The following is a 72,089-nucleotide window of genomic DNA, read 5'->3' as shown; positions in this document are numbered from 1 at the left end:
ATGTCTTTTAGTGAGTCACCCAGAGGCCTCCTTCTTCCATGTCCCCATTTGCCCCCCCCCGCCCCCCCCCCGACAGACTAGTTACCATTCTAAATAAATAAGATTGATATTACGGTGTGTAATGAGAAATTGTATGAAAGTTTACTTGTCCTGAACTTGTAGTGGCCAGTCATGGCATATTTCGCAGGTGTTACGACTAGTGTCCGCGAATGACCGAATGGCCGACGACACGACGGTGGTAGGCCTGATCACAGACGATGATGAGACAGCCTACAGAGACCTGGCAGTGTGGTGCCAGGACAACAACCTCCCCCTCAACGTTGGCAACACAAAGGAGCTGATCGTGGACTACAGGAAACGGAGAACTGAGCACGCCCCCATCCACAGGCTGTAGTGGAGCAGGTCGAGAGCTTCGAGTTCCTCTGTGTCCAGATCACTAAGGAATTATCATTATGGAATACCATGAATTACATTACTTACCATTAATTACATTACTTTCACAAACCCATCAACAGATCTGGCACAGGTGAGAGGTACATTTCTCTAAAGTGTTCGACGAGCTTAGTATATTAGTTAGTAAATCAAATCAAATCAAATTTATTTATATAGCCCTTCGTATATCAGCTGAAATCTCAAAGTGCTGTACAGAAACCCAGCCTAAAACCCCAAACAGCAAGCAATGCATGTGAAAGAAGCACGGACAATGTTAGTAGTACTGAGCCATATTCTAAGCAGAATTTACTACCTCCAATTGTTTCCATGGATGCAATGACAAAGTAGTATCTGATGCCTTCGATCTTTTCAGTTGTCATGGAGACCAGTGGTTATATACAGTTGAAGTCGGAAGTTTACATACACTTAGGTTGGAGTCATTAAAACTTGTTTTTCAACCACTCCACAAATTTCTTGTTAACAAACTAGTTTTGGCAAGTCGGTTAGGACATCTATGTTTTGCATGACACAAGTCATTTTTCCAACAATTGTTTACAGACAGATTATTTCACTTATAATTCACTGTATCACAATTACATACACTAAGTTGACTGTGCCTTCAAACAGCTTGGTTTGCAGAAAATTATGTCATGGCTTTAGAAGCTTCTGATTATCTAATTGACATAATTTGGGTCAATTGGAGGTGTACCTGTGGATGTATTTCAAGGCCTACCTTCAAACTCAGTGCCTCTTTGCTTGACATCATGGGAAAATCAAAAGAAATCAGCCAAGGCCTCAGAAAATAAATAGTAGACCTCTACAAGTCTGGTTCATCCTTGGGAGCAATTTCCAAACACCTGAAGGTACCACATTCATCTGTACAAACAATAGTACGCAAGTATAAACACCATGGGACCACGCAGCCGTCATAACTCTCAGGAAGGAGACGCATTCTGTCTCCTAGAGATGAACGTACTTTGGTGCAAAAACTGCAAATGAATCCCAGAACAACAGCAAAGGACCTTGTGAAGATGCTGGAGGAAACAGGTACAAAAGTATCTATATCCACAGTAAAACGAGTCCTATATCGACATAACCTGAAAGGCCCGCTCAGCAAGGAAGAAGCCACTGCTCCAAAACCACCATAAAAATGCCAGACTACGGTTTGCAACTGCACATGGGGACAAAGATCGTACTTTCTGGAGAAATATCCTCTGGTCTGATGAAACAAAAATAGAACTGTTTGGCCATAATGACCATCGTTATGTTTAGAGGAAAAAGGGGGAGGCTTGCAAGCCAAAGAACACCATCCCAACCGTGAAGCACGGGGGTGGCAGGATCATGTTGTGGGGGTGCTTTGCTGCAGGAGGGACTGGTGCACGTGACAAAATAGATGGCATCATAAGTAAGGAAAATGACGTGGATATATTGAAGCAACCTCTCAAGACATCAGACAGGAAGTTAAAGCTTGGTCACAAATGGGTCTTCCAAATGGACAATGACTCCAAGCATACTTCCAAAGATGTGGCAAAATGGCTTAAGGACAACAAAGTCAAGGTATTGGAGTGGCCATCACAAAGCCCTGACCTCAATCCTATAGACAATTTGTGGGCAGAACTGAAAAAGTGTGTGCGAGCAAGGAGGCCTACAAACCTGACTCAGTTACACCAGCTCAGTCAGGAGGAATGGGTCAAAATTCACACAACTTATTGTGGGAGGCTACCCAAAACCTTTGTCCCAAGTTAAACAATTTAAAGGCAATGCTACCAAATACTAATTGAATATATGTAAACTTCTGACCCACTGGGAATGTGATGAAAGAAATAAAAGCTGAAATAAATCATTCTCTCTACTATTATTCTGACATTTCACATTCTTAAAATAAAGTGGTGATCCTAACTGACCTAGGACAGGGAATTTTTACTAGGATTAAATACAGGAATTGTGAAAAACTGAGTTTAAATGTATTTGGCTAAGGTGTATGTAAACTTCCGACTTTAACTGTACATGTTGTTTGGGATAATTTGATCTCAAACCCACCGCTGTGCATTTTGGGACCATTCTTCGAACGTTACAGTCTGTTCCCCATTGAGGTAACAACATGTTTAACCTTATTCCTACCTCGGCAACGTTTAACAACTTTAAGCCCTGTGTCCTATGTGCATGAGCAGCTGTCCACCTGCATCGCCATGGTAACGGCAGAACTCATCCAGTCTTGTTTTTTCCCATGATCCACCTGGAACATGTGCCGCCCACACCGCCGTGGCTGGGGCTGTTTTTCAGAGGTGTGTGCGTGCTATGGCCTTCTTTCTGTTTGTGTTCACCTTCATCAGGGGAGACAAAACACCCTGTCTGCACTGAAGCACTAACACGCATCATTAGCCACTCCAACAGATGCTCTGCAGCCATGTCTGGAGAAATAGACGCCCAGTGCGTGTGTGTGTGTGCGCGCATGTGTGTGTGTGTGTGTGTGTGTGTGTCTGTGCATATGCATGGGTGAGAGACAGAGAGCGAGAGAGAGGGGTCAACAAAGTGATCAATCAATGGTCAACAGCATGCGTCACTGTTGCACAAGTCTCTGCACGTCAACACTAAACAGTCACTTAGTTTCGTTAAACCCGTGCTCCCTGGATGGACACTAGTGATGTGGACCACAAGAGATTGATAGCATCATATTGTTGTCACCGTGGTTTTTGCGTTACAATTGTTCGATGTGATATTTCAGTCACAATTTACATCATATTGTTTTTTGACTAAAGTCATTTCAGATTAACCACATGGGTTTGGAAGGAACTTCATGTAAACTGCTAGCTACAGTATATCAGTATCATGCAAGGTGACAAGCAGCACCATCAACATGCTGTGTCATACTATACTGCACAGAGCTGCCTCTTTGCTTACGGTTTTTCAAATCTTTCTTCGGGCCACATGACGGTTATACATGTGCTCTTACTGCAGGAAGTGAGAAAAGAGTCGGTTTTCAAACCGCCAGCATGACAAAAGCTGAGCTCACCTCAAACAAACATACACACCTCCCCCCTCCCCCCTCCCACACACACAAACACACACACACACACACACACACATTTTGTCTGAGGAGGAAGTGGCGGTTGTTTGTTTTTTGCAATGTGTGATGTTGCACAGCCTCCTGCATTTTTTTTAACTTTTCTTCTGACGTTCATTTGAAATTGACTCTGGCTGGAGGTCACGGGGGTATAGAGCAGAAGAGCACAACACCGCAGCCGGCGTTTGGTTTCTGTTTGTAAGAGCACGAGAAGACACACAAACAGTTTCCCTGACAAAAGGCCCTGTATGGAAAATAGCCCTTTGTGAAAAGAGAATGTTAGTACCGGTAGTTAGGATTGTACTTGAAAGTTAGCCAAAGAAATACACTATCAGGCCAAGATTTTGAAGGTGATCTTAAAATTGTAATGGCTGACTATTCTTTCCTATTTACTGTATATTGACAGGTGGTGCTGGAGGAAAGTCTGTATTCATCTTGCCATCTCCCACACTGTAAGCTATAACATTTTCTGCATCCCAAATGGCACCCTATTCCCTTTATAGGGTACTTTCTTTGACCAGGGTCCAAGCATTGCACTATATAGGGAATAGGGTGCCATTTGGACACAACTTACTGTCTGGATGTCCTTGGGTCTAGCCTTTTTTCCCCTCAGTGTTTTTCCAGTTTAACCCACAGCAGGCAACCCTAGACAGTGATGTCATCCTTTTCCCTTTGTGCCTGAACCTCAACCTCTTATCTCTGGGTAGAAGTTTCCCTTAGGCACAGATCTACGAGCAGCTTCCTCTCCCTGAAGCCTAACATTTAGGACTAAGAGGGGAAAACACAAAACCCTAAGGTAACTTAGATCAGTGTCTGTAACCAACTTCCTACTAGCGCACCCCTACCCATCTGCCTCATCCCACTCTCTCTCTCTCTCTCTCTGCATGCTCAAGCACTCGTCGACCCAAAACAAACTTCCTCTCCTCTTTTTTTCTCTCTCCTCTCTCCATGCAGTGGGTTTGAGATAGGCCTCCGTCCAAAAATACCAGGAGAGAGAGAGAGAGAGAAGGTAGAAGAGAGAGAGAGAGGGTTGGAATTGGGGACAGATATCTCTTGGGTTTTGTCTGTGTGATAAGAGCCCACACACAGAGGGACAGTGGAAAGAGTAGGAGGACACACTAGTATCCTATGGGTGAGACACTGACAGTCGTGATGGCAAGTGCAAGCAGATCCGAGTACTGCTGTACTTACAGAATGTTAAGATATCCAACATAAGCATTTTCTGAATATAAAAATGTATTTAATGAAAAGCATGGATATTATTTATTTGATTGCTATATTCAATGTCAGAAAACCTCTAATGCTTGTACCAAACAGTTGGCTATAGTAAAGCATGATAGTGGCAGTATATGTAGCCCCATGTAACGATGTGCACTGAGAGTCGGGAAGCAAGTTCAGGGAGTGAGTGTTTTAATAAATAAAACGTAACATAACATAAAACAAGCAAACACGAACAACGCACAGACATGACACAGAAACAGAAACAATGACGCCTGGGAAAGGAACCAAAGGCAGTGACATATGTAGGGGAGGTAATCAGGGAGGTGATGGAGTCCAGGTGAGTCTGACGACACGCAGGTGCGCGTAACGATGGCGACAGGTGTGCACCATAACGAGCAGCCTGGTGACCTAGAGGCCAGAGAGGGAGCACACGTGACACCCCAGTTTTGAATGCTGATCTGACTGGCAACAGAGGAATATCTGTACCTTGATTTACCGTCAAGGCTTCTCAGTTCCTTCAAAGATTTCACAATCTCACTTAGACTTTCACATAGTATCTTCCTGTACGACTTATGTTAAAGTTAAAAACCCAACCAGGTGATTGGTTGGGACAAAAGATTTACTTAAAAACAATGTTTAGCCAAAGTGACAAGTGACCTTCTTTAAGAACAGAGGGGCAAGAGTGGAGTGTCACGGGAGGCCAAAGGAGCTGATCGCTCACTTTGGCCCTTTGCAAGTACTGACTGGTTAAGCGGATGCACACACACTCACCCAGAAACAGACACACACACACACACACACACACACACACACACACACACACACACACACACACACACACACACACACACACACACACACACACACACACACACACGCGCACGCACACACACACACACACACACACACAGAGTAAATACTCACACACAGACACACACTCAACCCAAGCTAGTCCCTGGGAGGTGGACGGTGTGGGTGTGGTGAGGTAATGTTTACATGCCCCTGTCTTAGGGGACTTAGTGCGTGACTCATAAACCCATTACAAACATTCTGGTGACACTCCGGTCAACGGGTTAAACTGCTGCGCCTGCTTTTCCTCTTTCCTTCCTTCCTTCCTTCCTTCCCCCCCCCCCATTCTATGAGAAAGGACTTAGTGAGTAAAGCTGGCGGCTGATCGCATGAGACACGGGTTCACCCACTCCCGCCGAAACGCACAGCTCGACAGAAAGTGACGGGCCGAGCTATTTAGGACGGGGTCACGGCCTAATCACTGGCGGCTTATCTGCCCACCAGTCAGATCCTCCCTCCCTCACCCTCAACCCTCACCCGTCCAGACCCAGGCCAGAGTGAGTGAGTGAGTGAGTTGTGCATCCCAAATGGCACCCTATTCCCTACATAGTGCACTACTAGTGCGCTACATAGGGATATCCAGTATTTAATAGTCTACTATATAGGGAATAGGGTGTCATTTGGGATAGAACAGTGAGTGAGTGCCATGGCCAACCCTCCTCTCTTCTCTAGCCTTTAAACCCCCCGTCACCTTTGACACCCTTCTGTCGCAGCAACCCTTCATCCCTTCAAATGGCCTGTAGAGGATACAGGCATGCGCACACACACACTGTCCAACACATGGCTGTAGTGATTGGGTAATCCGCACTAACATCAACCTCCCCCCTCCCTTCTCCCTCTCTCACCCGCTTGATGAGACAGCGTCTCACAAGACATAGGGGCAAATCTCTCCACTCCCCCCACCTCCCCTTCTCCCTCCCCCTTCCTGTCACTGAGCGCCTCTCAACAAAGCTGAGCCTGAAAATAAACGAGACAGCACGTGGATTCGTAGATACCCGGGCCTGTCACATAGAAAAGTGATGCGGAGAGATTTGTACTCCGCTGCCGCTAAAAACAGATCCGAGCCACATTCATCACCTTAGTAGCTTCGGGTCACTCTGTTATGGGAACAGGCTGAGGTGCAATCCCTCAGCTAAAGTTTTGGGGCGATGGTGTACAGATACTCTTATCCAGAGCAGCTTACAGGAGCAACTTGCTCAAGAGCACATTAACAGATGTGTCACCTTGTTGGCTCAGGGATTCAAACCAGCGACCTTTCGGTTATTCCCCCGGGTAGAAGGACTGACATTTCTGCCCTTTCATATGGATTCCCTATCCTGTTGTTTTAATAAACTTCCTGTGTTTTCCGGTATCTTGTCTTGTGTTTGTGACCGTCTAGGTTTAGATTAGCCTATTCTCAGGGTTTAGCATTAGCTTCTTATCCTCAACAACAGTTAATCTAGGGCCTAAAGCTTGGTCTACAGAAGGCTGGACTTATTATGTACCTTTAAATCAGAAAATGCTCCAAACTGTTTTGAGAAATTTCCACCAATGAGATTAATTTCAAGAAATTTAGTGTGATTTAACCCTTTGGTGACAGCCGGTCGACAACACCGAAAATGATCATATTTCTACATTTCAGAGAGCAGCTTCAACTTAACTGCATCAGACGGCAATACTGCGACAACAACACTGCACCCTGTCCTGTAAAACGTTTACATTTCCGAGAGCTGTTCATAAAATAACAGCTTGTTTTAGTGCTTCAGATGACAAGCTAGCACTGAGAAGCCGTCTTTAAAGGGAACAAAGAGAGAGAGAGAGAGAGAGAGAAGAGAGGAGACTAAAGTCAGACATGGTGGGTCTGGGCTGGAAGATAAAGGGGCAAGCTTCCTCTGCCCAGCTCTCCCTTGCTGCTTCGCTCCCCTCCTCCCCGCTAACATTTATCCACCATGCGCCAAACACAATTTTTCAAAGGCCCCCCGAAAGTAGGCCACAAAGTTTTAAGAGAGAGCGAGAGAGAGAGAAAAACATTTACTGAAAACACTGCACAAGTCCACTTCTCCAGCACGTGTTTCAGCGAATGGATAGATGGAGAGAGAGGAGAGAGATTGAGGAGGGAGTTAGCAAGAGTTCTAAATTATATCTCTCTTTTTATCTTCATGCTTAACCAGATTGGAGAACTGTTTCATCTGAGTCTGTAAACTGATTTGGCTGTCAATCTCAACGCATCAAACACCACTCCACCCTAAACCCAACTTTTTGGGCTGGCGCGAGCATAAATGACCGGTGCTCAATAGCTCAAGACGTTATGCTCGTCCGAGATAACACCATCAGCCGCCACTTCAATACACGTCGATTGGCTGCGACAACTGTCATTGTTTTTGGAAGCACCTTCGCAGTCCACTTATGTCTAAACAAATGTCAGTCGCACGTGAAGCCGTCTGACTAGTATCTGACGTGGGGAGATTGGATGGTGGCGATAAAGAGGATGGGTAAGGCGGGACGATTACACGGGGGCTGTTGTTTTGAGAGGAGCTAGCTGCGGCACTTGGCAGCTCTAACCGAGAATAGATTCTCCCTGCGTCCCAAATGGCACCCTATTCCCTATATAATGCACAATTTTTGACAAGGGCCCATAGATCTCTGGTCAAAAGTATTGCACTACATAGGGAACATTGGTGCCATTAAGGATCACAAATTCTCTTATCTGAACCACCAGGAAGACAAGCAGCACTGTCTGAACGTCTACGATGCAGGGAGGAGATAAGGAGTAGTCGGATGGAGAGCCCAGGATGGATGACAGGAGCAAGGGAGAGGAGGGGGGACGAGGGAGGGAGGGTTAGTGGAGGAGAGGGCTGGCTTAATGCTCAAGCTAGCAGTCCCCTGGGAGACATTAAGACCTCTTCATAAGCCAAATCCAGGTTTCCATCTCAAACTCAGGAGTTTGGAACGACTCAAGGTTCCCATCTTCGTCTCTAGTTACCCGAGGGAGTTTCTTATGGCCTTGCTGTGCCAGCCAATGCTTGCTTCAGGACAGGCTTAGGATTTGGCCTAGTTATAAAAATGACTTGAGAAAAAGTGCTTTTATAATGAAAGCATTGAGTCTTATTCAATTGAATAACATAGAAAAAATCTTGCTCTGTTTTTTTGTCCAATATAAGCCAGATAGCAGAGATGTGGGAAAAAGCAGTTTTGAACATGTTCTGTAATTTAATTATGTAAAATAAAGTATATTTTGTTCTCTTTCTCTGGCCTCAGCTTATCAGTTCAAGCACACTTCTCCGCCCATTTTATAACAGAGGTTTGATTGATTGACCGGTCCCTTCAGTGGTCTCACCAGAGGTCAGAGGCCAGAGCCCATCCCAGCATCATGAAAAGAGGGGTGCTGACTGCTATAGGAGTTATGGCTTGAGTTGACCTCTGACCTGTCACCTCATTTCCAAAATCTCATCATGAAGCTCAGTTTACCTCGTCCAAAATATAGCATGACATCAATTGTCCTAAGCTAAAGTTGACATTTGCTGCAATTTAGGGTGCTAGCAGATGAGCTAGCCATGGTTAAGTACATGCAAAATGATGGTAGTCCCATTATTTCACATATAGCCTACCGATGCCAGCTATGGTGACAACCTATGAGCTCTGTAATACCTTGCTAATGTCCGTGTAAAGTATGCTTTGTGGCGTGGTTGGTTCAAGTACAGTGTTATCGCCTGTCTTGGGTCGACTGTCTGACAGTACGATCTCTTCCCTCTCCGTGTTGAGGGGCTTCCACACAGCGGCAGCGTAGCCTAGGGGTTAGAGTGTTGGACTAGTAACCGAAAGGTTGCAAGTTTGAATCCCTGAGCTGACAAGGTACAAATCTGTTGTTCTGCCCCTGAACAAGGCAGTTAGCCTAGGAACAAGTGGGTTGTCATTGAAAATAAGAATTTGTTCTTAACTGACTTGCCTAGTTAAATAAAACAGCAGGAGCAGCCAGGCAGACTTCCATTGGGCCATGAGGCAGCTGGGGGAAGTGTGCATTGTTGGGGAGACAGTTCATCGGGTCGCCATGGTTATTTATGTTGCCGCAGCTGTTATGACACCTCTTGGGCAATTGTCACACTCCTGCTATGGTGGTGGTGGGTGACTGCTGTCTCGCAGAGGGCCAACCGAGACACTCTACCCTAGAGGAGCTTCTGCTGAAGATCTTATTAGGAGGAGGTGTCAGATACGGAGCGGTCCTACAAGGGGATAAGAGAGTGGTTTGTTTGTGAATATTGAGTGTCGTGTTTGGTCTTCAGTGTGTGCAGTCATCTTTTCCGACTGCGTTGGCGAGTGTGAGATTGTTTTGTTAACGTGAATGGGTCTGTGTATAAGACAGATTCAAGTTACACGTGGGAAAGTGTTTATGTTTACATATTTGGATGCGGACATGTGAATGGGTAGCTTTCATTTGAATACATGTATGTCTGTGCTGCTGTGTGTGTGTGTGTGTGTGTGTGTGTGTGTGTGTGTGTGTGTGTGTGTGTGTGTGTGTGTGTGTGTGTGTGTGTGTGTTGGTGTGTACGTGAGAATGCGTGCGAATGGGAGCGCGTCCAAAACTATTTCGGTGCACTCATCAAGAGGGGATTTAAAGGTCATCGTCAGGCACAGGGAGGTGTTTGTGCGTAAACAAGTCCCCGTTACCATGGTTGTGTATCCGCCCACTCCCGTAGCGACGACGCAGGCTATTTTAGGGGAAAGATGCCTAACCAGTCATAACCCCCTAGCACCCCCCCCCCCCCCCCCCCCCCCCACCTAATTCACCCCCTGACAGCATCCCAGCCACGGCAGCTTGTATCCAGGCCCCCTCCAGCTGATCTCTCCCAGGTAACCATCTCTTCCAGATGGGGGCAGTGGTCCAGGTATTTGGCCTTGGTCATCTATCATTGTCCCCCAACAAATGCTACAAAGTGTCCCTCCTCGACATTTCAGCTCTGGCACGAATGCACTGTTCCTGACATGAAGCTTAAACAAAGTGAGCGATTCATGGCCGTTCAAGGAAAACCTGTAAACGCCAGAGTCCCAAGTAAACACTATGGAGAAAACAAAGGGAGCAGTCATGGTGATGGGCCATGTTGCTAGCAACGGCACACGTCACTAGCTCACCGAGGCTACCCAACAAAAAGTACCTGGTAGAATGCATGACATACGGTATTCTCACTTTGTATTGTTTGAAAGCTTGTGACAGGACTTGCTAACCTCCTCCCGAAAACCATTATGGCTGACGTCATATAAACATTGGATGAAGACAATGCTAACAGTGCTAAAAATACCATTACAAAACAGTGACAATGCTAACAGTGCTAATAATACCATTACAAAACAGTGACAATGCTAACAAGTAGGCTACAATATCCCTCTAGTTTGTGATGTTTCTTGTTCATCTCTCTCCTTTTCTCTTCATTTTCATTCACATGTTAAGCTTATCTCATATACAACCGTGGCTGCAGTTGTGTTGTCTTTTCAGGGTTTGACCACCATTTACGCATTTTTCACTGCAACCTGCAACAATACCCGCCACTGACAACAACACAGAGAACGCAGCAATCCTGCTGCTTCTCTCTGAACCTCGCTGTGATCTCCCCTTGTGAGTTTAATCAGGAAAAGGTTCAGCATTTCAACATTAATCCTCTTTGTTTTGTTCTCCCTACAAAGAGGGAACGGGCCCTTTCTCTCTCTCTTTTTCCCTCTCTCTCTTTCTTTCTTTCTCTCTCTCTCTCTTTCCTTCTCTCCGCACCATTTTAATTAAAGTAATTGCAGAGGCAATCCAGAGAGGTGTAAGACTCTTTTGCTTCTTTCGGGATGACATCAACGACATCGCCATGATGCCGCTTTCTCATTTAGGAGATTAAAGGAAAGTCACACTCAGCTAAAGGTTTAGAGCTGTGTGTCCCCGACATGCTAGTGTGCGATTTAGTACACTCTGCCTGCATATCACACCAAGCTAAGAGGTAGCCTTTGCTAGGCACCGCATCACTAGCCTTTGCGAGAACGGATAGGAGGTGGGATAAGAAGACACAGTGCTAGGGTAAGAGAGTGTACAGCCACACTAATCAAACACTGATGACTTGCACTTTAGCCGACGCAGAGATCAATGGCGGTCCAGTTCACTCCTGTTTTTCATTAGCGAGAAGCAAAGGAAAAGACTGCTTCCCAAATGGCACTTTTCTCCTTTTATAGTGCACTACTTTTGATCAGGGCCCATAGGGCTCTCTCGTAATTCTCTGGGAAAATGTGTTGCACTATATAGGGAATAGGGTGCTATTTGGGACGTTAACAAACTCTGTTGGATAACCCTTGAGCCAAACCATTGATTGGTTCTGTAGATCTCCAGGACTGATTGCAGCACATTGTCACCAGGGAGACGAAAGGGAATGTATGGTAGGAAGTTGTGTCAGTGGATTTTCAACTTGTTATCAGAATCAGGGACTTTCTGGGTAGAAAACACACACACAACCTGAGTCACATCCAATGCCACAGATTTCCCTTTTATTAATCAAGAACGGACTGTTTAATCTTAAAGCTGTCAACTCTCAGGTTCTTCCAACGTCCCACCCTGTTTTTACGCCATGTCTCAAAGACATTATCGCTATGTTACATTACATCAGAGGTGCGTTCAACTTGGCGAATGGTTGCAAACCAATTGGAGAAACCTGATGAAGACCTAAGGGTTGATACCTTAGGGTCAATTTATTGACCTAAGGGTCAATAAAGCACATGGCAGTATGCAGTCTTTTTTAACCTTTAGTGCAAACTAATTGGAACATGTTTTATTGTTAATTTGTTTCTTTGTCCTCCTGATTGTCCGTCAGTCAGTCTGGCCTCTAGTGCTAAGAGGGTGCTGGACAGACTACGTACAGTAGCTGGTTTAGACTCCATAACCCCCCTGCTCCCTGCTCATGGCACAGAGATCTGCTGAGCTGACAGTCAGACAGAGTTCCTGTTAGAGCACATGGCGGGAGGTTTCCAGGAAACCCAGACACACACACGCGCACGCACACACACACACACACACACACACACACACACACACACACACACACACACACACACACACACACACACACACACACTTGTCCACTTCTATCCACCCTTTCCATTGGCCCCTGAACAGTGTAACTGTGAGAGCCAGCGTAGACAAAATTAAGGAAGGTGAAATGTGCTGCCATATCTCTTTGAGTGGTAAGATACGATGTTCCCTTTGAGATGGGAGCAGGGTAGCTGGGTTGCCAGTTCTGTTTCTGCTCTAGCAAACACTGGTGGTTGTTGTTGTAGTCAGGTTTGACTGTTGGCTGGAGCCGTAATGGATCTGGCAACCAGGCTAGTAGCAATGGGAAGAAAAGAGGTGGACAGATTGAGAGTAGCTACTATAGAACAACCTACTGTATCGAGAGAGAGAGAGAGAGAGAGAGAGAGAATGAGGTGGGTGTTTGAAATTACAAGTGACAGTATGTATCATAGTGTGTCTGTTTGGAACTGATTGATGATGGGTGTCTTATCTGTCGAAGCGTGGCTGCATGTGCCAGTGTGTGTGTGTGTGTATAGGCTATGTTGGTAGCAGCTGTGTTGGTCAAGTGGCTTTGATCATGTGTTCATGTGCCGTGTGTGTGTATGTGTGTACACCGCATGTACACTACAGAGGTAGGATAGGGTGTCAGGCCAGCGATATCCATCCCCTACGGCAGCTTTCTCTCTCTCTGCTTAGTCAAGGTGTTGGCTTTGTTCCAATGCCTCCATCCATGCCGATTGGTTTTCCCCCTTCCCTCTTTTTAGGTCGACGACAGGGGAGAGAGAGTGTCAGACGGGAGAGGAGGTTGTCCTTGATTGGTTCAACAGACACAGTCTGACATCCGATCGCTACTCTGAGCACTCTCCATAGATCATCATCTACACTCTTAGGAAAATGGGTTCCAAAAGGGTTCTGCGGCTGTCACCATAGGAGAACCCTTTTTGGGAAGGGAAAGGGTATATTTAGTCAGTTGTACAACTGAATGCATTCAGTCTTCCGCATTTAACCCAACCTCTCTTAATTAGAGAACTGCGGGAGGCTGCCACATCAGAACCTGGGGGGGAAGTTGTTGTGGGGGTTAACTGCGTTGCTCCACCTTGCTGGCTCAGGGATTTGAACAAGCAACCTTTTGGTTACTGTCCCAATGCTCTAACCGCTAACAGGTTCTACATGATACCCAAAATGGTTCTACCTGGAACCAAAAGGGTTCGTCCTGGAACCAAAAGGGGCTCTTCAAAGGGTTCTCCTATGGGGACAGTTGAAGAACCCTTCTTGGTTCTAGATAGCACTTTTTTGTCTATGAGTGTACTTGAGGGGTGTGACGCGCTAATGCTAAACCCCTACCCCGTGTAAGAGAATACAATGCCCTACGTACGTTGTGCTCAGATGGGGTTACTGTTGCGGCGTATCTAAATATAACTGATTCACGGTAGCTGGGGTTGGCTTTCACTGTCTTACATGAGCACTGTGGCCTTCTCGCTTTACGCAAATACACAGAGACCGAACCCATGGACATGCTGGAAACCACGTGTAGATAAGGTTACGGCTATGGACGAATACACATACAGTGACTTCAGAAAGTATTCACCTCCCCTCCCAAAAAATGTATATATATGTATATACATATTTTAAAATACACTAATATATCTTGATTAGATAAGTATTCAACCCCCCAATACATGTTAGAATCACCTTTGGCAGCAACTACAGCTGTAAATCTTTCTGGGTAAGTCTCTAAGAGCTTTGCACACCTGGATTGTACAATATTTGCACACTATTTTTACAATTCTTCAAGGTCTGTCAAGGTGGTTGTTGATAATTGCTAAACAGTCATTTTCAAGTCTTGCCATAGATTTTCAAGCCGATTTAAGTCAAAACTGTAACTAGGCCACTCAGGAACATTCAATGTCGTTTTGGTAAGCAACTCCAGTGTATATTTGGCCTTTTGTTTTAGGTTATTGTCCTGCTGAAAGGTGAACTAGTCTCCCAGTGTCTGTTGGAAAGCAGACTGAACCAGGTTTTCCTCTGCCTGTGTTTAGCTTTATTCTGTTTCTTTTAAACCATAAAAAACTCACTAGTTCTTGCCGATGACAAGCATACCCATAACACAATGCAGCCAACACCATGCTTGAAAATATGAAGAGTGGTATTCAGTGATGTGTTGTGTGGAGTTTTCCCCAAACATTTCAGGACAAAAAGTGAATTTCTTTGCCAGTTTTACTTTCATGCCTTGTTGCAAACAAATATTTTTTAAAACAACAACACACAATTAGTAAACATCGCAGTGCTTGACTTTTAATGGTAGTTTACCTTTGAGGCGACATCTGCAGAGTTTACCTCTGAACGTCAGGGAAACTGCCTTTAAAGTCAAGTGCAGTGCGATGTTTGCACAATAGTTTGCCAATAGAATGCCCCCCCCCCACTCCAAGGTGACTCACCTCCAAAAGGCCTTAAAATAACAGCTGGGTCCTCTATTTGGGTCTCAGTCACGTAACACACACACATGGCAGAGGCAGCTGGCCTAAAGGCCAAGGGTGGTTTACGCCATGTCAGGGCATGCAACTGACACCCTCCATCCTCGTCCTATTTCTCCACTTCATTACAAACAATCGGTCACATCCAGTTTCATTGTACATTTCCATGTGAACTGGTGCAACCGTCTCCATTTTTTTGTTACTGCAATGCAGTAAACAGTGTGTGTGGCATGCTATAGAAGAAATGTGGGTAACACTTTACATTTAGGTAACGTTTATAAAGGTAATTATGTAATGAATGTTTATTTAATCGTTTATAAGTGCATTATAACAATTAATAACTACTGAAATGTGTATCTTGATACTTTATGTTGCTGATTAAATAAACGTGTCTTTTCAGATACTTTTGTATGGAGAAATGTATGAACTGATAAACCCACTCCTTCAACCTTTGCATGCAATAGCATCGTTGATCCTCTCAATATTTCCCCATCTTTCTGCATGGTTTGCCAAATCTATCTTCTTACTCATTGCAATTTTACACACGTGTTCCCAGAGAGAAAAACAAGTATAAACATGTCGTTTACTTGGCGAAGAGTCATAGATACATACATCATCTGAAACTTTCCCAGCACAAATATCCCGCATTCTGACACAGACAGCTTGAATCCAAACGGGGAAAATCTCTTGAATTCACTTTTCAAATGTGATATTAATGAGAGTATTTTATCGAGACACTTTTCTTTTTTTATATATAGTGTATTTTCACTATCAGGCTTAACTCCAGTGTTTGGGTGAAAAATGTGGCCTTGTGTTTAGCCCCCAAAAACGGAAAAATACATTAAGGATGCCATGCCATGCAATATTCATGTGGACAGCCCCCCCTGAAAATAGCATTTACAAACCAGGGTGTCCTGTTTAATAATACAAATAAACAAAGTGGGGGTGTTGGTATTGAATTAGCAGAGGGGTGTTCGGAGTTACAGAGTGTGTTATTGGGGGTGGAGGGGCTGTATGGGGGTTCTCAGAGCCTAGTCTAAATATAAATTGCCATGTATTCCAAAAAAAGGTACCTCACCCCACTTGCCAAAAATGCCCCCCCCCCCCCCCCCCCCCCCCCGCTCTTCGGTCTCTCAGAAGGGGTCGACTTTGGAAATGTTAGGTGTCGCGGGCCAGTGGCGGTGCGTGTTGGAGTCCGAATGGCCTCCGGGTTGATTTATACGACCTGCCATGCCTTTTGTAAGAACATAACACCCTCTGCTCCCTGCCCACCTCCCAACACCCACCTGCCCTCCCCGGTGGACAAGGGAGCAAATAGTGAGCGAATTTGAGGGGGTCAGACACAACTAACAGGCCACACATCTGTCCAGGTTGGAATTCTGGAGGGGCCAGTCAGCACATTGTCAAACTGGCATCCGGCCCAATAAACAGGCCGCCCATCCTTCTCCCTCGCTTACCATAGCAATCCGGAGCACCTGTCCCACAGTCCAGATAAGGGGGACTTTTTATGTCGATGAATATCACGTTAATGAAGATCGGGGTAAGGCTGAGAGGGTCAAAGACATTTCTGGAATGGTCTGTGATTTATCTGGAATACAGATGGCCCTAGTTCCAAGAAGCATACTGTAAATACATACAGGGGCAAGAAAAAGTATGTGAACCCTTTGGAAATACTTGGATTTCTAAATAAACTGGTCATAACATTTGATATGATCTTCATCTAAGTCACAACAATAGACAAACACAGTCTGCTTAAACTAATAACATACAAACAATGATATGTTTTCATGTCTTTATTGAACACACCGTGTAAACATTCATAGTGCAGGGTGGGAAAAGTATGTGAACACTTGGATTCATAAACTGGTTGACCCTCCTTTGGCAGCAATAATGTCACGTCCTGGCCAGTATAAGGGTTAATTGGTATGGTAGTTTGGTCAGGACGTGGCAGAGGGTATTTGTTTTATGTGGTTAGGGGTGGTGTGTTTGTTGTAGGGCAGTTGATTTAGGTATTCCGGGGTTTTTGGGCACTGTTTGATTTTCATGTATTCTATGTTTAGTCTAGTGTGTCTGTTTCTATGTTTGGGTTCATTGGGGTTGGGACTCTCAATTGAAGGCAGGTGTTGTCTATTTGCCTTTGATTGAGAGTCCCATATATGAGGGTGTGTTTGTCTTTTGTGGGAGATTGTTGTGTGCACTGCGTTTGTTTGAGCCTGCCACACTGTTGCCGTTGTGAGTATTGTTTTGTTTTTTTCCAAGTGGATACCTTACATGTTTTTATCAGTAATAAACATGAGGGTCCACAATCCCGCTGTCACGGTTGTCGTCGGTGAAGGTTGACCAAAACGCAGCAGGTATGTGCAGGCTCATCTTGATTTTTAATAAATACAAAATGAACACCAAAAAACGAAACCACGAACAACAAAACAGTCTGGCAAAGCCTAAGGCTACACACAGAACAATCTCCCACAAAAGACAAACACAAACACACCCACATATATGGGACTCTCAATCAAAGGCAAATAGACAACACCTGCCTTCAATTGAGTCCCAACCCCAATGAATCCAAACATAGAAACAGACACACTAGACTCAACATAAAATTCATGAAACTCACCCAGTGCCCCAAACCCTTGAATACTAAATCAAATGCCCTCCTAACTCATACAACACCCAGAACCACATAAAACAAATACCCTCTGCCACGTCCTGACCAAACTACAATACCAATTAACCTTTATACTGGCCAGGACGTGACACCCGCTGCATTTTGGTCCTCTTCTCTGCAACACCACGACATAATCTGTGACAAATAACCTCAACCAAACATTTTCTGTAGTTGCGTATCAGACCTGCACAACGGTCAGGAGGAATTTTGGACCATTCCTCTTTACAGAACTGTTTCAGTTCAGCAATACTCTCGGGATGTCTGCTGTGAACTGCTCTCGAGGTCATGCCACAGCATCTCAATCGGGTTGAAGTCAGGACTCAGACTGGGCCAATCCAGAATGCGTATTTTCTTCTGCTGTTGATTTACTTCTGTGTTTTGGATTGTTGTTCTGTTGCATCACCCAACTTCTGTTGAGCTTCAATTGGCGGACAGATAGCCTTACATTCTCCTGAAAAATGTGTTGATAAACTTGGGAATTCATTTTTCCGTTGACGATAGCAAGCTGTCCAGGTCCTGAGGCAGAAAAGCAGCCCCAATCCATGATGCACCTTCACCATACTTTACAGTTGGGATGAGGTTTTGATGTTGTGCTGTGCCTTTTTTTTCTCCACACATAGTGTTGTGTGTTCCTTCCAAACAACTCAACTATAGTTTAATCTGTCCATAGAATATTTTGCCAGTAGCGCTGTGGAACATCCAAGTGCACTTTTGCGAACTTCAGATGTGCAGCAATCTGTCCTCCCATAAACACCATCATTGTTTAGTGTTTTACATTTTGTAGACTCGTAAACAGAGATGTTAACATGTTCCAGAGATTTCTGTAAGTCTTTAGCTGACACTCTAGGATTCTTCTTAACTTCATTGAGCATTCTGCGCTGTGCTCTTGCAGTCATCTTTGCAGGACGGCCACTCCTAGGGAGAGTAGCAACAGTGCTGAACCTTCTCCATTTATAGACAATTTGTCTTACCGTGTACTAATGAACATCAAGGTTTTTAGAGATACTTTTGTAACCCTTTCCAGCTTTATGCAAGTCAACAATTCTTAATCTTAGGGCTTCTGAGATCTCTTTTGTGGTCGAGGCATGGTTCACATCAGGCAATGCTTCTTGTGAATAGCAAACTCCAATTTTGTTTGTTTTTTTATAGGGCAAGGCAGCTCTAACCAACATCTCCAATCTCGTCTCATTGATTGGACTCCAGGTTAGTTGACTCCTGACTCCAATTAGCTTTTGGAGAAGTCATTAGCCTAGGAGTTCACATAATTTTTCCAACCTACACTGTGAATGTATGATGTATTCAATATAGACAAGAAAAATACAATTTCTAATATGTGTGTTATTAGTTTAAGCACACTGTTTGTCCATTGTTGTGACTTAGATGAAGATCAGATCAAATTTGATGATCAATTTATGCAAAAATCCAGGTAATTCCAAAGGGTTCACATACTTTTTCTTGCTTGATTATCTAAGTATTCTAAAATTCTCAAGTCTTTACTGTATTTGAACCCACAAATACTATTAATGCTACAAATATTTCAAATTTGTTAACACTTTATATTAAGGTACCTTATTAAGGGTACTTTAATGTAGTGTTACCACCAATTCTCTAATAAATATGAATTTCGTAAATTTTATTTTCCAAAAATTCCAGATTAAAAATAATTCCGTATCCCTGTAATTTCCATGAGTGTCCAGGCCAGAAATACACCTATCAGAGATTGATTTTGATGCTCTAGTGACTTAAGTGGACGAGAGAACATTGATGGAGATCAATGAAGGAAGCCGTTCACTCTCTGTCTGTCTGTCTCTCTCTCCCTCTCTCTCTCTCTCTGTCTCAATCTCTGTCATTAACTCTCCATTTCCCTGTGTACACGTCTTTCAACCTGTAAATAGCCTGCATGTCATCAGGATCAGAGTTCAGTTTGGAAATGACTTAACTGTTTTGGTTGTGTTACTTCTTCTTGGTGAGGTTTTACCGCATGTCTGGGGGTAATTAACCTCGGAAATGCTCTTGTGAACATTGATGATTCTTGGTGTTTCTTGCCATGTAGCTTCCCTTTATACCACATTGACATCAAAGCGTTATTCTCTATAGATATATCCTGTCAATTACACACACACACACACACCCCTTTTTGGACACATCTCTTGAAAAGCACTCAGACATTGACAGTTTGGTAATCCTTGACATTCAAGTCATGCCTGATGTCTATAAGTGGGCCAAAGAGCAGAAGTTTCCAGAAACAGGTGCTGCTGGTTCCTGCTGGCTGCTGCCTGCATGCTGGCTGAGCTGAAATACTGCCAGTCCACATTCAGAACAATAACCAACGCCCTCAATCTCATCCTCCCTCATCCTCCCACTTGGCAGCTAGCCCGGCAGACTCAAACATCCCCTCTCATCCTCCCTCCTCCCTCCGCTCTCCCATCTAAACATATCCTGCTTGGCCCAGTGGACAACTTTCCATGTGGCTTCGGATGACATTGGACACTTTTCTCTTCCCACAAACCCCAGCCCTGCCTGACTGCCAGTGGAATGGTACAGACAAGATGGAGGGAGGAAGAGGGGAGAGACAAAGGGAGGAGACCTTCTCTTTTCTACTTGAATCATGACTGTGTACACTCTTAGAAAGAAGGGTTTCCAAAAGAGTTCTTCGGCTGTCCCCATAGGTTAACCTTTTTTTGGTTCCAGGTAGAACCGTTTTTGGTTTCAGGTAGAAGTATTTTGGGTCCCTCTGTGTAAAGGGTTCTACATAGAACTCAAAAGGGTTCTACCTGGAACCAAAAGGGTTCTACCTGGAACCAAATGGGGTTCTTCAAAGGGTTGTCCTATGGGGACAGCTGAAGAACCCATTCAGGTTCTAGATAGCACCTTTTTTTCTAAGAGTGCACCAGATATGCTCCATTAACACTAATAGAGAGGAGAAAGAGAACACTCCCATGTTCCCTGTGTTTTTAGCTACCATGCAAAAGCTATCATTAAAAAAAAATCCCTGGCTTGGGAATGAAGGGAGAGAGGGTGATGTGATTTGGGGTTGAGATCCAGCCTGCCTGCCCCACCCCTGGAATGAATAGCCAGGGATCAAAGAGATCCGGTGTAGGGAGTGAGTGTTTGTGTGTGTGAGTGCATCAGTGCATCAGTGGGTGCATGTTGGTGGGTGGTTGTGTGTGTGTGTTATGTATATGTCTGCATATGTGTGCTTGTAAGTGTTCTATTTGAGTGCAAGCAATAAAAATGTACTGTGGTTGTGTGTCTCTACTCTCTTCCTTCATTTTCTGGTGTCACATCCATAGCCGGGGGGATTTTTTCTTTGTTCTTCTGGTGGGCATTTTGTGTGGGCCTGTACTGCAACATATGAACTTAATTTTTGTGGGGGGATAAATCACTTACAGTAAGTGCTGGCAATTGTATACACACTAGCTGCCAGGAACACAGAAAAATAAAGTCGTATTTCTAACAGGCAGAGCAGCAGACGCCTTGAAAGAAAGGGAAGGCCCTTTGATCTGCCGGGATGTTAGAAATCAGCAGCATTATTCACAGTCAGGGTTACGTAACTGCAAGGAGCAGTGAGTGAGCAATGAGTGCATGCCTGTCTCTCTCTCTCTAACTCTCTCTCTCTAACTCTCTCTCTCTCTCAACTCTCTCTCTCTCTCTCTCTAACTCTCTCTCTCTCTCTCAACTCTCTCTCTCTCTCTCTCTAACTCTCTCTCTCTAACTCTCTCTCTCTCTCAACTCTCTCTCTCTCTCCTCCTCTCTCTCTCTCTCTCTCTCTCTCTCTCTCTAACTCTCTCTCTCTAACTCTCTCTCTCTAACTCTCTCTCTCTCTCAACTCTCTCTCTCTCTCTCTCTCTAACTCTCTCTCTCTAACTCTCTCTCTCTAACTCTCTCACCAAAGCAATCTAATGTTTTTGCAGGAAATTAAATATTGATATTCAGATCTGTCTATACTATTAACTGTTCAATGCAATACTTTAACTTAGTTTCAGCCATTGGTGAATAAAAAAGCTTAGGAAAAAAAACAAATATTTAAATATCTTGGCCTGGAAGGTCTAAAATAAGTATGTTTCCATAAAAGGAGATTGAAGAGTCTAGGCTGGCTGTAATAGGTCATAGCTGTCGCCGGGCGGGAAATGCAAGGTTAAAGGTCACCGGTGGAAAAATCCAGTCAGGTGGATTGAGAACAATATAGGAAGAGGTAAGAAGGTTTTTCCCAAAGACAGCAGTTGTTGCAACAGCATGTTGCCTTAATGCCTGGATTCGTTTGAATCCATTCTGCTTCCCAAATGGCACCCTATTCCCCATGTAGTGCACTACTTTGGACCAGAGCCCTATGGGCCCTGATAAAAAGTAGTCCACTATATAGGGAGCAGGGTGCCATTTGGGACACAGTCCTTGGACCCTTTTTTTTTACTTCCTTTGACACAACCCAGACAAAACAAGGAGAGGCCAAAACAGCAAGAAGAAAAGCGAGCTGGAGGGCAAACATTTCAACATTTGCTTCATTTTGCGATGTGTGTTTACTGCTGTCGATCCCTTTGAAATGAACAAAGTGAAGCCAAACGATTGCACCTCTTAACCTGCCGTTGGATTTAGGAACATGTCTGTTTTCATTTCATTTTTCAAACGAGTCTCCCTCTTGAAACACATGTCTGTTTCACTTTCATTTGCGAGCCGTCCTGCGTAAAAAGTGTGTGTTGAAAATTAACGTGGATTTGATACAGGTTCTTGGTGCCACATGGCATGTGTTATAATGGACACCCGAGGCAGGGAGCTGCAGCTTAGAAATCTATTTTGGGGGCCCGGCAGGCAAAGCTGATCTGTCTGGTGTCTGTGTGTGTGTTTGTGTGCTTGTGGTTGCGTGTATCCTTCTCTGAATGTGCGCCACTTTAAACAATGGCACTTTATATAATGTTTACATACCCTGCATTACTCATCTCATATGTATATACTGTACTCTATACCATCTACTGCATCTTGCCTATGCCGTTCGGCCATCACTCATTTATATATTTGTATGTACATATTCGTATTCATTCCTTTACACTTGTGTGTATAAGGTAGTTGTTGTGAAATTGTTAGGTTAGTTTACTTGTTAGATGTTACTGGATGGTCGGAACTAGAAGCGCAAGCATTTCGCTACACTCGCATTAACATCTGCTAACCATGTGTATGTGACCAATAAAATTTGATTTGATATCTGGAGTATGTATGTGTGTTCCTGTACACTGTTTGTGTGCATGTATGTCCTACTACTCTGCATGCATGTGTGTGTCCTCTTTGTGTCTATATGTCTGTCTGTGTGTCTAAGTAAGGAGTGGTGAATCAGGGCTAATTTGGAGGTGTGAGTAAACTGTAGAGTCAGGCATTCCGGGGCTATAGCTAGCTGCTGCACCAAAGACTGCACAGTGAGCTGCAGACGCCCTGAGGCATGGCTGTTGAGAGAGAGAGTGGTGACACAATCAATGACACATCGACGTCCTGGAATGACGCCAGGATCACACTGCAGTCAGCAGCTGCTGCTGCTCAACTTCCTGTTTTGTGCTCTCCTGGTTGAAGTTTCCCCTAGGTGCAGGTCTAGGATCAGCTCCCGCTCCCCAACCCTATCCTTAACCATTAGAGGGGGAAATACAACACTGACCCAAGATCAGCATATACGTGGAAACTGCTCCAGGCGAAAAAGCCCCATGCCCCTTTGCTTTGCTTTTGTCTGGCTTACAGGGGACACTGAAGCTTCTAGCTTTTACCTTATTGACACACTTTATCAGCTGATTCCAATCTGGCTGCAAATCCTGAGTAATGTCTATTGCACAACAAAAGGCACTCCTGTCAGCCGTGGTTTGCTTTTTCTCTGCTTTCTTCTCCATTTCTCTTGTTTAAATCTGTTTTAGCTGTCGCCTTCATTTTTCCTCCCTCGTCTCTTGCTCTCTTTTATCTCTCTCTCTCTCTCGCTCCCTTCATCTCTGCTCTCACAACTTGCTCCAGTTTTGTGATTGGACGGCGCTCCAACATCTGAGAGAAAAACATTCTGAGGCGTGGAGGCAGTGTCGTTTTTCATGTGGGGGAGAAAAAAATTTGAATTTCACAGCCTCGATTCACTGCAATATCATCGAGAGAGAGAGGGAGCAAAAGAGAGTCTGAGAAAGAGAGAGAGAGAGGGGGAGAGAGGGAGAGGATTTTGAAATGATTTCATCCATCATGTGAATCGTGGCCAACAAAGGATCCTGGCACCCCTTGACATCCCTGTCTAAAAATAGACGTCGCCGTGGCAGCGCTGCAGGACATTAATCATGCAGTAGAAGAAGAAACAGAGGTAGTGGAGGAATGAGCCCTCCCAGCTCCCGCTTCCATCTTAATTAGGTTCCTCCAGCACCAGAGAAGAAGAGAGTAGGAAATAACGGAGAGGTTGGAGGGGTTGGATGACAGGGGGATTTAAAAAGCAATTGACTAAGTTGGAAGCCACGTATTAAACGATCCAATCGTCAAGAGATGGACGCTTCTTGGCACTGATGGTGGCGCAAAATGGCTTCCTCTCACTTCTCGTGTTGGTGAGAGCTTGGTGTTTAGAGTATCACATTATCCCATTTGATAAGAGAAACAGGAAAGCTGTGATACCGTCTGGGGCTGATACAAAACTATCTCGATGACCCTCAAGACGAGGTCATGAAGAGATAGGTGGCCGTGCACTTTGCCCGACTCTGTTTCTCAACCGATCACAAAAAATTAGTTTACGGAACCCTACAATGTCATATTGCTTATACTATTACAAGATTGAAAACAGAGGACTTCTCATTCTGGTCGTTACAATTCAAGGTCCTCAAAGCACTTCTGTGACGTCCGTCTTTGTCCCCTGGAACTTAATAGGTGACACACTGCTGGAATCAGAGTAAGAATAACCACACCACTGACAGGAACTGCATGACTCCAATGAAAATAGCCCAATCTATAAATCCCTGTTTTCCATTCATTTTTTAAAGCGGAGAGAAATAAATAAGAGAAACTGTGTTCTTGTTTTCCGAACAGCGGTGACCTGATTTCGCCCAGCTTGTCTGGCAGTGGTGACCATTATCCCAGCGCTCTTATCAGCTGACTCTGGATCAGATGGACAGGGATGAGGGAATCTCTTCCACGCCATCCCACCATGGATGGGATACACAGGTCATAGGTCATTTGGATTTGTTGCGTTGTCCGCCCCTTTTTCTGGCTGAACCACTTGTTACTATAGGTCTTACACAACAATGCTGGATTGTAGCCGATGCGTAATGCTGCTCCGATCATATGCCACCTACTCATTTGCAGTCACATTCATTTGCCTGAGCACATCATGTAAGAACGGATGATTCACGTGGCATAAACAGTTAGACGATTGACAAAATGCGCTTCACTGAATACTGAACCACACACAGAATGGAACTGTCTCTACTCTCTAAGTACTGAGGAGATTAATTGAATGTGTGTGTGTGTGTGTGTGTGTGTGTGTGTGTGTGTGTGTGTGTGTGTGTGTGTGTGTGTGTGTGTGTGTGTGTGTGTGTGTGTGTGTGTGTTCTACAATGTACTGACCCCACACATAAACAAATGAGAACAGACTTTGTCTCTGCAATGATCCATTCCACTCACACTCATCATCCCCAGTGTACATTGCCCGACATTGAATGTCGTAATTTCATAGATAACATTTGTATTCTTTTACTTTGCCGACTTGCATGGACAAAGGTTAATAGTTTGCAATAAAAATGATCCGGAAGAGAAATAAGTCCAATGGCCAGAGAGCTTACTCTGCCCCTACAATAATGTGGAAGATTTAGACAACAGAAAAACCTAAATAGGTCCCCCCCCCAAAAAAAATGTAATACTCACAAACTCACACACAACCAAAATCACTGGATCATTGGCTCAAACTGAAAAGAGGCGGGGTGGATTTCAAGGGCCTACTTTGGTTTCACAACAAAAGGTTGTGCAACGCTCGTCAAACACCAACAAGGCTGTAACACATTTACCAAAGGAGGTTCGGGGGTGGAAGTGGGCTCTCCTTTCTTAAAGGGGACGAACCATCCGTGTGCCATGCTGTGTAGGGATATTTAATTACAAAGCAGTTGATTTCACAGATCTGAGGGAGATAATACATGCCCCCCTATCAGGAGCAAAACCCATGTGGCGTCAAAGCCGCTCTGTATTTAAAGCTTTTTCAAAGCCGAACACAACACAGAGGAACAGGAAGGATGTGAAATATCTACATTAAAAAGAGTCAGAATCTCAGAGATTACACCCCTTGGGGCTGGAGGGCTGGGGGGCTGGGATCCCCATTTCAACGTTGCCAGAGAGCAGAAGATGAAAACAACGCTCTTGGGCGAGACTTCCCACTCCAAATCCGAGCACCCTCTTTCTTGAAGCAGTACAAGACAAGACGGCCCTCGTCGTCCCTTTAGGAGACGACTAATCAAAGTAGTTATTTGAAAAGCAGAACATCAAGGCCAACATTAAAGCATCCGCAAATTAAGAATTGATAGAAGTTGAGAAAAAAAACTTGGCTCTGAAATATGGGATAGAGAAAAGTTATATTTAAAACATAATACAGAAAATCATCTGATGGAAAATCGTCTAAAGGAAAATCGTCTCGCAATTTGATTAAATTGTCCTGCATAAAATATATTTCAATAGAAACTGTAAAAAGTGGTTTCAAACGCTTATTTAGGTTTTTGTTTAATTTCTTTTGCGAGTCCAAATCTCACTTAAATTGGTAACATCAGATACTAGGCATCCAACTGTTGATAGTCACTTCAATAAAACATTTCCAATGGACAATAAAAGTATGTTCCAGACCAGTCTGCTTCTCTGATATCATTGTCTTGCCAACAAGTCGATGACATATGAGCTATAGCAGAATCAATCTGGTACTTGGATAAAAAACAACAACTTTGCCTTCAATAAAACACGGTCTAGAACTGTAGAAGGCCAATTTTGTGTACTTGCTTCAATTTACCTTTCCTCCTAACCATTGTGAACACTCGCTCAGTAAGCAATTCAACATTTTCCTGCAGCAGTTAGGTCATAAAAGCCCAATATGGTCCCCACTTAGCGGGTAGCTATTTCCTCCGCATGCAGATTGACGTGGCACATCCACATTGCCTGGTGTTTACTTTTCGCCAGAGAGCGGTAACTAGGCAGCGGGGCCCACTTTCACGATACACACAAGGTTCACTCTCTGTGTGTCGATCGCTATATTTGGGCCGTCCATAAAACCTATTTTCCAGTTAAAGGCTTTGGGAGAGTCAACAGAACACGCGTTCCTTTCTTGGTGTTGGCTGCTGGGTGATTAATGGCAGCAGAAGCTTGCCTGTTTTCTGTCTAATTATAGTGAGAGCCGCTGCTGGATTTGACCCTTCCTTCTTTCCCTCTCACCTCCCCCACTCCCCAGCGTTCCCCCACACACCTTTCACATTCTCTTTTGTTTTATACTGGGACAGCAAAGGACCCTGGAATGTTAGCACGGGTATCCCCCCCACCACCCCACCCACATCACTAGCTTGCTTCAAGCCAGCCGTATAACACACCCGGCAAAGCACAGTGGGCCCCCCCCCCCCACAGGATTTCCAAAATCCCCAAGGCGAGATCTTTTAAATCGCTGTTGTGGCAGGCCAGGGCCCAGACCATTGTGCATGTGCAGCCACGACCGGCGGCCATTTGTCATGCGGGGCTGTTGGGTGACCTTTTGAACAGAGTTTGGATTTGGACAACCTCCAGATGAGACTATGCTATCCTAGTTAGCCTAGGCAGGTCGTTTGGACACAGCTATCACTTTTAAAATGCACACGGCAAACACAACCTTAAACAACCCCGGGGCCTTACAAACAAACATGGAAATGTTAGTGGCACTTGTTGTTAGCGATTCGTTGCGTAGCCATGAGGAGATGGTAGAAGCAGCACAGTAAGGGCGCTGAGGTTGAACTGAAGGAACGCTGGCCATCCGACGCGTCCGTCCTTTCAGACAAGCCCTGACATTTCAGGTCTAAAAATACAGGGGTGAATGTTTTAAAGGAATTTGTGGGAGAGTTATAAGCAGTAGAGGCTCATATAACCTCCAGAGACAAACATTGACATGGCAATGGTTAAAAATGAGTTACTATAAAAGTGTTAAAAGGGAGGATACAGTATGCTGCTCTGTTTGGAATTGCTCCAGATTAACTAGGCCTAATACTGTAGGCTACATGGAATGACGAACACCCTCAAAGTTATTTTGAAATTGTTTTGTGGAATAGCTTTGGCTTTTAGTTTGATATTACGTTTGTGTCATTCAAAACCAAATCGTGGATGTAAAATACATGTAGTTATATTTCTCCAAAACAACCACCATTCCCTAGGTTGCATTCAATTGAATGTAGGCCATGTGCTTTTTATTTATGTTGTTATTTGATAACTCCCTCAGGATCTATGTTGAAAGCTGTGTGGTACAAATCAAAAAGGTTTAGGCTTCTGAGGCTATTTTAATACAGAGGTAGGTAACATTCGTTCAACAAACCTGTATTGGAAAGTTCACTGTTGCAAATTCCACATGGCCGACCTTGTGTGCACAATCCTTGTGGGTTTATTATCATACGGCCTTCCAACTTCATCTACTGTTTCCTTCACAGGAACCATCATGTATTTTGGAGTCAGGAAGAGTAGAGAGGGCTAATTGTGTGTGTGTGTGTGGGGGGGGGGGCAGCTGTGCAAACAAAGGGAGAGAGAGGGGGGGGGAAAGCCTTAAATTCTTTCTGAGTGTGCCCCGTAATTTGAGCAAACCTATTAATGTCGGACGACTGGCTCCTTTTTTGCCCTCAGGGTGTTGAGTTTCGGTGACAGATGAAAAGGAATGAGCTGGCACGGCTGGAATTCGAAACAGAGAGCTGAGCGCCAGCCAGCGTTGCAGATGAGCTGGCACCAACGTAACAGAAAGCCCGGGTCAGGTAGGAACCGTCTGCTCCCCTCCCTCCCTTAGACATCAAACGAATCGACATCGATCCGCACAAAATGGAACCTGACAAATCGGCTGCGGCCCAGTCTGTGTAGGTCTACTGTCAAATAGCTACAGTGCACATTGAGTAAATCACTGCATCAATCATTTTATTACATGAGCCTAAAGTGCTCGCCACAACATTGGGGGGAAAGAGAGAACATAAAAAATAAGTGCAAATATTTTTTAGCAATGTAGGCCTAGCCTACTCATTATCAGTGAATGGTTTCCATTTACTGACCAATAAAATGTAATTCTACAAAAACAACAGTGGGCTAATGTTTGATTTATGTTGAATTTGCTAAGTCTCTTAAAAATGACATGAATTGAAACTACAGCTGCAACGTGTGCCATGTAGGGCTATTTGTAGGCCTATTTCCTTCCAAAATAGAGCTTGCTAGCTTGTAGTCTATAAAACCTAGAAATTAGTTTACTTGTGGTTAATTCAGCCATCCCTATGGCGAAAGAATATGGTTTTGGGATAAACGCAGAAAATAAAGGGGTGAGGTTATCGCAGGCTTAAAATATCTCATACGTTTTGTTCTATGAGATAATATCAGTGATTTAACTTGACCTTTATGAAAAAAATGTATAACATAAATGCTTCAAAATTCACAAAAAGTGACATTAACTGATGAAGATTATCTCATAGAACAAAATGTATAAAAATCTCCTAAACCTGTGTTTACAACAGACCTTAGTTTCGGCGTTTACCCAAAAACCCTACAAAAACTCCATTCATTTTCCTATTGACTGTGTCCAACGAACCATGGCGGAGTTAGTGTCTATAAAAGAACGCCATTACTATTGCTCTCTATACCAACCTTGGACCGTGTTGTCGTCAAACTGGGTCAGTAAAGGGTTAAGTCTGGATTTGGCCGCTCCCCTGAATGGTGGGTGAATGCGAGGCGAGGCCGCAGAAAAACACAAGCCTTCCATTCATCTCGTCACCGTGTGATCAACCTTGAACAGTGGAAGGCGTGTTATTGCACCGGAGGTCCTGAGCAGGCAGCAGCAGAGACGAAAGGGGGAGGGGGGACGGTGACTCAGGAATTCCACTGAGGCGTGCACATGACCAAGCACCTCTTTTATGCCCTCTTTTGTGGAGGATGATATTCTTGAGGACTACAATGCAGCCATTGACTCAATGGGGTTCTGATGGCAAATCTTGTCAAACGCCCATGTGTGTTTTGTTCATGTGTGCACATGCCTATAGAGGGTATGATTATATATTCCTTTTCAGATAGTTGCCAATAAACAATTGATCCAGAGGGGAAATGAACAAAAAAAATTCAGCATCTACAAATAATGCATAGTTTGTTGTTTATGCTGTTGGGTTACTAGGGAGATATCTAGGTTATCACCGAATGAAATATGTATGAAGTCAACATTGGCTGTGGCTTGCAGATGAATAAGAGATTATCTCCAAAACTGGCTAACCCGGCTCGAATGGAAGAATCCCTCTCACACAGTGCACACTACATGTTTCCTTTTACAGTAGCCTCAACGAATGTAGTCAAACTATTACTCCGAGGCAAAAATCCGGATCACATTCATACTTCTTGACAAGCATGCAAGCGTTGAGTTGTGGAAAAAGCCAATACAGCCAATCAAAGCTCACATGTACCGAGCTCACAAGTTGTCACATGACGTAATCAGTCATGACTTCACATCCTTACTATGTTTTGTATTAGGGCGTGGATGCAATGTGTCAAAGGCAATGGCCCTGGGGGCGAAGTGACAAGAGAATAGATTTGAAAGAGATTTAACTGAATATTGTGCAGATCTTATTGATCAACAGGACTTCCGTACATTTTGGCTCCATTGCTAGCAGCCCACTACCTTTGAACATGAAACAACTCCATCCATATAAGATGACTTACCAAGAGATAATGCACAGTAGAGGCTGTTTCAATTGTGCAGAATCACTCTAAAAATCAACATCCCCAATAAACAGTGATGTGGAATTACCTTAGTGAACGGATTAAATTAACATTTAAGTCATTTTGGGTTAACTGTACTTCTAGCATGACATATTAAGAATACCTTTGTTTTTACCAGCATAGGAGACATGCGGTAGATTTGACTAAATTAGTGGTCATTAAATGTACAATAGCCTCATAATTGCTGTAAGCAAAGTAAATCACGAGTATTAAAACCATCTGAAGAATTTTTTATGCTGCCATATTATGTTTACTGCTGTATAGAAAATCTCCCCTCACTTCTTTTCCTCCCTCTCTACTCCCTCGCTTTGCTTTCCCCCCCCCCAATCCTCCCTGGGTCCCATTTTGTTCTTGTCAAAAGTATTGCATCACTGCCCATGAGTGATTCATAATCGGGACATGACTCTCTCTCTCTCCCTATGGCTTCACTCATTACTAATTGCAGGGAAATAAGCAAACCAGACACTAGTTATTATTACAAGGTCAGAAATTGTATTTGGCAAGTTTTTTTTAAACAAGTGCATACAAGTACAGCTAGAAGCAATTCAGTTTGCCAAGTGCTCGTAGAGTCATATTAGTTAGTCACATTCTATGTTTAACAGGGACTGCCACCAGAACTAAAAGTACATCGAAAAAAGGGGGAGGAGGAAAGTAGTCTGTTATGATGAGTACATACCTTTATCTTCAAAAAAATATATAGAAACACAATGTATTGAAAAACAAAAACAAAATAATCAAAAAAAAATATGACAGCCATGTTTACGAATCATACAACTTCCCTTGTGTCCAATATGTACACGTCCATCAGTTTCTTTTGGATGGTATGCATGGTACGAGGATTTATATTCAGTTGTAATGGTGTACATGTTGGTTTTTGTTTGTTGTGGGAGTTAAAAAAAAAAAAAAAAACGCTGGTAAAATCAAGGGTCTCTCTCCTTTTTTACTTTCACGTCCCCTGCCAAGATGGTGGCTATTTCACCCTGCATGAAGGCCCATGGTACGTTGGAGCCCACCAGTGGGCATTTCTCCCCGCTGGGGCAGTACACCTCTCCCGTGGCCCCCTGCTGTTTGATACTCTCCCGGGAGCAGGGGAAGCAGAACTTGTGCGAGGGCACCGACGGGCACTGGACAAAGTGTGTGTCCTCCAGCCTCTCGTGGCACAGGGTGCAGCACAGTGGCACGCTGCCCGGCACCGACGAGTCTGGAATGCTCTGCGGCGGCGCCCCGTGAGGGTCCATGCCCTGCGAGTGGGCCGTGGCCACCACCTCCCTCTGGGTCAACCGCCGCTGGCCTGCAGAGGACGGGGACAGTGGGCTCCCGCTGTTGCGCCGGCCCGCTGCCGTGGTGGAGTGCACCTGGTTGGCGTCCTTGGGCGGGCCAGTGTTGCCGGCATTGTCAGCGGCGAGGATGAGTGCTGCCATGGGCGACTGGCCGTTCTGTGCCGTGGCCGCCTCCGGTGGGGTGGTGCGACTGTGGGGGGAGATGGTGGAGGGTGGAGCGGCAGAGAAGCCTGGCAGGGATGCCGGTGGCATCTTGAGGACCTCTGAGGGTGACGGCAACCAAGGCTGGCCCTCTCCGCCATTCATCTTGGGGGCGGAGCCCTCGCCGTCGGGCTCGGGGGAGGCTTTCCTCTTCATGCTCCGCGGGTGCTTCCCTCGGTCTGTTGGAGAAGGAGGAGGGGTAGGGGTGGGGGGTAGAGAGAGGAGTTAAGGGTTAACAAACATTCCAACCACCACAGCAGCAAATGTGCATGCACTGTAAATTAATGAAAAATCTCCAAGTTTTATTACGTTATTTCATATGTAAAACAAAACGTGCAGAGGAAAAACAAGTTGTCTAGTCGGTAGCCTGCTGGGGATCTAACTAGAGGAAATGTAAACACGCATAAACAACCATTCTGAAAACCCACGTCAACACAGTGGCAATGTAGCTGACTAAGAACACTGCCAGTTCCTGTTTTAGTCTTCCAAATGAACGCATTCCTGTGTGAAAAAAAATCTACAATCCTACCTGGTTTTGAAGAAGTTGCGCTTGTCTCATATCCCATGACGCGCTGCATCGCCGCATGGTCTTTCTTGAACCTGCTGTCGAATGTGTGGAGAGCCATCAAATCCCTCACTGTTTTGCCCTTGCCCATCCACTCCTCCGCCCGCTTGTGGCTCTCAGACATGTCCGACATGCTATCCGGTCTATGCTTGTCTTTCATATCCTCCCCGCGCTTGCCGTGGTCGCCTTGACCAGGAACATTCAACGCGCCCGGCATACCCATTTGAGCGGGCCGACCATTGAGTGTGTGTACTGGACCCATGTTTCCGTTTACTAAAGGCACCAGATTGGGAGGAACCGTGCTAGTCCTGCGAGGGTTGGGGCTCTGGCGGTTCAGCTCCGGTGGGTCGTCAGGTTTTGGAAATCCATTTGGCACAGGGATGCCGTTAACTTGCCTCCCCGGTTGGTACTCCGGTCCCAACCTTGGCGGTCGGTCAGAGAGGGGATAGCGATCCAGAGGCTGAGGCGGACGCGAGCCGGGGTCTCCAGCCGAATGGTTGTGGGACTGAATTTCCTTCCCTGAGTGCTGAGGTTTGCCTGGCCCCGGAGATCTCCCGTCCTGGAATCCATGAGCCCTCTTCAGCTGTCGGGCAGTCTCAATTACAAACTCAATCCGGTCGGCTCCCTCGTAGTTGACACATCCCCTGCAAACGGGTTCGGTAAAATCCCAGATCATCGCCCATGGCATGCGGGGCAAGTCACACAAATAACATGACTGCCTCCTCGAAGCAGCTACAGCCGCGGACGACATAGTTTTCGTGAAAAGTGGATACCAAATTCTCCAAATCTCCCAGGGATTCGTTTTATTCTGTAGAAAAAAAGGAATCGCGAATAATTTTTGTATTTTCCCTCTAGCCAAGCAGCATTAAAACAGCCAAGTTACACTGAGAAGTTCATTGCAGTTGTGTACTTTACTACGGCGCGCCTCTATCTATCTCGCACTACAACTCACAGCTCGAACTCAATGTAGGGCGGTGACGTCACCGACGACACACCACTAGTGCCTCCAGCAGCTCCAATTCTATTTACTCGATTCTTCGACAGCCCCTCCAGCGCATGCTCACCTTTTTTTCTCTCTATCTACCACTTGTGCAAGGAGTTAAACTGCCAGCAAGCCCTAAAGAGAAACTGGTTAGATGCAGTTGAGCCCTGCTGCTAAAAGTAGTTATTTAACGTCAAGGTAAATTGTATCAGATGTTGATGATAGGCTTCTGATTACTGAGAAACCACATCCAAAGATTTCAAAGCAACAATTATTGCGGCTCCTAAATTGTCTCACGAATTTATAATGCCTTTGCATGCAACTCAACAAGTGGCGTCACCTATCTTGCGCCTTTAGGTAGCCTATGCATGCTCTCCCGGGCTGGCACTAGAGCCCTATTTAGCAAATCCTCATTCCAGTCACACTGCCAGCACAACGTCACGAGGCAGATAGCTTTCACCCAACCATACAATTCGACTCTGTGTTACTATGGCAGATTTTACCCCCCTTCCTTCGTCCTTTTAAAATGGGATAGCCTATTTCCAATCCATAGTTTACGAGTTCAGCTTTGCACACTCGGCTTGTTGAGACATAAACATAGATTAGAATAGTTGCATTATGAAAACTACCGTCGAAATGTTTATATAGAAATATCCGTGATCAACTATGTTTAGGTTACTTTGTCAATCGCTTGCTACGCACGCCCTTTATTCTAAGCAACAATGTATCACATAACGAGGTAGTTGATACCTTGTTGCAGTCATACTATGACGTTGCGCGTGCTTGCAACATTGTTGCAATTCGACATTTGAGAATATAGCGCCTAACCACCGTGTGATGGATGTTCTCCATCGTGATCACAAAGAGCGACTGTGAATTTCCTCATCGTCCAAATATTGGATGAAGTTCAGCATGACTAACTCACACCAATCAACGCCTCGTGATTCAGTAAGCTCGACAACTCACAGCCTGTCTGACTGGCGAACACGGAAACCCCCCAGATCAGAGTCACAAACCGAGACATCGTTCGCACTTTCTTTCAATTGCAGCTCCTTTAATTCTTAATAAGTCTAGAGGCTATTCGTGTGGATAGTTCATTTACTGTGATAATAATTCCACATTGCGTAAATGTCACTCCGGTCTGGTCTTGTTAGACTGTGAGGAAGGTCAACAAAATAGCCATAGGCCTACTCAAATGTGTTGCTATTGCATGAACTGTGTTTGTAGCCTATATAGCTCACTGTAAGATTTGACAAAAAAATGATATCCTCATTGCCAACCGACCGAGATGTTTTCCGTAATTTACTTTCTCTCTTTGTTAGGGTTAGCCACAAAATTGTAGTGTGAGGCAATACCGCCTAGGAGACCTACGGATACAAAGCAGTTTTTTTTGTTGCAAGCATGTAGCCTACTTTATGATGACGTTCCAAACAGGAAGTGGATTTTAGTCACGTACTCGCTTCTAAACTCGCCCATCCGTGGAAAAACAACTACCCACCCTGGCTCGCTGCCAAAGATCACAGACATGAGGGGTAGGACGAGCGAGTCACAGCAAGCTAAAGCCAAATATCAAAGGAAATGGTTTCTGAAAGAAAGCATGCTCTTTGTTAAATAGACAGTCGACGAAATGTGATGAATAGTTTCATTTTTGGCTACACCTATTTGTTTCTAATAGGCTAGACATGGAAAATGGCAGCTATTCGTTTTATAGTGGTGCAGCGGTCTAAGCTACCTAGAGTTTTTCAATCCAAAATGATTAACTAGAATGAATCAATAAACACAAAAGCTGACAGAGACTGAGTACATTTTTAATTAGGCCTACAGTTGCATAGGACAGTACTACATGATGCATACCTGCATAAAGTAAGCTCAGCCCTGTGAGTTTTATTGTCCAATCATGTTACTTTCTCTGTGTATAGCAAACCCCACTGTGCAACTGACTAAATATACCCTTTCCTCTTTCCCTTCCCTTGAAAATATAATTCATATGAACAAGGCCAGACATTTTTCCCAGGATAAAAAAAAGTCACCTGATTAGAAAAACTCTGGTCCCATCATAGCCCATATTAAATCATTTTACAACAGATTAATCATACCATATAAGGTGCAGAATTTTAGCTGGTTAGGTTGGTTACCAGATCAGGAAAAACTACAGACCCCAACATTTTGAGGATTCCGGGACCTGTGGTGCCACCTCTACTCTCTAATACTACTAGCCACTTAGCAATTTTATGAAGTTGGCTTTAGTTATCCCAGTGGTGGAAAAAGTACCCAATTGTCATACTTGAGTAAAAGTAAAGATACTTTAATAGAAAATGACTCAAGTAGAAGTGGAAGTCATCCAGTAAAATATTACTTGAGTAAAAGTTTAAAAGTATTTGTTTTTAAATATACTTAAGTGTCAAAAGTAAATGTAATTGCTAAAATATACTTAAGAATCAAAAGTAAAAGTATAAATCATTTCAAATTCCTTATATAAAGCAAATGAGAGGGCACCAATTTCTTGTTTTTAAAATGTGTGGATAGCCAGGGGCACACCAACACTCAGACATAATTTACAAATTAAGTAGATCAGAGGCAGTAGAGATAACCAGGGATGTTCTCTTGATAAGTGTGAATTGGACCATTTTAAGCATTCAAAATATAACGTGTACTTTTGAATGTCAGGGAATATGAATGGAGTACATTATTTTCTTTAGGAATGTAGTGAAGTAGAAGTAAAAGTTGCCAAAAATATAAATAGTAAAGTACAGATACCCCAAAGAACGACTTAAGTAGTACTTTAAAGTATTTTTACTTAAATACTTTACACCACTGAGCTATCCCAACTAGGTTCCCAATCTCCAGGCTATCAATCAATTTAGCAGTAGCTATCTTGTCTAACTATCTTAGCTGGTATAACTGCTTGCATGTTTGTTAAGCAAGCAATAACTAAATGTTGAATAAAACTCACATTCCTTAAAATGTTTTACCCAGATTTTAGGAGAGATGCAGAGAAGCATATTTAGTTTCTTTAAAAAATAACCACCACTCAGGAGGATACAAACAGCTCAAGAGGTATGCTTCGATATGCAGAAAAATGGACATATTTGGACATCAAATTAAGCATAATGATTATGGCTATAGATTGCAGGGAAAAGCTGTTTCAGGTGTTTGAAAAATGCAAAATGATCACATTTACGGATAGCCCTTCTCCGGACCATACCCCATCCATCTTCATGTACTTTATGCCCCCTCAGATTTTTGGGGTGCATGACACACCTGACTGTAAACAAACTAGTTGTGAATGATGGCTGGCCAACAGGAGAGCAGTGAACCACTGACAATGACTCAGCATTAACAGTAGCAACACAGTCATCTCTTACTCAATGGTTTGTATGACTGTATCACGTCGGTGTGGATCTGCATCGACCAGACAACTGACTTGATGTGGCCGTGGCCCATCTTGTCTCGTCCTTCTCTCTTGGCTGCAACACTGTGACATGCCCTGTCTCGCTCGCCCAGTCAGCTGTGTGGAGAGAAAGAGAGAGAGAGAGACACGAGGGGGACACGTAGGCTACTGTAGGTGCACCAGTGAACAATGTGTCCTATTTCTCTGCAGCCTGAGGCAGAAGAGGCAAATGAGCACTGAGCAGTAATAGCAGTGTGGGCTATTTGCATCCAGGACAATGTGCCCATGTGAACGGTGTATAAGCAAATCCCAAGCGATGGCTGGGAGAGATACTGTAGTTATTAAAATAGAAAGGAAAAGTTTTGACCCAAAATAAGAATGTACTTGGAGGTCAGTGAGGTTGGATGTGGTGAAGTTTGCATTGTGTATTGTATGTTTGAGTATGTATTTAATAATAGAGCACACACACACAATGCGAGTGTGCACATGCGCACGTGTGTGTGTGTGTGTGTGTATCTAGACTCTAACAAAATACATACTCAAGCTAACACAATATTGTGTTTCATCATCATGGCTGCCATTCAGCTTAGACATTTCCCCAGTACCATGCCAAGACATCTACAGAGCAGCAATGTAACCCTCGTTTCAATTAAGACTCTTTAGTAGCTGGTTAATTGGAGTTGGAACATCCCTTACGCTGGTGGCCTTGTCTTGAGCTGGGCCTGCGTGAAGAAAAACAATCCCCCTTATGCGGTGTGATTACAGTTTACATACACAAAGTCAGTCACAGACACACACACAAAGTAACAGACGTATGCACACACACACACATGCATAACAATCCACTTGAGCATCAATTGTGGCTTGTCACGAAGGTTGGAAGACCTTAAGACCTGCTGATCTGCTGATGGGATGGGGAGGGAGGGAGGGATGAAGGAGGGGGGTGAGGGCACTCTGGTGGCTTATGTGGCACGCTGGTATCGCTCAGCATCCCCAGGTGCTCTGATTTGGTGGCAGCTTGAACAGCGGCTCACACACAAACAGAGGACTACATGTCACGCAATCAGAGGTTGCCACAGTGCCTTGACATGAGCCTGCTATTGTTACTTTTAATCTTTCTTCTTAATGGTTCGAGGAATAGAGTGGCAAGAGTGGTTAAAGAGAAATTAGGGTAACTTAAAGCTACCCTTATAATATTTGATTATTAACTAATATCTTACTGTATGTCTTTTTTATGTGTTGTCTTTGGCAACATCTCAGGATCATTATGGCATATGATGCTAAGACATTATTCATCGGTTGCACATCCGTCACTTGCATCGTTGCCATTCTTATCAACGTTTTACAGATGCCGCAGCATATTAATGTCTGACTAATGGTTAGTGATGTCATTCTGAACAGGGGGCTAATGACTGTTTCGTCAATGTTACACTATAGTGGCTTGGAAATACGATGACATTGCTAAAGTAGACAAATAATTAGTAGATTACAACTTTGCCATCATTATGATGTCGTCAAGTTGACTTGTTCATTAGAAATAGATAGCAATGCTAACATTAGCTAGCTAAAATGTCGGTCCCCTCAGTCTTAGCTAGCCAAAGTTATACTGTATCTAAAGTAAATCTGCCAACGTCACAATGATGACAAAAGCTTGTCCTACTAAGTCTTTGCCTCCTTTTGAAATGTCATGGGGTTTCCAAGCCAAAGTAATGTACTTTAGATGAAATCTTCATCAGCATTCAATGAGACTGCATTGAGTAGAATACTCAGCTGGGCATCAATCCTAAAACGAACATTCAAATCAATATTGTGATGAAACGTGCAACCCATGAATAAGAGTGTCATATGACAAGTCCTACTGTGCATTATGACCACGTCATAAATGCATTATACCTGTTGGCTTAAAGTCAAGTGTCAGTTATTTCAAGTCAGCCATTCCTTGCCTGCATGACTCTTGGGCCCTTGAACAGTTTCCCAGTTGGTTGGAGTTAGTCAGATGTGGTATTTGCAGACATGGCCTCATGGCGAGGAAGAGGGTCAAAGGAGTCAGTTTATTCAGCTTAGCCGTTTCACATGGGAGGAAGTCTGCTCGATGGGAAAGAAACCCAGGAAAAGCAGACTGGAGAATGTGACATTGAGGTCACACTGTAGCACTGTGTCCAGCTTTTTTCAGATGGACTCCTGGCCATTCGCAAAAGTATCCAATGATGACAAAAACAAATAAAGACGATAACTGAACCACATGACTCCATGCATTTGCTTGCCAAAGCTAGGGAGGGAGGATATGTTTGATTAAAAAAATAATGAATCTTATCAATTTGCCCTTGACCAGGAATGTTTACGGTTCGGCAAACCCCCCCTTATGACTCAGTCAATGGACTTTTGTTCCTCTGTAATCTGTCAGTAGACAGACTCAGTAACTAGGTGGTTATATGCGCAAGCCTTCCAGTATGTGACTGAGGCAAATTAACAGCATGGAAGTCGTTTAATAATTGAACAAATGCCTTTGTAGTGGCTTCTCTTTGATGTGTTTAAGCCTTTCAATTTTTAAACAGTACTTTTCGTGAATTAAGCATTACTGTACACAGCACACGTACTTTGAAGTTATGAGCGCATGCTGCTGCATGTTGCTTTCGAGAGCAAAAAGAAAACAAATTGCCTTTTACTTTTGCCTCTGTCGGGAAGCAACTGACAGAGTTCCAAATACCTAGCTGTTTGGCTCCCAATGCTTATAAATGATTAGATTTATAGTACCAAAGGGAATTTCCTTTTCCGAGGTATTTGATTTAATGTGTGCATTTAATTGACATGCGTTCGAAATGAAATTCGTAGTATTTTTGTCAGAGGACGTCTTCGGAAGTTGCCAAGAAAGTGTAGGCTTACAGTGGCGCCTAACCTCCCATTTAGGGGAATTCATCCTGTGGGCTGAGGTTGTTGCAACATGGCCCTATTCCTACGTTATTAACTGAAAACCATTAGCTAGTTATAGACCTAATGGACTTATTTTAGAGTGGGGTTGATGACATTGTGCTGTTACTAAGCCTGGAGCACTGACCTAGCACTACTGGCTATTTTGCTTAGTCACAGTTGGTTCTGACAGACACAAAAGCAACATGCTGTGTAAACTCATCCGGAAAACATTATTAAAAAAAGATGTACAAAAGATGACTTCTTCCTGATTCCCTGAAATCACACTTTAGTTTACCGTCATCAACATTTGACTTTAAATGTGGCGCAATGGAAGAAAAAACAAATCGTCATCACTATACTTTCATGTCTTTATTGTCAGTGCAGGAAGGAAAAGGTTACTATGGAGATTACTCCTATCTGGACATTCTAAGTAATGAACCATTTCCTGTTTACAGACGTGTTTTCTTTCTCTTGTCTTAATCATCCGAGCTTGACACAATCTAAGCCCTTGCCTTACATAGAAAACATATCCCACATTTAAAGCCCTCTTCACTGCTCCCCTAAATAGCACTTAAAGCTAGGTTACAGTGTGCACACAGACGTGAATAAATAGTGTGGTCTACGCTTCAGACAACTGCCCACAGCTCGCTGAGTGTGCATGCACTAAATCGCCAAATCACTTCCTGCTTTGCTGCAATGAATCCACTCTCTGACCCTGACAGCCTGTTATGGTGCGAATGGCTGAGGCATATGCCACTTAAAGAGATAGCTTCTTGGACAGCGCAGAAGGAAAATGTACTACCCTATTGATTGTCCACAATGCTTTGGCAGATCAATAAGCAGAGGTAACAAATGCAGATTGAAAAAAGAACAATACATTGAGTGCTGCAGCATTGACTTTGCAGCTTTCTTAAAGCGGCGACGGTCTCGAGAAGCGGCATTGACTGCAGTGCTTTGATCTTTGATGCAGTGTTGCAGTATGGAGTGATGCAATATCCTGGAAATGTCACAGCACGAGCACTTTATTGTATAGGAAGGGGTGTGATGTTTTTGCATCACTTTCACAAAACAGGGTTTGCATTCAAGTCAACGCTTGGAAACTGCATAGGCATTTGGTGCAGATCTAGTCCTTACAAGTGCAGTTAGTCAGACTACAGAGAAAGATGCCATTTTGGGCGCTCAGGCTTACCCTCAATATAGCGACTGACGACACTGTTTATAAAATGGAAGGCCAACTCAAATAAAATGGCGCGTTTGGAGAGAGAGGGGAAAAAACACTTTTGGACGGTGTGCATCTGGAAACGGAGGAGAGGCGGTGATGTCACAGGGGCAAAGTGAGGAGACAAGAGAAAAACAAGGCTTTCTTTTTCCCCTCTCTTGCTCGCTCTCTCTGCCTCGCTCCCTCCCTCACTCCACCCTAATCCTCTTTGCAGGCCTGGAGGGAAAAGGTGGCGGGCTGCCAAGGCAAAGGCTGCTGGGAAAATGCAGAGGCTGCCAAGCGGGGCCCTGTCGCCGGCATTAGAAGCACACATCTTTGTTCTCTGAGACCTGGTGTTCTGCCAAGGGCCTCATTTCAGCCAGGCATTATGGTTGCCCTGGATCGAAGCCAAACTACTGAGAGCTTACTCCCTTCTCCCTCCCTCCCTTTTTTCTCTATACCCTCCCTCTCTCTCTCTTTTTCCATTCCTCCCACTCTCTCTATCTCACACACACACACACACACACACACACACCCATCGCTAGGCTCTTATTCATCCCTGGATCCCTCGACTAGGGCTTCCTGCCAAACATTCATCAGTTGCCATGGCATCAGGAGAGAGAGAGAGAGAGAGAGAGAGAGAGAGAGAGAGAGAGAGAGGGGAGTGGAACATCAGAGCGAATAATAATGAGTCACTCCTGGAGCCAGATGTGCCACATCTGCAAAGCCGCCACACTAAGGGGGAGGGAGTTTGGGGAGGATGGGCGGAGAGGACTAGCAGTTAAGGAGGATGGTTGAGAGAAGGAACGGGGGACGTGGGGCATTTAATAAAATAATAGTCTGCATTCACTAATATACTGTAAGGGGACATTTAGAAAAATATCAAACAACCGAGCCTATGATTTCATGCTCTTCACAAGCATGTGGGGAAATTGCTGGAATCTCCCCCGCAATTTCTCCAGTGTGGGAAAATATGGAGAGAGCAAAATTGCAAAGCAGTTGAGGACACACATAAGAGGATAGAAGAGTAAAATCATATGATATGCAAACTGAGAAGCTACACCAGTGGACACCAGTCAAAATAAGGCTTTCATTTATGTGAAAAAGAAGATCCAAAGATCATGCTAGCCAACGTTCCTCAACTCGACAGTACCTCAACCAAAACAAATGAATATTAGGCCATTATACATTTCTCCTGATGGAGAAAGGTGAGCAAAACCCAAAACAGACCATGTTTGTGCATTGGTGCAAAATACCAGAGTTTTGCTTATCTTTGAGTAGCAGCATCTGCAACATACTTATTGCACGTAGGCTATCCCTACTCTGATGCAACCCTGTGTCTTGGGGTATTTTCTGCCACGCTCTGCAAATTTCCCCTCGATTCACTCTTTCCGATATCCACATGCATCTTCGGGGAGAGAATGGGAAACTCATCAACGAAGTGCCGCTTAAATTTCATGGATTATTTTACGGTCTGGGCCGTTATGGGAGAAAACATTTTTGTTCCTGTTTTCCCTGTTTTTCCTCTTCGCCAGTTAGTTCGCCAGGGTGCTAAGCCAGCTATTCTCCATTCAGGTACGTAACACAGGGCTGCCAGAAATAACATTAGCGTCGCACAGCAAAGTTCACCATGATGTAACTAAGCCCTGAAGCAAGAAACTGCAAATAATGACAGCTTACGTAATGTCCAGACAGACAGTGTTTTCAGGCCACTCCAAGGCAGCAAGCCCATTAAAGGGGAGTTTCTGACTTTAAAAGATAATAGGGCAAAACTTGAACAGTCTGAAGTGTCAGATTGAAGTGGATGACAAGAGATGAAGATGTATTTTTTCCTGCACTCAAGCTTTTTTCAGTGTCTCACAGAGGATCAAGGCAGATTCTAGGGGATGGTGCTGGGCTGGCCATTGCCCCTTCCAAAGGTACATTTTGCCCACCCACTCATAAATGACACAACGTGATGATTAAGGAATGGTAGGACCATGTGATGCAATATGTTGATCATGTGACCAACTGTGTCACGGTTACCGTTTTAACCACCTAGCAAGTTGAGAGTTGAGCAGCAAGAGGGTCCAGTATCCTAGAGTATACTAGCAGGTTTAAAATACAGGTTGTCTGCCCAACAGAAGACCGTGTTAGCCCACTAAGCTAAATCCTTGCTCGGGGAGGTAACACTTCATTCTTTACCCATCACGCAAGTGTACTTCAGAGAACCATCTCTGCTACACATTTATCCTAAATGGTAATAGATTCTCTGCTAGACTGTGTTAGGTCACTAAGCTTACTCTGGGAGTTAACTCCCAACCTCCGCTACTTATATATCCTAACCGGTAATAGATTCATTGCTAGCAGAGCCCATATGTGCACGTCAATCTATTTCTGCCTGGTCTGGATGAGAGACTCGTAAAAAAAACAACAACAGGCCCGCCTCGCTAGTCCTTGTGTCAAGGAAATGGTTTTACGACATCTAGCACATGAATCAAACCGTCATCTGCGCAACATTTTCAAACATTTTCCAGCTTCCCCTCTGTTTTTGTCATCCGGCCTCAGCCGCTGTATTCCTCACGAGGCCTCGCCATGCAGTCACCGCCGCACTAAAACTATCAATCCCCTTCAAACCGCCAACGGCAGCGGAGAAGCTATTTATCTGAGCTACGAAATTGCTTATTCCAGTTACTAATAAGCACGCACCTTTTAAGAAAATTACTGTAAAAACTGTTAAATCTCCTTGGATTGATGAGGAATTGAAAAATTGTATGGTTGAGAGGATGAGTACGGCAAATAAGTCTGGCAGCCCAACTGATTTGCAAATTAATAAATCATGTGAATAAGCTAAATAAAAAGAAACTATACTATGAAACAAAGATAAATGGTATAAAGAATTATCGTAAAAAGCTTTGGAGCACCTTAAATTACATTTTGGGGGAACAAGCCAACTCGGCTCCATCATTCATTGAATGAGATGGCTCATTTATCACAAAACCCACTGATATTGCCAATTACTTTAACCTAAACCAGGCCTGTGCAACTCCAGTCCTCAGGGGCCTGATTGGTGTCACACTTTTGCCCCAGCTAACACACCTGACTCCAATAATCAACTAATCATGATCTTCAATATAGACATATCTGATATGGGCAGAAAGCTTACATTCTTGTTAATCTAACTGCACTGTCCAATTTACTGTAGCTATTACAGTGAAAGAATACCATGCTATTGTTTGAGGAGAATGCACAGTTATGAATTTGAACATTTATTAATTAACCAATTCGGCACATTTGGGCAGACTTGATACAACATTTTGAACAGAAATGCGATGGTTCATTGGATCAGTATAAAACTTTGCACATTCACTGCTGCCATCTAGTGGACAAAATCTAAATTGTCCTTAAACTGGAATAATACATTGTGTCCTTTCTCTTGCATTTCAAACATGATTCAAATATATATATTTTTTAAACACCTTTTTTTTGTTTTATTATCTTTTACCATATATAATGTGTTATATTCTCCTACATTAATTTCACATTTCCACAAACTTCAAAGTGTTTCCTTTCAAATGGTATTAAGAAAATGCATATGCTTGCTTCAGGTCCTGAGCTACAGGCAATTAGATTTGGGTATGTCATTTAAGGCGTAAATGGAAAAAAAGGGTCCGATCCTTAAGAGGTTTGATTACTTTTCATTGGCAAGATAAAAAAAAACTTAGGGGTGACATGCCAGCAACAAACACTGACACTACACATCCAAGCATATCTGACCAGATTATGAAAGACTTTTGAATTCCGTAAAGTCAGTGTGGAAGAGATGACAAAATGATTGTTGTCTATCAACAATGACAAGCCACCGGTGTCTGACAATCTGGATGGAAAATTACTGAGGATAATAGCAGACGATATTGCCACTCCTCTTTGCCACATCTTCAATTTAAGCATACTAGAAAGTGTGTGCCCTCAGGCCCGGAGGGAAGCTAAAGTAATTCCGCTACCCAAGAATAGTTAAGCCCCCTTTTTTTAACCAGGCAAGTCAGTTAAGAACAAATTCTTAATTACAATGACAGCCTACCCCGGCAGATGCTGGGCCAATTGTGCGCCGCCCTATGGGACTCCCAATCACGGCCAGATGTGATGCAGCTTGGATTCGAACCAGGTACTACAGTAACACCTCTAGCACTGAGATGCAGTGTCTCAGACCACTGCACCACTCGGGTGTAGAGCCTAACACATACGTTCCAGCAGTTGATTATGATCGATAATGTCAGAAGCTGCACTGAAGTCTAACAAGACAGCCCCCACAATCATTTTTTCATAAATTTTTCTCAGTCAATCATCAGTCATTTGTGTAAGTGCCGTGCTTGTTGTGTCCTTCCCTACATGCATGCTGAAAGTCTGTTGTCAATTTGTTTAATGTGAAATAGCATTGTATCTGGTCAAACACCATTTTTTCCAGAAGTTTACTAAGGGTTGGTAACAGGCTGATTGGTCGGCTATTTGAGTGGTACAGCAGTCTAAGGCACTGCATCTCAGTGCAAGAGGTGTCACTACAGTCAAGGGTTTGAATCCAGGCTGTATCACATCCGGCCGTGATTGGGAGTCCCATAGGGTGGTGCACAATTTGCCCAGTGTCGTCAGGGTTTGGCTGGGGTAGGCCGTCATTGTAAATAAGAATTTGTTCTTGACTGACTTGCCTTGTTAAATAAAGGTTATTTAAAAAAATAAATGAAACCCTGCTATAATGGGGATAAAGAGTTACTTGTCTAACAGAACACAGAGGGTGTTCTTTAATAGAAGCCTCGCAAACATAATCCAGGTAAAAACAGGAATTCCCCAGGGTAGTTGTTTAGGCCCCTTGCTTTTTTCAATCTTTACTAATGACATGCCGATGGCTTTGAGTAAGGCCAGTGTGTCTATGTATGCGGTTGACTCAACACTATACACGCCAGCTACTACAGCAACTGAAATGACTGCAACACTTAAAAAAAGAGCTGCAGTTAGTTTCAGAATGGGAAAGTTAGCCCTAAATATTTCCAAAACTAAAATATTTGTATTTGGGACAAATCATTCACTCAACCCTAAACCTCAACTACATCTCTCAATGAATAATGTGGATATTGAGCAAGTTGAGGTGGCTAAACTGCTTGGAGTAACCCTGGAGTGTAAACTGTCATGGTCAAAACATAATGATTCAACAGTAGCTAAGATGGGGAGAAGTCTGTCCAAAGTAAAGTGCTGCTCTGCCTTCTTAACAACACTATCAACAAGGCAGGTCTACAGGCCCTGGTTTTGTCGCACTGTTCAGTCGTGTGGTCAGGTGCCACAAAGAGGGACTTGGGAAAATTGCAGTTGGCTCAGAACATTGCAGCACGGCTAGCCCTTAAAAGTACACAGAGAGCTAACATTAATGACATGCATGTCAATCTCTCATGGCTCAAAGTGGAAGAGAGATTGACTTCCATATTACTTGTTTTTGTAGGAGGTGTTGATAAGCTGAAAGTACCGAGCTGTCTGTTTAAAATACTAGCACATAGCTCGGACACCCGTGCAAACCCTACAAGACATGCCACCAGAGGTCTGTTCACAGTCCCCAAGTCCAGAACAGATTATGGGAGGCGCACAGTACTACACAGAGCCATGATTACATGGAACTCTATTCCACATCAGGTAACTGATGCAAGCAGTAGAATCAGATTCAAAAAGCAGGTAAAATAACACCTTATGGAACAGCGGGGACAGTGAAGTAACACAAACATGGGCACAGACACATGCATACACACACATGATAACATACACACTATACACACATATATGTGGTAGTGGAGTGTGGGCCTGAGGGCACACACTTAGTGTGTTGTGAATTCTGTAATGAATGTATTGTAATGTTTTTAAAATTGTATAAGTGCCTTAATTTTGCCGGATCCCAGGAAGAGTAGCTGCTACCTTGGCCTCTCTTTCTCACTCTCTCTGGATAATTTACATATTAACTTTTTACCTGTGTTGTTTTATGTTCCCTCTTCCTCCTGTAATCTGTTTTATAGCATTGTTCCCATTCCACTTTCCATCCCTATTTTGAGCCACCGCCTAAACCTTTCGACACCCCCTGTGTCCTAACTTGTCCTGAAGAGGTCATAGATACAATTAGTAATTGTCCGTGGTTGTATTCCTTTGTGAACACCGTAGCAAGTCCTTCACCGTTTCAGTCTGTTTGCTTCTGTTTTTTTCATAGAGAATACAACCCTTTTTATAGGCACGAGAGCCGTATACTTGCTTGTGATATGTGTACTTACAAATCGTATATTTGCACAAATCTCCCTATACCAGCAATGCATAGTTTACACAAATGTTGGATTTATGTCTGTGCTGCTCAAGCTGATATTCTGACCAACGAGCGCATTGATCTCCAAACAAACATTTCATAGTGTGACAGTGTCGCTTAGCAACAATGCATCAGTCCCAATTAATTTACTTTTGGTTCATAGCCTCGGGTCTAGACTATAGCAAGGCTGGAGAGTGTCAGTGCACATTCAAACTGTTCTCTGCAAAGTTCCTATAGTCTATTCTACAGCATTTAGGTTCAGCTACAGCATTAACCGCTTTGGGCTAGAATGTATGTAGTGCATCTAAAAACTCTGTGCCATAACCTGCAGACGTAATGCCCCACCGCGACTGCCTTGAATGACACACACTAACAAACAGCTCACACACTGACACACAACTCATGTACACTAACACACAACTTACACACACTAATAAACAACTAACGTAAGCCTTACACACTCATTCAAGGCTTACGTGAGCGTGTGTATGAGTTGTGTGTTTGTGTGTGTAAGCCTTGAATGTGTGTGAGTAGTGTGTGTGTGTTAGTATGTCGTGTCCCAGAGGTGAGGCAGGGCACTTGGCAGACTGTATTCTCTGAGCTAAGACGAGCTGAGTAGGCTAGAGAACATCAGTGGCTTTAGCCAATCTGTTGGGCTGTCTCCCCAGCCACAACCCACCTGTCGACACCCCTCCTCTCCCCCTCTCTGTCTCTACACCTCTCTAACTCCATTCTCCCTCTCTCACACCCACCAAAGCCATTTCTCTCTCCCTTTTCTTCCTCTTAATTGTTCTGGTGTCTCTCTAGCTCTGTATCGTTCTTCATCTCTTTCTGTCACAACAGAGCACAACACAGCCCTGGGTGGTGGGGCAGAGCACACTAGGTGCCCTTGGCAAGACAGATAAACCGGTGTTATATGATTACGTGGCGCAGCGTTATTGTGCAACCCATGACTCACACTCAGCTTTAATTGCAGTGCCGCTCGCTTGTGCATGTTTTAGTGTGGGCGGAAAGAGAGCGAGACAAGAGGGAGAGGGTTAGCACTTTTGCAGGTCAGCATTCGGGGAGGGGGGGGGGTGTACAGTCGGTAAAGCCAGGGGGGTGGAGGCTACCGGGACTCGGAGCATGGACCGACCGCAGTGGCGTGTTTTTTTTTACTACTCGTTTACACATGAGTGACGCACATTTTGATGAAAAGCGAAGGCCGTTCGGCCAACAGGACTGATAACGGCAAATCCTGCACTGATCAAAGACCATGCTACACTGACAAATACACAAAATCATCTACATGATTGTTTTGTATTATGTAAATGGCATGATATCATTACAGAAAGGCCTTGAGTTTCACAACAAGTAAGAGTTCAGCAAGTAAGCCTATGAGTAACACTCCTCCTGCCTGCAAAGCCGATTGCACTCGGCTAGACCTGGCAAGGCAGTCACAGCGAGAGGTCGGCTTATCCTCTCTTCGCCCGGGGCAGCCATTTTGGAAATTAATTTGGAAAGGAATCACATCTCAGGCGACCCTGAGAGACCGAAGCGAGGTATAAAGCCATTTGTGTGGGTACGAGGGGCTGGGCTGGACTGGATGACCTTGTGGTTCGACACTCACACACACACTCAGCTTTCCTTCATATTCAGTCGGACTATTGGAGAACAACTTGGCGGGAAGCCTGTGCATGTGTGTCTGTGTGTCTATGTGTGTGAGAGAGAGTTTTGAGTGGCTTCAGCTCCCTGCCAATTCCTATTTGTGCCAAGCCAACCTGCTCCTATGTTAGAAAGGATGGGGAGCCAAGTCCAAACATGAATTTGTAATTCTTTGGAGGTCAAACAGAGATGAATCATTTTCAAGGCAGGCAGAGAAATGGTCGACAGCAAGCTGAATAGCAGTTGATATACAGTAGAATCCTCCCACTCACATGTTTACAGTATATACCTTTACATATAGATGTTTTAATTGTTTTTCAATATATTGGGAATAGTGGCCAATATATTGGGAATAGTGACCTTTTGCAAGACACACGGAATTTCAAGGACACATTATAATGTTGAGGTGTTAAAAACATGTATACGTAAATATACATGCTCAAGTAATTGTCTATCAATAGTTAACTAAGTAGGCAATGAGGTTTTTATTCCTAGAAACAAGAAGCAGTGTAGTCATATTGTTTTTTAAGACTTTTCCAAGTGGAAATTAATTGCTACTTTCTTTTTCTATTTTTTTGCATTGATAAAAAATACAAAAAACGAATTTCTGAAGTTGACGTGTACTTAAGCCTGACGAGTTCATAATTTTACGGATTGTTTGGTCTGTCTCCTTTTCGCGGCAACCTCAGTGACACCTCCGATAAGGTGTGATCAAATAAACTGCACTCTGATTGGCTCACCCAACTCCCAGGTTGGATTACATCACCACAAAGCACTGTTTTCCCCTTCATGCCAAAATCAGTAGTCATGGGTAACGCCCCACCACGACTGTTTCTGTGTCACAAGATTGCCCAATGTGCTGGATAAGGGAGTTACTGATCCATCAGACCATGTTCACCTCACTCCATCAAAGTTAGCCATTAACCCAATGTTAGGTCCAAAAGTAAACTATTAGAGGTTACAGGTAGTAGGAACATAATGATAGACACAAGTCTAAAGGTCATAGATGATTCCAAGAACGGGGACTTACTCAGAAAAAGAGTGGCTACACGCACATAGAAACTATTCCTGGCCTGAGGTTGTCTAGCAGTCTAAGCCACAGCCTCTGGAGCACATGTACAATGTACCACTACCAGCATGGGTTTGAATCCATCCCACTGCTCTTTCAGTACCCTTCTACATCTCACCTTTATCTCTATCTATCCAATGAACATAAAAAATACTTAAAAATATATTTTCAAAATATAGCTGCGAGCAGCAATAAATGGGGTTCACAGGATAACAGAAAGGACACAAGATCAGTTGAATAACAAAGCAAGCACTCTAAAAAATCGAACCTGATGGAACTCATGGGTCCTTGAGGCAAATGTGTTCAGCATGAGGAAAGACACCTACATACAAAGTTCAAGTCTTTAGGTCAAACAGGGCGGCGGATATGAGGGTTTAAGTGAGACTGCTTGTAACAGTGCCACCTATAGGCTAATCGGTGCCATTCTTTTTGACCAATTTACTCATGGCCTCTAGTTTCTGCGTGCCAAATTAGAAAAAAATTATGCTTAAATTATTTGACCGTGTCAATAAAAAAGTTATCAAAGATATTCGCTGTGAACCCCTAAAAATAAACTATTCTGAAGTGCCATGTAAAAAACAAACCTGTAAACATGTAGCTAGGTTGCACTAGTCCAATGAGTGTACAGAATAAACATTAGACAAAAAAAGGTTATCCTTGGTGAGTTACCCTGCACAACTACCCTGTACAAAGTGACCCGTCAAAGTTCACAGCCCCTTGTGTGTGGTATTCTTTAGTAGGTCCTGACTAATTTCATAGTTAGAGGTCGTATCTGATGTGAGATAAACACCAATTATTGCCACCCATGAACTTTTGGAGTGTCACAATGGGCAATTGGGCGATGTCGAGTTCAAGGGCGCTGTGCACCGGTCACATGCCTTCCGAAGTTACATTGCCCCATTGATGCTATAAGCCCACCAGTCCAAGGGCCAAGACTTTATCTCAACGAGACAAGGTATTTACGATGTGTAAATAGAAATACTATGGTGTGGCCTAGATGGTCCGAGTGAAATATCTAACACGCTCAGTAGGACATTTCACAATGGTTAACAGTGCAATCATTAGAGTTATCTAACTGGTTGTTGTCACTTTGAAAGATTTGCTAAAGACCTTGGATTGTCTATCGATTTCTGCTATAATTCTCGTATACACATACACCTAACCTGGAAAACAGATGAATTTGAACATGACTTTGGTGCGGAAAATACCTTTTGTTTTGGAATTATTTTCTGTGTTTAGCATAGCAGATGACTTCATGGCTGAAAAAAAAGCCAATAGGACGAGGCCCTTAAGGCTGAATAGCCTACCGGAGACCACAGTTGAAACAAAGCCAAGTGTTTATTGGTGGATTTCCGCCTATTGCCATCTTGACAGCAGGTAGCCAGCTGTTTTTCTGCTCGATTGTTCTGTCCGAGCTCTCTGCATTTTTAACAATGGGGAACAATTCCAGGAAAAGGCAGGAGAAAAGAGGCCGTCTCTGCTCTTCCGCTGCCCTCCAAGGCCTTCGGTCTTCCCAACACTGATTTCTATCTGCTATATTCCCAACTTTGGATACACGGTCAAAAATTACACAAACGTATTATGTTACGACCACAATGCCTCACCATTTCCTTGACAACCCTACATTATCTGGGAAATGATGTAGTCTAACCTTAAAGAGGTGTGTGTGTAAGCATGTGAGGGGTTTTGTGCATCCAATGTATATACAAAGGCCCTAAGTCTATCTAATGTCCCCACCAAAAAATGAAACAAGGTAGAACTCCAAACTCAGGAGATAAAGATGTACTGCTCCAACTCCAGGTTCTACACTTGAGCATCATCATCATTCGGCTGCAGAACAGTCCCCATGTAGGTTTGTGAGCTTGGTTGAAGCACTGATGAGTAGCTTCATGTAATGACAGTCAGCAAGACACAATGCAAGGCCTGATACTGCATTTTGGGTTATGAGAGTTCTGCAGCATTTCCACTCCACTAGAAGTGCCCATAGGCACTTGGCTAGGTCCCCAGTTGGCAGCGTCTCTGCAAGATTAGCAACTCTGCTAGCATATGCTGCCCCCCAGCTAGAGATGGGAAATGATGCAACGAGTTGAATAGGGCTACTCGTATATCTAGCCTGATTTTTCCATCAAGAAAGGCAAAGCTGACTTTCTTTTTATAGACTAAAGTCATTGCAGAATATTGCTCCTGTTGTGAGCTACACTTTGATATTTCAGTGCCACTGTGTGGGTGAGAGTTTAGATGTTTCCTCTCAGAGCGTAGGCCTCCCCTTTTCAAGCGCTGTGAAATTGTAATGGGTTTAGTGGTCTGTTGTGTGTTGTGTGTGTGAAGGTTCTGCCTTTTGACCTGAATCAGCAGCTAGCTCCTTTTTCTAGGAAAAAGGGAAGAGGAGGAAATTATGTAAATGTAATATTTTATAATTTTTTTCATTCGCAGGAGGAAGAAAAAAAAGGGCACCCAATCAATGATCATTTTTTAAACAATATGGGCAGTCATACGCTCTCTAAGGAGGGCTTATATACAGTGCGGGTTGTTGATGGTTTGTGACCTTTTGAGGCCCATGTTACACAGTATAAAAGGGTAGTCATAGATGTCATGTACCATGGCTTGGCATGAAATGGACCCGCATGACCCTAATTGCATCAACTCAACTGTCAGTCACAGTTCATTTCTGGCAAGCAAACTCACACGCATGCATAGGCACACACACACACACACACACACACACACACACACACACACACACACACACACACACACACACACACACACACTTCCCCTTTGATAAAAGGTAGAAAACCCCCAACCCCCACAATGCAGGCTTGTGACATCAGTTGTGACCCAACACAAACCTCCCTACCTTTGTTATCTCTCAAAACATTGAATAGAAAATAGAAAAGCAAAAACACACACACACACACACTAGTGTATGAATGGCAGCCCCCCAAAATAGCACTAAATCAACACCATGTGCTGAGGACAATACAGAGAGAATGGGGGTGGGGACCCAGGCTAGCCACAGGGTGAGTGTGTGTGTGTGTACGTGTATGTCTGTATGTGTATGTGCTTGTTTGTGTGTGTGCATTCATGTGTGTAGCAGTGTGTGTGTAGTGAGTGAGGGTGGTTTACAGAACGATGAGACTTAGACAGCCCCTGCTTACTCAGCAACTCCTGTGCCAGGGCTTATTTCAATCGCTCTTTTTTTAAATGAATTGCGTCGCGCCGGCCTCACTGAATAGCCCTGAGGTGCGTCAGACCCTTCGCAGCTGACTGGCCTGATATATGCCTGACAGGAAAGCAGGAAGCTTGGCGTGAGAGAGAAAGAGAGTGGGGGAAGGAGGGGGAGGGGGGAGAGTAGGCCTTGAGGCCAGAGAGAGAGAGAGAGAGCTGGCAAGAACGAAAAAAAACATATTGTTTCTTCCCTCAGCCCCATGCAGAAGAAGGAGGGGAAAAAGCCTGCTGTGTGTCGTGATTGTTTACAAGTCGCCCAGGTCAAAGGTCAAATCATGGCAGCCATCTTTGTCCCTGCTGCTGCTTTGAGTTGTTGTTGTTTTTGTCGTCCTGGAAGCATAACCAGATGTCACCTCAATGTCCTTTTGATTCACTTCACCCTTCTCTCCTTTCCTTTTCCTTCCCTCAATGTTTTATTTAAATTTTCCCTTCTTTCGTTCTTTCCCCTCTTCCGTCACAGCGGGAGAACAGACAGGGTTGACCCAGATCTCCAATTGTGTATGTGATGGCACGCAGGGATGATGGGAGGGAGGGAGGGAAAGGGGGATGAGGGGGGGAAGAGGCAGAGAAAGGACTTAAAAGGACTCAGGATAGAGTGGTTTTGCTTTGTGAGTAACGCAACACTCCAGTGGATGAGATTTATCTGGAACAGCGCACATGAATAAATACTATGGTATAAATACTATATTATTCACTGTAGTATTTTAGCTGACTTTACTGTAGTATTTACTGTAGTATACTATAGTATTTACAGTTAACTACAGTATAAATACTGTACTAAAAGAAAACTGTAGTGTATATATTATAGTAATTAATGTAGTGTTTTTTGCGGATTGTAGTACACTGTAGCATTTACAGTAGTGTTTTTGCAGACTGTAGTATGCTTTTGCGGACATTACTGTTGTCACGAAACACTTCAATAGCAGGAGGGGTGAAGTCAGGTGCAGGAGACTGAGGTCCGTGAAGCACACGTTTAATAAATCCTTGAAAAAAATGTTTGTCATTTTATTTTTTAATTTTTTTTGAAATACCGCAACAAGGCAGGGTGCACAATATACAAAATAGTAGAACAGCTCCAAAAATACTGAGGGACGGGGCGCAGCCCGGCAACCCTAATGCCTAAAACACGCAGCGTAATAAGGAACCACAATATTCCCCTTCGTGCCTAAAAGGCATGACAATAAACAATCCCGCACAAATCCCCAAACAAAAAAGACAAACTAAATACCCCACTAATTAACTAACACAGAACAGGTGCAGACCTAAACAGACATAACCAAAAGACACAGAAACATAGATCGGTGGCAGCTAGTAGGCCGGCGACGACGACCGTCGGGCGGTGCTCGGTCGGGCGGTGCTTCTGTGGACGTTGTGACAACTGTAGTATTTACTATGGTGTTTTTGTTTTATTATCTTTGACATAGAAGTGGAGGCTTTCTCATTGAGGAAACCTACTGGAGAAATACTAAAAGAGACAATTGTTTATAACGTGTATGTAGGTAGGACTGGGGTCTAAACAGATAGTTTAGCTCTTTTCTGCTCTTTTCTATAACCTGTAGGGAACACAATATATGGTCTATACTTGGCATGTAGGTTTCTCACTTATGTATATGGGGGAGAGGAATGGGAATGGAATATGCAAATTAAATACTGTATTATTTACCATAGTTACAAAATGTAGTGTTTTTACAGACTAGTGTTTTGGTGGACATTACTGTAGTATTTACTACAGTGTTTATTTGTGGATAATACTGTGGTATTTACTATAGTATTCTACAGTATACTACAACATTCTATAGACATGATTTAGGGATACTACGGCATGTAGTATAGTATTCTACAGTATACTACAGAATTCTATAGGAAGTGATCAAAAGACCAATCGGTGACAAAAGATCAGACTTTGGCGGTATGTGTAAATGCAGCACTATTGTCTGAGTGAGTGTGTCACGGTTGTCGTTGGTGAAGGAGGACCAATACGCAGCAGGTACGTGTATGCTCATCTTGATTTTTATTAACTACAAAAATGAACATACAAAAAAAAAACGAAACGACCGAACAACTACAAACAGTCTGGTATAGCATACGGCTTACACACAGAACAATCACCCACGAATAACAAACACACCCTAATATATGGGACTCTCAATCAAAGGCAGATAGACAACACCTGCCTTCAACTGAGAGTCCCAACCCCAATCAGCACAACATAGAAACACACTCACCAGACTACACATAGAAATACATAAACATAGAACATCAACCCAAAACCCCGGAAATACTAAATCAAACCCCCCTTTGAACACACACACCACCCTGAACCACATAAAACAAATACCCCCTGCCACGCCCTGACCAAACTACAAAACAATTAACCTTATATACTGGCCAGGACGTGACAGTACCCCCCCCTTAAAGGTGCTACCCCGGAAGCACCTTAACAAAAAAAATAACCCCAAACAATACCCAAAAGAAAAATTCCCCCTTACTAAAGGGAGGGGAGGGTGGCTGCCGTCAACGACGGCACTGTGCTACACCCCCCCCTCCCCAACCCACCTATATCAGGAGGTGGCTCCGGTTCAGGCCTTTCCCGGCAGTCAGGCCACTCTGGCAGTTCGGGGCAGTCTGGCCAGTCTGGCAACTCGGGGCAGTCTGGCCAGTCTGGCCACTCGGGACAGTCTGGGCAGTCTGGCCACTCGGGACAGTCTGGGCAGTCTGGCCACTCGGGACAGTCTGGGCAGTCTGGCCACTCGGGACAGTCTGGGCAGTCTGGCCACTCGGGACAGTCTGGGCAGTCTGGCCACTCGGGACAGTCTGGGCAGTCTGGCCACTCGGGACAGTCTGGGCAGTCTGGCCACTCCGGGCAGTTCAGGGCAGTCTGGCCACTCCGGGCAGTTCAGGGCAGTCTGGCCACTCCGGGCAGTTCAGGGCAGTCTGGCCACTCCGGGCAGTTCAGGGCAGTCTGGCCACTCCGGGCAGTTCAGGGCAGTCTGGCCACTCCGGGCAGTTCAGGGCAGTCTGGCCACTCCGGGCAGTTCAGGGCAGTCTGGCCACTCCGGGCAGTTCAGGGCAGTCTGGCCACTCCGGGCAGTTCAGGGCAGTCTGGCCACTCCGGGCAGTTCAGGGCAGTCTGGCCACTCCGGGAAGTTCAGGGCAGTCTGGCCACTCCGGGAAGTTCAGGGCAGTCTGGCCACTCCGGGAAGTTCAGGGCAGTCTGGCCACTCCGGGCAGTTCAGGGCAGTCTGGCCACTCCGGGCAGTTCAGGGCAGTCTGGCCACTCCGGGCAGTTCAGGGCAGTCTGGCCACTCCGGGCAGTTCAGGGCAGTCTGGCCACTCCGGCAGTTCAGCGCAGTCTGGCCACTCCGGCAGTTCAGCGCAGTCTGGCCGCTCCGGCAGTTCAGCGCAGTCTGGCCACTCCGGCAGTTCAGCGCAGTCTGGCCGCTCCGACGACTGTTGACTGGCTGGCAGCTCCGACGACTGTTGACTGGCGGGCAGCTCCGACGACTGTTGACTGGCGGGCAGCTCCGACGACTGTTGACTGGCGAGGCTGGGTTTACGCACTTGCAGTTTAGTGCGGGGAGCGGGAACAGGACGAGTCGGACTGGGTGGACGCACTTCCGGGTCCGCACGAGAGACAGGAGCTGGAAACCCAGGGCTATGGAGGCGCACAGCCGGTCTAGATCTTACCTCCTGCACAACCCGCCTTGGCTGGATGGAACTAGTAGCCCTGTACGAGCGGGGTGCTCGTACAGGGCAGACTGGGCTGTGCAGGGGCCTGATGGTAGCCGTGCGTAGAGCGGGAGTTGGGTAGCCTGGTCCTCGGAGGCGTACCGGCGACCAGATGCGCTGCGCAGGCATCCTCCTACCAGGCTGGATGCCCGCTCTAGCACGGCACCTGCGAGGGGCTGGAATAACTCGCACCGGACTGTGCGTGCGTATGGGTGAGATAGTGCGCTTCTCAGCGAAACATAGCGCTCTCCACCCCATACGCTCCTCCATATAACCACGGGTAGCTGGCTTCCGGCTCTTCCTTCGCCTAGCCAAACTACTCTCGTGCTTCTCCCTCAGTGCGTCTCTGGATTCGTACCATCGCCTCTCCGCCTTGGCTGCCTCAATTTCCCACTGCGGGCGCTGATAATCCCCAGCCTGATGCCAAGGTCCGGCCCCGTCCAGAATTTCCTCCCAAGTTCACTTCTCCCGCCAGTCCAACTCGAACTCCGTCTGCTCCTTCCTCTGCTGCTTGGTCCTTTGGTGGTGGGTGATTCTGTCACGGTTGTCGTTGGTGAAGGAGGACCAATACGCAGCAGGTACGTGTATGCTCATCTTGATTTTTATTAACTACAAAAATGAACATACAAAAAAAACGAAACGACCGAACAACTACAAACAGTCTGGTAAAGCATACGGCTTACACACAGAACAATCACCCACGAATAACAAACACAAACACACCCTAATATATGGGACTCTCAATCAAAGGCAGATAGACAACACCTGCCTTCAACTGAGAGTCCCAACCCCAATCAGCACAACATAGAAACACACTCACCAGACTACACATAGAAATACATAAACATAGAACATCAACCCAAAACCCCGGAAATACTAAATCAAACCCCCCTTTGAACACACACACCACCCTGAACCACATAAAACAAATACCCCCTGCCACGCCCTGACCAAACTACAAAACAATTAACCTTATATACTGGCCAGGACGTGACAGAGTGAAACATATGTAAATTCTACGAGGAGGACGAGGAGGTGGCACAAATTTCAGAAATAGACCAAGCTTTGGTAAATGGCTCCGATATATATCAAGTCCATAATTATTGGCACCCTTGAGAAAGATGAGCAAAAAAACCTGTATAAAATAAATAATACTAATACTGAGCTATATTGCATGTTGAAAGAATTGGAAAATGATATTATTGTATACTAATACAATTGCTCAGAGAAAGACATTTTGTTTAACAAGTAAGAAAACATTTAAAAGATAAGGGTCAAAATTATTGGCACCCCTGTTTTCAGTACTTCAGCACACCAGTGGTGTGTTCCGATACCATGAAAACATATATTGTTGGCCTTGCACACCAGTGCAGAAAAGTACCTCATACCTACGGCAAAATATGGTGGTGGATCTTTGATGTTATTGGTCCTGGGGCCATTGTTAAGGTCAACGGCATCATGAACTTTACCAAGTACCAGGACATTTTAGCCAAAAACCTGGTTGCCTCTACCAGGAGGCTAACACTTGGCCTCAAGTGGATTTTACAGCAAGACAGTAACTCCAAGCACTTATCAAAATCCATAAAGTAATGGTTCATTGACCACAAAATAAACATTTTTCAATGGACATCTCAGTGTCCGGACTTGAACCCCATTGAAAACATGTGGTTTGAATTGAAGAGGGCAGTCCATAAGAGCAGACAAAGGAAATCAAGGTTCTGGAAAGATTCTGTTTGGAGGATTGGTTTAAGATCCCTCCTGTGTTCTCCAATCTCATAAAACCTTTTTCGGAAAAGTCTGTGTCGTTAACTTCGGAAAGGGAGGGTGCTAGAGTATTGAAAACAGGGCTGCCAATCTCATTCTCTAAGCAATTGTATTAGTATAAAATAATATAATTTCCCTTATTTTTTTGCATACAATGTAGCTCAGTATTTCTATTATTAATTTTATACAATCTTTTTTGCTCATCTTTACCAAGGTCCCAATATTTATGGACCTGACTGTAGCTTCGCTGCAAAGTGTCTGTATTTGAATACTTTCTGAAGAATGCAATTAACACGAGCCATAGTCAAGGCTCTAAAGTGCAACAAAATATTTTGCTGTGCGACCAAGAGTTTATTTTGAGAGGAGAGCTGTCTTTCATATTAGTATCGACACATGCCTCAACGGCACACTTAGCAGACATTCTATCTGCGTGGTGTTTTAGGAAACGCATGTTACATCTTCAGCCGTTGTAGGAAAGATGCATTGTTAAAATACTCATAAGCCTAAAATCCATCGCAACCAGGAAACCGAGCCCAGGCAACTTTACCAGTATATCCAAACATTTGGGGGCACAAAAAGAAAGGAAAAGGGATAACTTCTTCTGGAGATCAACGATCATTGCAATGAATGAATGACAGATCTCTTGCATTTTGTCATCACAAACCTGACGTTTTTAAAGAGACATTGTACAATTCAATGTAATGCATCTCAATATGAAACTTGTGCTTTTACACAATGTAAAATCTAATATTCCACAAATGACTTTCTAATTTCAATGACAGGTATTCATATCAACATTTTATCTTTTATAATAAACTAATGTCTTCACAGTGTTACATATTAGTTTCTAGGGCACAACATGTGCTTCAAAAGTAGCTAGAATTCATATAGGCTGTATCTCAATCAATTCGCCTAAATTTCACGTGGTGCTCCTAACTTTTTTAAATTGGGAGCACCAGTGCTACCAATGGATATGTTTAATTTAGAGCCTTGGCCATAGTTCACTTCGCTCTATGGCTTATAGAGTAGCAGGGGGTGAAACGTCTATTGTGGAGAGACGGATAGACTTTCTCCTGAATGTAATGAGCTTCTTCACCTCGTTATCTTGAGGCCTATGCAAAAAGAAAAAGTATAGCTCAAGTTCACTGACTTCTCACAATGTTAAAGCTCTATTCTCATCCTCCCAGACGGCCTCATTCACTCGTATCTACATCAACTGTTCTAGGACCAGCTTAACCCCTTTCATATTTAACCACCTCCTTTCACTCTTATCTATGAACTGTTCTAGGACCAGGCTTAACTTCCTTTCACATGTTCAGCCACCTTCACACCATTGTCTGAAAAATCGATTTTATTCTTGACATTCACATTGTTCTCGTATTTTTTTTTTTTTAGGTCAGTTTTCCTCAATCTCAACCAGCTTTTTCTGTCCTCTCCTATCCTCTCTTCCACTCCCTTCATCCCTCTCTCTCTTCAGTGTTTAACAATGAGGCATCTCCCATGATCAGGTGAAATGGATCTCTCCACCCAACTATCGCCCTGTTCTTGCTGAAGCAACCGGATCTCGCTGAGAGAAGCTGACCCACAACTTCACAGGGGATCGGGTGGCGGCCGTGTTGAATTGGCTGAATGAGTGCGACGGTGTCCGTTTACCGTCTTCCCCAATAGGACAGGACAATGGGGAGAGACAGCGAGGTAGACAGACAGGGCATTGAAGGGATGGGGATGGGTCATTCTAGGGTAAAGGTGTACCAGCTAACACTAGCTTAGCATTGCATAGCGCTAACTCCAGACTGACAATGAATGGGGTTGTGTGTTTGCGTTTGTTGTGTTGTTCACTTATCCTGGGACTGCAGGTTTGATGGCTAACCCTTGTACTAACAGAGGGAATTTAAAGTAGAATAATAAGGTCCCTTTTCGAATCGATTTGCTTATTTGGCAGGTTGGGGCTAGAAGTGAATATTCAGCCACGGATGATTTTGGTCCAGCCCTGGATGTACATTTTTTTTACATTTTAGTCTGATTTGAGTTTTCATAACCAAATGCGTTATGCAGTATATAAAAGAAACGGAAGTTAGGTTTAAAATGCTGTGTCTCTGAAAACAGGTTACTATGCTTTCTGTCGACTCTGCGGAGAGTGCCTCTGGAGTGACACGGTTCCTGCTGTGATTGGTTGAGATTTCACAATGCACTGGATGCTCACATCCCTTAACCACTCACCACCCCTACAACACCGATTAGATGTCAATTTCATCACTAAGCAAAACTCCTGTAACTCAGTCAGTCTACAGCATAGCACAGAGCAAATATGGATATTCTGAATTTCTTCAGAAAGATAAGCAAAAAAGCGATCTGTTTGAGCAAGTTGAGCACGAGCAGGGACCAGTGAATGAGGTGGAGAGGGCAGAACAGCCATAAAGTCAAAGTGCAGCAGCAGCAGCAGAGTTAGCCACAGGTTTGTGCAGGGTTGGTGGTAGCTAACTAGCTAGCTAGTCTCGCTCGGCATGAGGTTTGGCTAATGCTAATAAGCTAGCATTATCACTCAGCACCCTTAAGCTATTGGATGTTGGTCAGAGTTATTTAACAGTATATTTAGTGAATGGACAAGGTAAGGATGTTGATATAATTCATGAGGTAAAGTGTTTATTTTCAGCCAGTGTATTTGATGGGTTTCGTTTCTGTATCTAGCTTTGCTAGCTGAGACCGAAGAGATGAGAGAACGTTTTTATGACTGAAGCGCGTATCTTCTGACAGTGTCACAGGGCCCCCCTGTGGACAGAAGCTTAACTTTACTACAAATTGATATTTAACCCTGTTTAAAATGGGCAATGTTGAGGTGACCAAATGAAATGAATCATCGAAGGCTTATAACCTATTCCATTCTCCTGCTAAACATGCTAGGCTATTTAACTATTTGTAAAAAATACATTTTTAAAACTGCCCTTTATTAAATGTATTAAATTATTTTATTGAGCTTTAATTTTTATTACCCATTTTACTCACTTAGCTACTTACTTTTTCTATTGTTGTCCTGGATGGCAGTCGAGCTCCCTGCCATCCAGGACCTCTATACCAGGTGGTGTCAGAGGAAGTCCCTAAAAAAAAGACTCCTGCCACCCAAGTCATAGACAGTTCTCTCTGCTACCGCACGGCAAGAAGCACCGGAGCGCCAAGTCTGGGACCAAAAGGCTCCTGAACAGCCCTAACACAGCCTGGAGGTGTGTTTTGGGTCATTGTCCTGTTGAAAAACAAATGATAGTCCCACTAAGCGCAAACCAGATGGGATCTCGTATCGCTGCAGAATGCTGTGGTAGCCATGCTGGTTAAGTGTGCCTTGAATTCTAAATAAATCACAGACAGTGTCACCATCACACCTCCTCCTCCATGCTTCATGGTGGGAACCACACATGCATCCGTTCACCTACTCTGCGTCTCACAAAGACACAGCGGTTGGAACCAAAAGTCTTACATTTGGACATCAGACCAAAGGACAGATTTCCACTGGTCTAATGTCCATTGCTTGTGTTTCTTGGCCCAACAAGTCTCATCTTATTATTGTTGTCCTTTAGTAGTGGTTTCTTTGCAGCAATTCGACCATGAAGGCCTGATTCACACAGTCTCCTCTGAACAGTTGATGTTGAGATGTGTCTGTTACCTGAACTCTGTGAAGCATTTATTTGGGCTGCAATATGAGGTGCAGTTAACTCTAATGAACTTATCCTCTGCAGCAGAGGTAACTCTGGGTCTTCCTTTCCTTTCATGAGAGCCGGTTTCATCATAGCGTTTGATGGTTTTTGCGACTGCACTTGAAGAAATGTTCTCTTTGCTTATTTGAGCTGTTCTTGCCATAATATGGACGTGGTATTTGACCAAATAGGGATATCTTCTGTATACCACCCCTACCACGTCACAACACAACTGATTGGCTCAAATGCAATAAGAAGGAAAGAAATTCCACAAATGAACATTTAACAAGGCACACCTGTTAATTGATACGCATTCCAGGTGACTACCTCATGAAGCTGGTTGAGAGAATGCCAAGAGTGTGCAAAACTGTCATCAAGGTGGTTACTTTGAAGAATCTGAAATATAAAATATATTTTGATTTGTTTAACACTTTTTTGGTTACTACATGATTCCATGAATAGGTGTCCAAACTTTTGACTGGTACTGTAACACTTCTACATTAATGTGGATGCTACCATGATTACAGATAATCCTGAATGAATCATGAATAATGATGAGTGAAAAAGTTACAGAGACACAAATATCTTAACCTCACGACATGCTAACCTCTTACCATTACAATAACAAGGGAGGTTAGCATTTTTATTAGGCAAACTATTAGAATTTTAGCAACCAGGAAATGGTGGAGCGATTTCTGCATATTGCACCTTTAAAGCTGCTCTATGGATTCTAATTACTGCATAGTGTGTGTGTGTGTGTGTGTGTCTGTGTGTGTCTGTGTGTGTCTGTGTGTGCGTGCGTGCGTGCGTGTGTGTGTGTGTGTGAGAGAGAGAGAGAGATAGGATTGATTCTTAGTCAGTTTGGCTCATTGGACAAATCAGTCTATGTTTGAAGTTGAGTGGTATGGATGTTTTTGATAATACACTGCACCTGCTGTCTCTAATTCTGAAAAGCCAACTGACATTTACTCCTGAGGTGCTGACCTGTTGCACCCTCTACAACCACTGTGATTATTATTATCTGACCCTGCTGGTCATCTATGAACATTTGAAAATCTTGGCCATGTACTGTTATAATCTCAACCCGGCACAGCCAGAAGAGGACTGGCCACCCCTCAGAGCCTGGTTTCTCTCTAGGTTTCTTCCTAGGCTCCTGCATTTCTAGGGAGTTTTTCCTTTCCACCGATATCGAAATCCATGTGAGTTAGAGTGTGCCATGTTCATGCTACCGTTTCTAGGCCTTTCCCCAGCTGGGGTGAGCAGTGTGGTTCCTAAATAGGGCAGCTCAGACATACAGTGGTCTGCCAGGATCAGCTGCCACTCAAATCCCAGCTGCTGATGACCAATAGTCGTGTGATGCTACTGTGCAGTGGCCTGGCTAGGAGCTTCCAGATCCTTCAGTCCTGCCCCCGTTACCTAGCACCCCGTCACCAATAGACTTTAATGGTGCAAGAAATTTGGATGGATACCTGTGCGCTGAAATTATTTAGAGTGACATACATGGTGATGCGCTTGTCCCAATATCACTTCTAAGCTATTGGAAAATGGACTTGGAAAAAGTCCAAGACGACCAGCACCTTCCCCACAGCTGCCGGAGACTGCCAGAACTCCAGTCTGTCGGAGGGCCGCCTGCCGACAGCATGTTTCTTTTCTCTCCGGCTGTGCTCCCCTAGCCATTGTCTTCCCAGACTTACCCACAAGGCCTGCGCACCGCACCTCTGGGAACCACTGCTGCTCCGAGATCCCCTGCCGAGTTAGCCTGGGGGGGACGCCCAGTTACCGTGTGTTGCCACGAGGAGGCCCGGCAGGAGTCTTAGTGAAGGAGAGGCTGTGTACTGCCAAGGGAAGGTTTACGCACATTGCTGCTTCCTGGTTTACCACAAGGGCTAGCCAGCGCCAGCGAGCTGTAAGCGAGAGGTTTGCAAGCAGGTGGGAAGTAGGCATGCACAACTGCACTAGATGCAACACAGCACCCTGTGTGCTACACACACACAAACTAGGAGGAACATCTAAAATATTCACCCACAGTTCCCAGAGAGAACCATAATATAAAGCTTGTGGATCAGGGGCGTTTCTATGATTTCAAGATATTGTGTGCTTAGTCCAAAGCCAGTGTGGGGGGGGGGGGGGGTCTAAGGGCATCCTCCCCTGGCAAAAAAAAGGAGGATGCATGAATTTGGCGCACTGTGAGATGAACATTGAGAGATTAGAACATTGAGAGATTAGATCTTTTTCAGGTAACTTGCACCTTCCTACCTGCCACAGCAGACACTGCCAGTACGCAATTACAGTAGCTACTGTGGGTGTCTCTACTCTGGAACACTCCACTCTGGAACACATATATCTATCAATCAAATTGATTTATAAAGCCCTTTTTACATCAGCCGATGTCACAAAGTGCTATACAGAAACCCAGCCTAAAACCCCAAACAGCAAGCAACGCAGATGTAGAAGATGAAAACCTGCTCCAGAGGGCTCAGGACCTCAGAGTGGGGTGAAGGTCTACATTCCAACAGCAAAATACCCTAAGCACACAGCCAGAGTCCTTGAGTGGCCCAGCCAGAGGCCTGACTTGAACCCGATCGAACATCTCTGGAGAGACCTGAAAATAGCTCTGCAGCGACGCTCCACAGCTTGAGAGGATCTGCAGAGAAGAATGGGAGAAACTCCCCAAATACAGGTGTGCCAAGCTTGTAGCATCATACCCAAGACGACTCGAGGCTGTAATCGCTGCCACAGGTGCTTCAACAAAGTACTGAGTAAAGGGTCTGAATAATTCGGTAAATGTGATATTTCGTTTTTTTTCATTTTTAATACATTTGCAAACATTTCTAAAAACCTGTTTTTTCTTTGTCATTATGGTGTATTGTGTGTAGATTTATGAGGGGAAAAAACTATTTAATACATTTTAGAATAAGGCCGTAACATAATGTGGAAAAAGTCGAGCGGTCTGAATACTTTCCGAATGCACTGTATATAAATATCCAAGCTATCATTGCTCATTGTTTATTTTTCGTTTTACTATTTTTTTCCTATTATTAGTAGTATTTTTATTTTATTGTGTTCTGCATTGTTGGGAAGGGCTCGTAAGAAAGCATTTCACTGTTAGTCTACACCTACTGTTTAAGAAGCATGTGACAATTCTAATTAGATTTTGATTTGAATCGCTAGTTTTTCTGCTAGAGAGCGACGTACACTCTTAGAACAAAAAGGTGCTATCTAGAACCTAAAAGGGTTCTTCGGCTGTCCCCATAGGTAAACCCTTTGAAGAACCCTTTTGGTTCCAGGTTTAACTCTTTTGGGTTCCATGTAAAACCCTTTCCACAGTTCTTCAGCTGTCCAATGTGCCTCTGTTTCCTGAAGTCGAGCACAGTGCAGGCTTTTTTTGGTGGACATCTTGAGACGGATAGCTGGGCAAACCTTTCTGAGCTTGGTTAAGGTCATCCGATGATCTGTCCAGCACTCCGCTCCTCTCAAGACGTCCGTAATGAGGACATCCCTGATATCATTCAGCAATCAAAAACTAAATCAAAATAAATATGTCCCCTTATGACTTGCAACATTGAACATAAGGACTCTCTTGAACTCCAACCATGCCGCCGACAGGCACAAACGAAGGACTGCACTCATTGCAGCTGAGATGAAGCGATATAACATCGACATCGCTGCTCTCAGTAAGACCACACTCATGGGTGAAGGGTCGCTCAGGAAGGAAGGAGAGGCCTACACCTTCTTCTGGAAGTACCCAAAAATATCAAAATCTTGTTTTTGAGTGACTTCAAGAGAGATTGTGAGATATGGAGGGGAGACTTTGTGCTGAACATCAACAACACCATGTTCCATATGAAAAACAAATAAAAAACTTCCTGGATGCACCCACGACCAAAGCACTTGCACCTCAAGGACTATATGATTGTCAGGCGCTCTTTCATCAAGGATCCCTCTGTACTTTGCTGTGTTCATCTTTCCCTCGATCCTGACTAGTATCCCAGTCCCTGCTGCTGAAAAACATTCCCACAGCATGAAGCTGCCAACACCATGCTTCGCCTTAGGGATGGTTCCAGGTTTCCCCCATACGTGATTCTTGGCATTCAGGCCAAAGAGTTCAATCTTGGTTTCATCAGACCAGAGAATCTTCTTTCTCATGGTCAGAGTCCTTTAGGTGCCTCTTGGCAAACTCCAAGTGGGCTGTCATGTGCCTTTTGCTGAGGAGTGGCTTCCATCTGGCGACTCTACCATAAAGGCCTGATTGGTGGAATGCTGCAGAGATGGTTGTCTTTCTGGAAGGTTCTCCCATCTCCACAGAGATATTTTGGAGCTCTGTCAGAATGACCATTGGGTTCTTGTTCACCTCCTTGACCAAGGCCCTTCTCCCCCGATTGCTCCGTTTGGCAGAGCAGCCAGCTCTTGGAAGAGTCTTGGTGGTTCTAAACTTCTTCCATTTAAGAATGATTGAGGCCACTTCAATATTGCAGAAATGTGTTTGTACCCTTCTCCAGATCTGTGCCTTGACACAATCCTGTCTCGGAGCTCTACGGACAATTCCTTCGATCTCATGGCTTGGTTTTTCCTCTGACATTCACTGTCAAATGTGGGACCTTATATAGACAGGTCTGTGCCTTTCCAAATCATGTCCAATCAATTGAATTTACCACAGGTGGACTCCAATAAAGTTGTAGAAACATCAAGGATGGTCAATGGATACAGGATGCACCTGAGTTCAATTTTGAGTCTCATAGCAAAAGGTCTGAATACTTATGTAAATAAGATATTTCATTTTATATTTTTTATATAACTTCAGAAAAATTGCTGAAAACCTTTTTTGGCTTTGTCATAATGGGGTATTGAGTGTAAATTTTATAGAAAAAATATATATTTAATCTATTTTAGAATAAGGCTGTAACGTAACAAAATGTGGAAAAGTAATGGGGTCTGAATACTTTCCGAATGCACTGTACATGAGGTACCAGTAGCGAGTCGATGTGCAGGGGTACGAGAAAATCAAGGTAGATTTGTACATATAGGTGGGGTTAAAGTGACTAGGCAACAGGATAGATAATAGACAGTAGCAGCAGCGTTTGTGATGAGTGTGAATATGTGCCTGTGTGTACATGTTTTGTGTGTGTGTGTGTGTGTGTGTGTGTGTGTGTGTGTGTGTGTGTGTGTGTGTGTGTGTGTGTGTGTGTGTGTGTTAGAGTGTCAGTGTGTGTGTGTTAGAGTGTCAGTGTGTGTGTGACTATGTGGGTAGAGTCCAGTGTGTGTGCATAGAGTCAATGCAGATAGTCTGTGTAGGTATTTGGTAACTATTTAGCTGTCTTGAAGCTGTTGAAGCTGTTGAGGAGTCTTTTAGTCCGTGACTTAGCACTCTGGTACCATTTCTGTGCAGTAGCAGAGAGAACAGTCTATGACTTGGGTGGCTGGAGTCTGACAATTTTCAGGGCTTTTCTCTGATACCCCCTGGTATACAGGTTCTGGATGGCAGGGAGTTCGGCCCCAGTGATGTACAGGGCTATACTCACTACCCTCTGTAGCGCCTTTCGGTCAGATGCAGAGCAGTTGACATAACAAGTAGGGATGTAGCAGTCAAGATATTCTCAATGGTGCAGTTGTAGAACCTTTTGAGGATCTGAGGGCTCATGCAAATGTTTTCAGCCTCCGGAGGGGAAGAGGCGTTGGTGTGTTTGGACCATTATAGGTCCTTAGTGATCTGGACACCGAGGACCTTGAAGCTCTTGACAACATGTTTCTTTAAAAAATTATCATCAAACATAGAAGGGCTGTTAATGCCTGAAAATAAAAGTGCAAAATCTCTTTCCCATTTCCCAAAAACAATATCAGTTTAATAGCGAAGTTCTCCATTTTCCAATACAATTTCCATGGGAATTTGCTTTACCTTTTTGAGGCCCAATTTGTTTATCTCACCCCAAAATGGTTGTGGGTTGTTGGTCTGTAGCTGCTCCAGTTGTAATGCATGCCCACAACTAAATCTACGGTTTGTACACCGTAATCTTTTATCAAATGTATGTTGACGTGCTTTAAATTAATTTCTTAGGTCTTCCTTACAACTTTTCTATTTCCTATTTTTAGAAACCTTTTTTTTCAGACAACCTCATCTGTGAACATAACACATCTAGTTCCTTATTCCAGAAGGGTTTACCCACTTTTGGCCCTTTATTTTTTCTGGAAGCATTTACAAATTTTGCCTTGACACAGTCATCCAATTCACTATATAGCACATCACAGAATCTGTCATACCAGGAGTCAATACCATCTTGAGTTTTCTGGTGTATTTCAAGTTGATCAATAAGCTCCAGCAGAACATTACAACACATATTGGAAAGGAAATTACCAGGTTGTCCTTGGCATTGAGATTTTCCTGATTGACGACAAATGGTCCTCCCTAAGCACATCACTCTATGAGTCAGCAGCCCATGCCATCGGCTACTGAAGAAAGAAACATTAGGACGGGTTCAATGAAAACTCCATGTACATCTCCACCCTACATCTCCACCCTACACCCAGCATACACAAGGCACAAAAGCCACACTGAACAACCCCACTTCCGAGGCCCTCTTAAATTGAACAACTTAAATTGTTCCAAATACTTTTTGAACTCTTCCAGGCTTGTTTTGATAATCTGTATGGAACATATCCATAATCAAGCCTATCCCCAAATCCTCCAAAAATGCCCCTAAAATCCCATTGAACTATAGAGGGATAAGTCTCACTAGCAATTGTATTCTTGCATTCTAAATAACAGGCTCTCCCACTATCTAGAACTGTCTGGTCAGCTTGCTGATGAACAGAATGGCTTTAGTAAAAGCCAGAGCGTGTATACACCATAAACACTATATAGACAAAAGTATGTGTATACCACTTCAAATGAGTGGTTTTGGCTATTTCAGCCACATCCGTTGCTGACAGGTGTATAAAATCAAGCACACAGCCATGCAATCTCCATAGATTGCAATCTCCATAGGCCTACTGTCTGGACCTCTGGCAGTCTCTATGGGGGTACCACAGGGTTCAATTCTTGGGCCAACTCATTTCTCTGTATATATAAATGATGTCGCTCTTGCTGCTGGTGAATCTCAGATCCACCTCTACGCAGACGACACCATTCTGTATACTTCTAGCCCTTCTTTGGACACTGTGTTAACAACCCTCCAGACGAGCTTCAATGCCATTCAACTCTCCTTCCGTGGTCTCCAACTGCTCCTAAACACAAGTAAAACTAAATGCATGCTCTTCAACCGATCGCTGCCTGCACCTGCCCGCCCATCCAGCATAACTTCTCTGGACGGTTCTAACTTGGAATTTGTGGACAACTACAAATACCTAGGTGTCTGGTTAGACTGTAAACTCTCCTTCCAGACTCACATCAATCATCTCCAATCCAAAGTGAAATCTAGAATTGGCTTCCTATTTCGCAACAAAGCATCCTTCACTCATGCTGCCAAACATACCCTCGTAAAACTGACCATCCTACCAATCCTCGACTTCGGCGATGTCATTTACAAAATAGCCTCCAATACCCTACTCAACAAGCTGGATGCAGTCTATCACAGTGCCATCTGTTTTGTCACCAAAGCCCCATATACAACCCACCACTGCGACCTGTATGCTCTCGTTGGCTGGCCTTCACTTCATAATCGTCGCCAAACACATTGGCTCCAGGTCATCTACAAGACCCTGCTAGGTAAAGTCCCCCCTTATCTCCGCTCACTGGTCACCATAGCAGCACCCACCTGTAGCACGCGCTCCAGCAGGTATATCTCTCTGGTCACCCCTAAAGCCAACTCCTCCTTTGGTCGTCTCTCCTTCCAGTTCTCTGCTGCCAATGACTGGAACGAACTACAAAAATCTCTGAAACTGGAAACACTTATCTCCCTCACTAGCTCTAAGCACCAGCTGTCAGAGCAGCTCACAGATCACTGCACCTGTACATAGCCCATCTATAATTTAGCCCAAACTACTACCTCTTCCCCTACTGTATTTATTTATTTTATTTATTTTGCTCCTTTGCACCATATTATTTACATTTGAACTTTGAACTTTCTTCAAACTACAAATCTACCATTCCAGTGTTTTTCTTGCTATACTTTATTTACTTTGCCACCATGGCATTTTTTTGCCTTTACCTCCCTTATCTCACATCATTTGCTCACATTGTATATAGTCTTATTTTTTTCTACTGTATTATTGACTGTATGTTGTGTAACTCTGTGTTGTTGTATGTTGTCGAACTGCTTTGCTTTATCTTGGCCAGGTCGCAGTTGTAAATGAGAACTTGTTCTCAACTTGCCTACCTGGTTAAATAAAGGTGAAATAAATAAAAATAAAATAAAAATAGACAAACATTGGCAGTAGAATGGCCTTACTGAAGAGCTCAGGGACTTTCAACTTGGCACCGTCATTGGATGCCACCTGTCCAACAAGTCAGTTCGTAAAATTTCTACCCTGCTAGAGCTGCCACGGTCAACTGTAAGTGATGTTAATGTGAAGTGAAAACTTCTAGGAGCAAAAACGGCTTGGCTGCAAAGCCACACAAGCTCACAGAATGGGAACGCTGAGTGCTGAAGCGCGTAGCGCGTAAAAATGATCTTTCCTTGGTTGCAACACTCACTACTGAGTTCCTAACTGCATGTCCAAGCAGCCATACACAAGTGGTGTAAAGACTCTGGAGCATTGGAAGCGCGTTGAATTACATGGACGAATCTGGATTTGGCAGATGCCAGGAGAACGCTACCTGCCCGAATGCATAGTGCCAACTGTAAAGTTTGGTGGAGGAGGAATAATGGTCTGGGGCTGTTTTTCATGTTTCGGGCTAGGCCCCTTAGTTCCAGTGAAGGGAAATCTTAACGCTACAGCATATAATTACATCCTAGACGATTCTGTGCTTCCAACTTTGTGGCAACAGTTTGGGGAAAGCCCTTTCCTGTTTCAGCATGACAATGCCCCCGTGCACAAAGCGAGGTCCATGCAGAAATAGTTTGTAGAGATCAGTGAGGAAGAACTTTGGGATGAATTGGAGTGCCGACTGCGAACCAGGCCTAATTGCCCAACATCAGTGCCGACCTCAATAATGCTCTTGGTGCTGAATGCTCTTGGGGCTGAATGGAAGCAAGTCCCCGCAGCCATGTTCCAACATCTAGTGGAAAGCCTTCCCAGAGGAGTGGAGGCTGTTATAGCAGAAAAGGGGGGACCAACTCTATATTAATGCCCATGATTTCTGAATGAGATGTTCAATGAGAAGATGTCCACATACTTTTGGTCATGTAGTGTATCATTACGAAATGGGTGATGGACATCCACAAATGAATATAAACCATACGAAACGTATTTCGGATTTACTTACAGAATCGTACGAAATGCTCTGAGACCAGGTCGGTGTGTCACAACAGCCGTGTCACAGCAAGGCCATGGAAACAGAGAATGGAGTGACCCTGGACTTCAGATTGGACGGGAACTTCTTCAACATTAAGAGG

General features: G+C 44.1%; 1 protein-coding gene and 1 non-coding gene across 2 annotated transcripts; both read right to left on the bottom strand.

Annotated features, from left to right (window-relative positions):
* Positions 1 to 31,116: 31,116 nt before the first annotated feature.
* Positions 31,117 to 34,407, bottom strand: LOC115208535 (interferon regulatory factor 2-binding protein 2-B). The gene is made up of 2 exons (XM_029776665.1): positions 32,658 to 34,407; positions 31,117 to 32,307 (listed from the first exon to the last, which is right to left on the bottom strand). Exons 1-2 carry the CDS (start codon positions 33,442 to 33,444, stop codon positions 31,568 to 31,570), a joined length of 1,527 nt encoding a protein of 508 aa, XP_029632525.1. The 5' UTR covers positions 33,445 to 34,407; the 3' UTR covers positions 31,117 to 31,567.
* Positions 34,408 to 54,850: 20,443 nt separating this feature from the next.
* On the bottom strand, positions 54,851 to 54,905 carry LOC115148005 (U7 small nuclear RNA). Its single transcript, XR_003866580.1, has one exon. It is a non-coding gene; the product is annotated as a U7 small nuclear RNA (small nuclear RNA).
* Between the last annotated feature and the right edge of the window lie 17,184 nt (positions 54,906 to 72,089).

Source organism: Salmo trutta, chromosome 14 (genome assembly GCF_901001165.1).
Source record: "Salmo trutta chromosome 14, fSalTru1.1, whole genome shotgun sequence".
NCBI classification, from domain to species: Eukaryota; Metazoa; Chordata; class Actinopteri; order Salmoniformes; family Salmonidae; genus Salmo; species Salmo trutta.
Note: the sequence above shows the minus strand (reverse complement) of the source record. Positions and strands in the feature narration are given on the sequence as shown.

Excerpts from the sequence above, each read along its gene's own strand:
- LOC115208535 (XM_029776665.1), bottom strand. The coding sequence starts at position 33,444 with ATGTCGTCCGCGGCTGTAGCTGCTTCGAGGAGGCAGTCATGTTATTTG. Across the intron at positions 32,308-32,657 it reads CGCAACTTCTTCAAAACCAG|ACCGAGGGAAGCACCCGCGG; the intron begins GTAGGATTGTAG and ends CTTCTCCAACAG.